Source organism: Pyrus communis, chromosome 8 (assembly GCF_963583255.1).
Source record: "Pyrus communis chromosome 8, drPyrComm1.1, whole genome shotgun sequence".
NCBI classification, from domain to species: domain Eukaryota; kingdom Viridiplantae; phylum Streptophyta; class Magnoliopsida; order Rosales; family Rosaceae; genus Pyrus; species Pyrus communis.
Genome location: NC_084810.1, coordinates 5,171,243 through 5,243,331, shown reverse-complemented (window position 1 = coordinate 5,243,331; position 72,089 = coordinate 5,171,243). Strand labels below are relative to the sequence as shown.

The 72,089-nt window shown below is 35.9% G+C and overlaps 4 protein-coding genes across 5 annotated transcripts; 3 read left to right on the top strand and 1 right to left on the bottom strand.

Moving 5' to 3' along the window:
• The first annotated feature begins 19,676 nt into the window (after nt 1–19,676).
• LOC137742461 (probable serine/threonine-protein kinase At1g54610) lies at nt 19,677–26,848 on the top strand. The gene is made up of 8 exons (XM_068482335.1): nt 19,677–20,761; nt 21,517–21,801; nt 22,088–22,405; nt 23,095–23,322; nt 23,842–23,942; nt 24,755–24,866; nt 25,451–25,906; nt 26,112–26,848. Exons 1-8 carry the CDS (start codon nt 20,354–20,356, stop codon nt 26,316–26,318), a joined length of 2,115 nt encoding a protein of 704 aa, XP_068338436.1. The 5' UTR covers nt 19,677–20,353; the 3' UTR covers nt 26,319–26,848.
• Nucleotides 26,849–27,342: 494 nt separating this feature from the next.
• On the top strand, nt 27,343–28,131 carry LOC137742818 (L-type lectin-domain containing receptor kinase VII.1-like). The gene has a single exon (XM_068482769.1). The coding sequence runs from the start codon at nt 27,343–27,345 to the stop codon at nt 28,129–28,131; it is 789 nt and encodes a 262-aa protein (XP_068338870.1).
• Nucleotides 28,132–45,107: 16,976 nt separating this feature from the next.
• LOC137742195 (protein SPA1-RELATED 4-like) lies at nt 45,108–50,912 on the top strand. 2 transcript variants are annotated; one of them, XM_068481986.1, is made up of 8 exons: nt 45,108–45,643; nt 45,990–47,042; nt 47,199–47,356; nt 47,699–48,638; nt 48,713–48,859; nt 48,991–49,302; nt 49,833–49,892; nt 50,405–50,912. In XM_068481986.1, exons 2-8 carry the CDS (start codon nt 46,149–46,151, stop codon nt 50,591–50,593), a joined length of 2,700 nt encoding a protein of 899 aa, XP_068338087.1. In that variant the 5' UTR covers nt 45,108–45,643; nt 45,990–46,148; the 3' UTR covers nt 50,594–50,912. The 2 variants fall into 2 exon arrangements, with proteins under 2 accessions (XP_068338087.1, XP_068338088.1); XM_068481987.1 differs by lacking the exons at nt 49,833–49,892; nt 50,405–50,912 and having other exon boundaries at nt 48,713–48,905; nt 48,991–49,144.
• A 1,929-nt stretch (nt 50,913–52,841) lies between these two features.
• LOC137742610 (beta-glucuronosyltransferase GlcAT14B-like) lies at nt 52,842–56,541 on the bottom strand. Its single transcript, XM_068482520.1, has 5 exons — nt 56,089–56,541; nt 54,719–55,428; nt 54,556–54,631; nt 54,357–54,472; nt 52,842–53,757 (listed from the first exon to the last, which is right to left on the bottom strand). Exons 2-5 carry the CDS (start codon nt 55,287–55,289, stop codon nt 53,258–53,260), a joined length of 1,263 nt encoding a protein of 420 aa, XP_068338621.1. The 5' UTR covers nt 55,290–55,428; nt 56,089–56,541; the 3' UTR covers nt 52,842–53,257.
• Between the last annotated feature and the right edge of the window lie 15,548 nt (nt 56,542–72,089).

Below are 72,089 nucleotides of genomic sequence, written 5' to 3'. Positions count from 1 at the left end.
TCATAATCTCATATTCTCACCGAGGAGTCTGTAGATCTTTGTTTCACATGCCCAAACTACTTTAACTGATTTTCTTCATCTTATCTTCAATTTTGGCTACTCTTAATTTACCTCGGATATTCTTGTTCCTAATCTTGTCATTTTTCGTGTACCCACACATCCAACGAAGCATTCTCATCTCTACTACACTCATTTTGTGTACGTGAATGCTTCATCGCCCAGCATTTCATGCCATAAATCATTGCTAGCCTTATTACCGTCCTATTAAAAATTTCCTTGAGTTTTCGTGGCATATGATAGTTGTACAACACACACGATGCACTCTTCCACTTCATCCATTCAGCTTGTATTCTACAATTGAGTGCTCCATCCAATTCTCCGTTCTTTTGTAAGATAGATCCAAGATAGTGAAAGCGTTAATTCGCTCTTTGGTACTTTTTGGTCTCCAATCTTCACCCCTAACTCATTTGAACCTTCATTCCCACTAAAGTTGCATTCCATATACTCTACCTTTGACTTACTTAGGCAAAGACCTTTAGATTCCAACACTTCCCGTCAAAGGTTAAACCTTGTATTTACTTCCTCCTGCACAGATCTAACCAAATCTTCCTACCCCGTGACATATAAATTGTGACAAAGGGAGAGGGTGGTTACATTTTCCTAGTCTGTTGAAAGAAGTCATCAGTGGTCAAGGTTCTAGTTGCATATGCAGCATCAGTTATGCAGCATCAATTATATGCAGCATCAGTTTCAAGGTACAAGTTGCATCTGCAACTTCATCTACTCATATGTGAGTTGCAGCTGCCACTGTGCATTTCTGTGTCATTTGGTGAATGAGATAAAGCTACATTTGCAGCTCATACCTCCCATAATGTGTTGCAGCTGTTCCATGCATCTTTCTCCATAGTTTTGGTTTTCATACTTTACCTAGAAACTTGTATCTAGTTTAGTTGGTTTAACTAGTGGCCCATCTCAGTGGCTTGCAGTTGTCTTTTTGTCTTTAGCTGCTAGTCTTACTCGGTCTCTTTATATAGAGCCCTCTCTTGTAATTGTTACTTATGAATGAATACAAACAATCATTTTGAACTAGAAATCAACATGGTATCAGAGCAGGAACCATAATTGGCCTGCCTCTGATTTATTCTTTATTGTTTTTTTTTCTCTTCTGTTCATCCCACGAAAAATGGCAAAAGACAACCCTTTGGTTTCAAAGGCTACGAGTTCCTCTACTTCAACTTCCAGCGTCATTCATGGAGAGATCAATCCTAATCAAAGGTTGTGCTCCATATTGTTAAATGAATTCAACTATCTACCTTGGTCTCTTGCTGTCACGCTCGCCCTAGGAGGAAGATCCAAGATAAGGTACATCAATGGCAACATTAAACCTCCTGAAACTACCTCTATGTCTTATGATGCATGGTTGTGTAATGACCAACTGGTTATGTCGTGGATGCTCAACTCCATGGAGCCCAAGCTGTCTGAGCTTTTCAGTTACTCAGAATCCTCATATATTCTTTAGGAAGCAATTAAGGAGATGTACGGGAGTCAAAACAACGTTGCTCATGTGTTCCAACTCAAAAAGAATCTTGCTAGTTTAAAGCAAGGTGATCAAGCGTTTGTTCAACACCTTGGAAGCTTGAAGAACATGTGGAACGAACTAGATTTGTATCGCCCACACACCACTGATTCTACCGTGCTTCTGAAGAGGGCTAATGAAGACAAGGTTTTCCAAATCTTGGCTAGTTTGGGACCAGAGTACGAAGATCTCAGGAGCCACCTTTTGATGACTCCTGAGCTTCCATCCTTTGCAATTGTGTGTCAAGCTGTGCAAAGAGAAGAAACCATCAGGAAAGTGATGAGCGTCGAAATCAAGACCAACCTTGAAGCTAGAGCATTTAATGTCAATTACAAATCAACTGGGGACAAGTAGTTCTAAGGAAGGAGGTCAGATTGGAAGTGCACTTATTGCAATGGTGGTGGTCATTTGAGGGAGAAGTGTTGGATCTTACATCCTAAATTAAGACCTAAGTCTGAAAATAGGTCTTTCAAAGATGTAAGAGGTTCACTCAACCACTCACAAACTCATGCTCCAAAGGCCTATCATGCAGCAAACACATCTATTGATGAACTGGTAAATTTCACCTCCAATCCAGTTGATTTAATAAATGAGTTTGCTGCCTATATCCAAAAGAAGAAGGGAAGCGCTGAGAGTGAGGATCGAACCACTGGAAATCCCATTGCCTTACTTAGGAAATTTGCCGAATTCTTGGCTGATTCAGAATGTGTACCACAAAGAGACATCTCAGGTATAACAAGTGCATTTTCCACTCTTATAAATATAGGTCTTTCACATGATGTTTGGATTATAGACTCAGATGTCATTGACCATATAACAAACAAAGTATCCAATTTACATGAGTATACTCAGTTACATAAACCTAGCCATGCATATGTGGCAAGTGGTAAAGGGGAACTTATTCTAGGTAAAGGGAAGATAAACTTGATAAGTGATAAGGTCAAGTCACCTGCTCTTTATGTTCCTTTTTTCCCTTTCCAACTGTTGTCCGTTGGAAAGATTACAAAAACCTTAGATTGTCTTGCCATTTTCCCTCCTCACTATGTTGTTTTTCAAGACCGAGTCACCAAGAAGAAGATTGGTGAAGGAGTCAATCTAAATGGTATGTACTACCTGTCAAAGGATATCAACATTGTCCAAAAGTTTTTTGCCTGTTTAAGTCTTGATCAAGAACACCAGCTTTGGCATCAAAGATTAGCTCACCCTTCTGAACAAGTGATGTCTGTTGTGTTTCCTAAGTTTTGTAAAGATTCACATGAATGTGAGACATGTCAACTCTCAAAAGCTACTAGACTTCCTTTTGTTTCATCCAAGTCTAGAACCAATAGTTTTTTTGAAAGTGTTCACTCCGATGTTTGGGGTCCCTCGAGGGTAGAATCATTTGATGTGTATAGGTACTATGTTACCTTTGTAGATGATTACTCTAGAACTACTTGGTTGTACCTATTGAAGTTTAAAAGTGAAGTGTTTGATGCCTTTAAAGACTTTCACAATCTTGTTAAAACTCAGTTTTCCTCCAAGATACATATACTTAGGTCTGACAATGGCACTGAGTATACATCTAACATCATGTCAACCTATTTAAGCACTCATGAAATTATGCATCAAACAAGTTATGTGGGTACACCACAACAAAATGGTGTTGCCAAGAGAAAAAATAGGGATTTGTTGGAAAAAACCAGGTCCTTGATGTTTCAAATGAATGTTCCCAAGATGTTTTGGTCCCAAGGCATTCTTACTGCCACTTACATCATTAACAGGTTGCCTAGTCGAATACTGAGTTCTAAATCACCCTATGAAATCCTTAAAGGAAGAACCATGAATGTATCTCACCTCAGAACTTTTGGGTGCATTTGCTTTGTCCACATTCAAGCTGCTCAATGTGACAAATTGGAACCAAAAGCTACTAAGTGTGTATTCATGGGTTATTCAAGTTCTCGGAAGGGTTACAAGTGCTATAATCCAAGCACTCGAAAAATTATAGTGTCCAGAGATGTGAGATTTGATGAATTCACTCCCTATTTTTCAAAAAAACTCTGAGTCTATTTCGCAGGAAGAGAGTTTCTTGGATTCATTTCCACTTCCCACTCTAGCTAAAGTGCCTGAATGTAGCTCCCAATTGCTCTCTATTAATCATACCGATGTTCATGTGAGTTGTGAAAATTCCACTGATCTTTCTCAAACTCAAGATCAACTCCAAGAAACTGTGATTGCTCCAAGGAGAAACCCTACCAGAGATAAGCAACCACTTGCAAGGTTTCAAGAGTATATGGCTTATACTGCAAGGCATCCTATCTCTCAAGCTGTTACTTATAAAAATTTGTCTTCATCTCATGTAGCTTTCTTTAGAATGTTGTCTAATGAAACTGAACCTAAAAGTTTTCAAGAAGCTAGTGTCAATCCAGTCTGGCAAGAAGCAATGCACGAAGAACTCAAGGCCTTGAATGATAATCACACATGGAGTGTTGTCAAGCTTCCCAAAGGGAAGAAAGTTGTGGGAAGTAGGTGGATTTACAAGACAAAATTTCACTCTGATGGTGAAATTGAAAGGCACAAAGCCAGACTAGTAGCTAGAGGATTTACTCAAACATATGGCATTGATTACAATGAGACATTTGCTCCAGTTGCCAAGATAAACATTGTGAGAGTACTACTATCTGTGGCTGTTAATCATGAATAACCCTTGTTCCAAATGGATGTGAAGAATGCCTTTCTTCATCGTGACCTCGAAGAAGAGGTATACATAAGATTACCACCTAGACATCCTCAAAATAATGAAACTAATATGGTATGCAAACTTCACAAAGCCATATATGGACTCAAGCAATCTCCTTGTGCATGGTACTCCAAACTTAGCTCAGTTTTGGAAGCTGCAGGATTCAAAAGAAGCCATGCTGATTCTTCCTTATTTGTTCAAATTGGTTCAGCTGGTAAACTCATAGTACTTATATATGTTATGATTTAATCATTACGGGAGACAATATTGATGAACTTAATGCTCTCAAGCAATCCATTCACCACAAATTTGCAATCAAAGATTTGGGGAGTTCTCAAATATTTTCTTGGGATTGAGATGGCTACTTCTAATAAGGGTATGTTCTTAAATCAAAGAAAATATGTGTTGGATCTTCTTGATGAGACAAAAATGATGGACTCCAAACCTGCTCCTTTAGTCAGCAAGCTCAAGTTAGATGTTGAAGGTGAACATTTAACTAATCTCAGCACCTATTAAAGATTAGTTGGGAAACTCATTTATCTTACTATTACGAGACCAGACATTGCTTATACAGTGAGTCTCATTAGTCAGTTCATGCATTCTCCTACCTCAATTCACTGGGAAATGGTCAAAAGGCTTCTCAGGTACCTCAAAGACTCAGTGAGAAGAGGTATTCTCATGAAGAAAAATGGTTCAACTCACATTATGGGCTACACCGATGCTGACTGGGCAGGTAATGCCCTTGATCGTAAATCTACCACAGGTTTTTGTACCTTCGTTGGGGGCAACCTTGTTACATGGAAGAGTAAGAAGCAAGCTGTGATAGCTAGGTCAAGTGCTGAAGCTGAGTACCATGTGGTGGCATCCACTGCTTATGAGCTTATTTGGTTAAAAAGTCTCCTTACAGAACTAGGTTTTTCAAGTTTTCAACCGATGTATTTGCACTGTGATAACCAAGCTGCCATGCACATTGCATCGAATCCGGTGTTTCATGAAAGAACAAAACACATTGAAGTGGATTGTCACTACATCCGTGCCCAAGTTCAAGCCAAAGTGATCGAAACAGTCTTCACTCAAAGTCATGATCAACTGGCAGATATTTTCACAAAAACCCTAGAGGCTACTCAGTTTCAAAGGTTGCTTTGCAAGCTTGGATCAATCAACCCCTTTGATCCAGCTTGAGGGGACGTGTTGAAAAAAGTCATCAGTGGTCAAGGTTCTAGTTGCATATGCAGCATCAGTTATATGCAACATCAGTTTCAAGGTACAAGTTGCATCTGTAACTTCATCTACTCACATATGAGTTGCAGCCGCCACTGTGCATTCATGTGTCATTTGGCGAATAAGATAAAGCTGCATCTGCAGCTCCATACCTCCCATACTGTGTTGCAGCTGTTCCATGCATCTTTCTCCATAGTTTTGGTTTTCATACTTTACCTAGAAACTTGTATCTAGTTTAGTTGGTTTAACTAGTGGCCCATCTCAGTGGCTTGCAGCTGTCTTTTTGTCTTTAGCTGCTAGTCTTGCTCAGTCTCTCTATATAGAGCCCTCTCTTGTAATTGTTACTCATGAATGAATACGAACAATCACTTTGAACTAGAAATCAACATAGTCAAAGAGTTATCAAAGGAAAAATGAAAAGAAAAGAAAAATTAGAATGTCTTGCTGTCTCTACTACCACCAGCAACCTTACGATGGCGCTTCTTATCTCCTCGTCCACGCTTTTGAGAAATCTTCTTCCTGATTCGAGTCTTTACAAATGTGGTACCCTGAGGCAAAGAAGGTGGACGGCGAATAATAACCCTTGGAGGAGGGGGAGGAGGCATGTGCTCCAGTAACTCTCTGTGGTATGCCTGTACATTGCAATCAATATGAACGTATAATATGTAAAGCTTATGCATTCAAAAGAAGAGAAAATAAAAAGAGACATGACCTTATAACAAAGTTCGGCATATTGTATACTTAGTCACGTCGACATCCTACTAAACTTTACCACTGGTTAATCTACATTGATAAGTACCAGCATTCAGGCTGGGCTTTTACATTCATACGCTATGAAACCAAAGAGAACAGTTCAAACAACAAAGCAATATCTAGCTATTTGGAAAATGACCCATTATCGGAATAATTCTCAGCCACTCAACAGAGCACCGTTACCACAATAATGCTTCTCAATCTCCAAGATTTCAATACATAGATGCAACTTTCTAGGGTGCTAAACAGAAAGACCTAGCGGCTCCACTGAACGGTGCGACTCTACAACACCCTGACAAGCCTAAAAATATTCCAAATAAACAAGCGAAACACGTTGATTGAAATGCAGTAATATATTTTCAAACCCCATAGGTATTACTCAAAAAATTTAATACCTGAAGTACAAAATCGTGCCTTTCACAATCCAGAAACATATTCATGCTCCAATCAACTTTTCCCATGATTTTAGATCTCACTGTGGAGAAGCTTAACTGATCCCTGGAGGTAAAACGATCAACTTCGTTGAACCAATTGCAGTTAAATAAATTTGTGATGGGAATGCGTTCCTTTATGATAACACACCCTTCAGGAACATCTACAGAAAGTCCCAGAGCAAAGCATCACATTCCGGATTAAATAAAGAGAAAAATAAAGCTATTACATGCAAACCGATGCAGATAAACATACACTGCCATATGTATGCATAAGCTTACACATGAGTGATATCACTGCACATGAATAAATGACCTACCACTCGTTACTGGAAACTCAGCCTCAATCATCCTTAATATAGAAGCCAATCTGCTCATAAATGGTGGACTTATCATACTTTCCAGTAGCTTTGTTAGCTTCAGCCTCTTCAAGAACATCATACCCTATATAGTGCCTTGAAATTGCAAAGTTCACATTCTGATCCCACAAGAACCTGAAGTATTCAAAAATCAAGGTTTACGTAAAGCTCAAAGACAAATATGAATTGCCCGGCAGCACGATAACTGGTTGCAGTATCTCACTGTTACATAAAGTGCATGGTGAATTTAAGTGTCACTGTTAAAAATTACTGATAGTTGCTGTATGAGGCAGGGTAGTAATTTCAAATTCCCAACCATGCTGCTACAGGCGTGCACATAGCATTAGTCAGAAAAGAAGTGTACCTCTCTAAGACTTGAAACGAAATCCGGATCCTCGCCGGTGAGGATTTCAAGTATCCGTAAATCATATCTGTTCATCGTACATTATGCGGTTATACAATGAACGAGCACGATTTAAGAATACGAATACGATATACAATGAACGAGCACAATTTACGAATCCTCAGAATCATCATCAAAAAGATCCGGAGAGGATCCTGTTGGTGAAATGGATCCACCACAAGCCGAAGCTTTCCATCAATCCATATAGAGTATCTGACATTGGGGAAAATCCTATGCAATAAAAGCTTCGGAATCTACCACAAATACATTAAGGGTGTAGTCAAACTTGGATTTGAGAAGATTTTAATCGATTTTGATACGTGATGGATTTCATAGAATTATATAGAATTCTACAAAATCCATATAGATTTTGGAAGATTTGTATAACAGATTTCCATGGATTTTGAAAGATTTTGTAGCGTTGAATCTTAACCATCAAATAAATCAAATGATGATAAATGTATCTAGGTCATAAATCTAATCAAATGAAATTGTTCATGCTATGGAGCTGCATCTCTTGGAGTAGAAAAAAAAAATATAAGATTATCACATAAACCCAACTCCTCAAAGATCCCCAGTGCACCCCTTTCCAATCCTACTTCCTCCCTCACTTTATTCTTATCCCTTTCGTTGTCAACTTATATATTCTGGGTTTGAAATCCTATGGTGTGAGATAGGATTTTATTTTGTCTTGGTTATATATACTTCTTCTTCTCAAATCCCACAAAATCCACAACTTAATGAAATCCTACAAAATCTTTAATTTTTGAATACATCTAGATTTGGATGGACTTTAAAACTGACCATTAAAATCTCCATTGACTACACCTAGATTTACATGGATTCTAAAAATCCATTAAAATCGGTTAACTACACTATAATTTTAAAATCATTTAAAATCTTTTCAAATCCAAGTTTGATTACAACCCCTAAGTGTCAATAACATCTAAAAATTTCCCCAATGCCTTTTAAACCGGATATTTGGAGCAAATTCTAGACAACGCCCCACTATTTCTATTAAGACTTAAGAGAAATGCTAATACTATGTTTGGATGAGGGAAGTAAACTTAGAATTTTGACAAGAGTCAGTTTATAAATTGGCATGCACCAATTTCCTTGTTTGAATTCATAAACATGGAAATTTTGAATTTCTAGGTGGAAAAAAACTTGGAATTTGGAACCTCTAAATTTTATGTGAATAGGTATCATTTCTAAATTTCTACGAGTAAAAGTTTAAAAATAACAAATTCCGTATTCAAATTTTATTGTTATTTTAGGTTAACCAAATAAGAAAATTCACAAAATTCTAAAAAATAAAATTTCGTCAGTTCAACTTTCGTCCTTTTAAAATTCCTACCAACTTACGTTTCAACATCAATTTTCGAATCAACATTATAAAATATTGTGCAAAAAAATAAAATAGAGTCCATAGAGCCCCACTTTTAAAAAAGTCTCCTTAATATTTTTATTCTATTAAATTAAATTAAAAGCACCACCTGATAAAATAGATGACATTGGCCTTGTTTGGCAGCTCGGACTATTCTGACTATTTCAATCGGATAGCATAAATAGCCACCGGATAGTACTGACTAAATTAGTCGGACATTTCGTGCAGTATCGAACTAATGACCGTATTATTTTTAGGATTTGGATCATCTCCTGAGCAAGGGAGACAGATCCTCTTGACCCAAACACACGAGCCATTGGATTTTGATCCAACGACTACAAACAAAAGGTCTCTCTAAAAGTTATAATAATTATAGCTGTTGGATTAAAATATAACAGTCCATGTATTTTGGTCAAGAGGCTCCGTCTCCTTTGCTCAGGAGAGGATCCAAATCCTTACGATAGGAAGCAAATGAAAAGGTCCCAAATTAGAGCAAAATCTAATTTAAAAAAAAAAAAAAAAAAAAAAAAAAAAAAAAACCTAATGAAAAGAGCTTGAAAATTTTGAGTTTTAAAGACAAAGACAAAATAAAGGGTAAAGTGAATAGTACCAGAATTGACTTTTTAGTGTGAAAATGTTGTTTTTCGTTAAAGTAAACAGTACCGAGAACTTTTCATTGAAGATCTCTTGAAAAAAAGGGTACATTAAGGATTTTTCTTTGGCAACTTTCGTCCCCTAGTGGTCTGCAGTGGTTCAAAGCAATTGGATCATGTGAGATGTGGGGCCGACGCAATGAATTTTATGCTTTCAAGGTTTGGGTTCGTGCAGTAGTTCAAGGCGGCAACAATTCGCAACCATGGGATCTCGTTTCAAGATACAACAACAATGGCAGACTCGAGTGCAAGATGGTGGTGCAAGCAGTTACAGAAAAGCAGTGGGTCATGGGCGGCAACAATGCGGAGTCCCAGAACAAGTTGATTCAGGCGGCGAAGACAACTCTGGACGGCGCAGCTATCCGATTCTAGTTCAATCCGCCACCATGGATGTCTGAATAGGGACATTATGGCCTGGGTTTAATTTGCCACCTTTGATTTTTTGTTTGTATATGGTTGATGTTGATCAGAGATGGGGAGGGAGAGAGAGGAATATTTGGATGAGCATGTCGTTATGCGAGCAGAGAGGTTGAGAGCGCGAGCTTGATTTGCCTAACTAATTATACGAAGGTTCTGGGGAGGATAAATTAGCGGGTGTGAAGGGTATTAAAATGGTGGGACCGGTTTAATTATCCGGTGCTTAATTAGTACAGATGAGCTCCAAACAACTTCTACCGTTTTATACGGCCTGCTAAACAAGGCTATTGACTTTTCCTAGCATCCATACACTGCAAAAGGTAACACCAAAACCAAGGTTAGGAGTGCCAATTTGACTAAGACAGGCCAAACTCCAGTTACAAAGCCCAACGTCTACAGGTTAAGGTTCAACAACAACTTACCAAGCAGCACTTTGAACAGAACCTGGACCAGAAGTTGAATGTGAGCTAGAGCCAGATCGGTTAAAACTTATGGTACATACGACGATGCAAACTTCTTCAACTTTCGGTTAGGTGGTAAAAGGGCCAGGCCAGTTTGGTGTAGGTATTATGCTGAAATTACAGTATTATACCAATCTGTTTATGTATAATTTTATATAACTATCCTCGTACATGCATGTCTATGCGTGTTTCTTTGCAATGGTTCTATTAATTTCCATGAATCATATAAACTAATCTTAATAATAAGCAATGCTAGCTACCCTCCTATCTGCATTTCCCTACTTGCCTTCCCCACTACAAATGCAGTAGGGAAGGCACTAGGGAAAAAACCACCAATCTCGTATCTACAAATGCAAGTAGGGAAGAAACTAAACATCTAAAAGCACCAGTAAATCCTTGAAACCAAAAAGTGGTGTTATTGGCATTGCCAAAATGTCATACTGCACTCCACCGGAATTCCGATATAACCAAGGCTTCGAATTTGAAGGAGATAAAATTAGTCATAGTAAATTACTACTGGTATCATGGGATGGGACTAAACATCTTTTCTGTTTTGAACAAATGACATTATCTACACTAAGAAAGTGAGAGAGTGAGTTAAGCCTCATAAGAATCGAACCTAAGACATCTCACTTACAAGTGAAAATGAATATCACTAAAACATAATACTAAATAGCTAATATCGCTTATGTAGTTATATTTAAAGAATAACCATTTTATTTAAAGAAAAAAAGTTTTTAAGTAATTGCGAATTGAACTAGTTGGTCAAGATTTTATGCTCTTCCACTTGCGCACAAGTTTAAACATAGAAGAAGATACTCTCCGGATCCACTTTGTGGAGATCCTAAAGATCCTCACATCCTAGCCGTTCATCGTATATCGTGCGGCCAGTTTTCGTCAAATACTATTTGTGTTTAATTTTAAATAAAAAGGTCAAATAATTTATGATTGAACGATACACGATAAACGGTTAAGATGTGAGGATCCCTACAGTGAATCCGAATGGGATCCAATTCCTTTAAACACCCCTTTGATTATTAGAAAGTTGATTATTTTTTAAGTCATTTCATACTCACTTTCGATCGATTTGACGGTGAAATTGACTTATAAAGTTCCCCATTAGACGAAAAATCCACCCTTGTTGGTATTTGTCACTGCCATCAGCTTGGCGAAAAATCCTCGATAACGATTTAATCAAAATCATAGAACATTTGAACAATCTAAAATATGACAATCATTTTTCTTGTTTTGCATGATTCAATTTATGACTTTTATTGTTTCATTCCACAAGCTGATTAAAATGTGAGTAATGGGTTTTTTTTTTTTTTTGAGTAAAAGGTGTGATTGTTGAAGTTTTACAAGAATTTTTGTGTGTACGGTAAGAGAAAAATATGAGTATTTGGAAAGTGGTCATATCATTTGATGAGTCACATAAGCAAAAAAATTAGTAAGAAATAGTTGTGAGTCCTAACACGTTAACATACCGGAGTTTTGTCAGTTAGATCATGATGTATGAATTTCAAAAAACTTATTGTATGACAAAATTTTCATGAAAATGGGTTATATGACCTTTTTCTTCTTGCGAATATTTGCAAAACCAATTCAAAACCATGAGCAACAATTGTTGAAATAATAAGGTTTTAAGTGTAATAAAATCACAAAGGAATTTTTATTTTTATTTTTAACAAACAATATTATTTATACTAAGGAGGATAGGGTAAGATTAACCTCACAATTGGCTAGCAATAATGTGGTCCAAAATCGCATTTGGCGATAATCAAACCTAATACCTTTTACTTACAAGTGAAAAAAATACCGCTAGATAAAGTATTAAATGGCCACATAAAATAATTTTAAACAATCATAATAATTGAATGTAAATCTACAAGCATAGACAGTGCTAAACAAATATGAACACTATATGAACTTGAGTTCGAGTTAAGGCAAGTGTTCGACAGTAACTTCAAAAAAAATTACGTATAACGGTGTTTATGGTTATCCGCGCTCATCTCTTATAGGGTACAACAACTCTCTTTGCAACAGAAGAATAATTATCCTAGAACTCTCTTTATTTTGGAACTATGTATGTGCATGCAAAAAGCGAGATTAATTCAGTTTGACTACTCTATTTAGTAGAAGCAAGGAACAAGCAAGGTATAATCCGAGTTTGTTTCACTTATGAGGACCGGAATTGAATCCATTCTAAACTTTAGTGTCTGGAGTTTAGGGATAAAAAAATTTGAGCTTTTGATTTGTGTAGAAAAAAATCAGAATTGTTGGTTTGTGGTAGATGAGCCAACATAATAAATTAATGAGAATCGTCAAATTCAATTTGTGTGATCCAAATTTTTAATCTCTAGGTTACAGACACTATAGTTCATGTAAGGATCCAATTTCACGAAGACAAATCAAAATACTGAGGCCGAGAGAGTGGGCCCACAATCTAAAAGCCTAAAACTTGCCGACAGGATCCTCTTCGGATCTTTTGGTAAGGATTCTGAGAACCGTAAGTTGTGTTTGTTCATCGTATATCATGTGGTCAATTTTTGTCAGGTACCGTTTGTATTTAATTTTAAATAAAAATATTTAAAATAATTTCTGATCGTATGATATACGATAAATGAATATGATTTACAAATCTCCAGAATTCTCACAAAGAAAATCCGATGATGATGCGGATTCTAAAACTTGGGGTGGGTCGGTCCCAGGGACTCGTTTATTTGTCCGAGTGGGAGAAGACAGCCATAAATTTCATCAAAGCATTATTACGTGGATAACTGTTGGTAAATTAAATAAGACACAGACAGCTCTAGTTAGGTCATTCATTGTTTTCATAATCTATGCACCATTGGGTGGACCGACCCATCATTAATAGCATTCACGTTATTAACTTATTTATTTGTTTACTCGCACTAACTTTTCCACGTTTCGTATGGACTTGGATTGTTTGCTCTTCTCATCCCATACATTTTTCATCTCCTCTTATATTATGTGGTCATGGTTAAGTCATATTAGACTTGACAGTCGTGTCGTGTTTCTCGTGTTCGTGTTGTTTTGGTGTCATACCTGATAGCTTAACGGGTCGTGTCGTGTAATACCTGTTAAAGTAAATGGATAATATGATCCGATCCGAAATCAACCCGTTAATATTATCAGGTAGTATGACCTAACCCGTTACCCGTTAAGAAAAATATATTTTAAATCAATAAAAATGAAAATGAAAAACATAATTTGACCCAAAAAAATGTAAAACATAATACTAAATTAGTAAATACATACTAAATTTCGGAGTTTGCCCCTTAATGAAAATTGTAAAGCTTTTCATTATGAGTGATTACATTTTTCACACTTCTACAATAATTATTATTAATTTTATTAATTTTGCACTCAAATAAAAAATACTATTCATGAGATTTGGAGGGTTTTAAAAATCTAAACGACCATGTAACCATCGTCTAAGCGTTGAGGATGCAATTATGAAAGTTTATTATGCTTTCACATATTTCAAACTTATCCATTAATGATTATGAATTTTGTTTATTTTGAACTCCCTTAAAAATACTATTCATGAGACTTTGTATGGTTTTAAAAATTCAGACAATCATATACTCATCCTCAAAGCGTAGATGATGCAACTACGAGCGTTTGCATATTTTTTTCACATGTAAATTAATTATTATAATTTTTTTAATGTGCTTAGTATTTTTAAATTACTTAATATTTTTATTTTTAATGTGTTTTATGATTTTTAATCTCAATCTTTGCCTATAATATACTATAAAAATAAATAAATAAATAAAACTTAAATTTTAAAATTTATATAGAATAATAATTAATAAATAGTATATACATATTCATTATATCTATTGTATTTTATAGTAAGTTTTTTTTAGTAGTTTAAAAAAATTAAAATCATCAAAATAACTTTTTTCTTATCGTGTTGAAACAGGTTACCCGTGTGTCACTTTCGTGTAAATCTATTAAGGACCTGTTATTAACGGGTTATTATCGTGTGACCCAATAATGACTCGATTAGTTATTGTGTTGATCCGAAATCCGTTATTTGCGTGTCGTTTACATGTCGTGTAAGAAATTGCCAGGTCTAAGTCACGTCAACATTTTATATTCCCATTGCTTTTTGTTTTATTATTTTTATAAAAAAAAATCAATATAAAATGTTGATACGGCTTAACCATGACTACAGAAATAGGAGGGGATGGGAAGGGTATAGGATGGGAAGGGCAGACAATCCAAGTCCGTCTCGTATTGTATGGGCCTGATTAGAGAAATGCTAAGATCATTTATAAAAGAGATGTCAAAAATGTCATATAGACATAGAGCTCGTTTGGATGTGCTTTTAAAATACCTGAAAGTGTTTTTGGTGAAAATGTTTTTAGAACCAATCTTTAGTAAAAATGCAAGTGATCCTGGAAAAGCACTTAAAGTGCTTCTTGAAAGAAGCACATAACTGGTGCTTCTTACAGAAAGCACTTCAAGTGCTTTTGGAACCTAAAACAATTTTCTCTAAAAGCATTTTTAGTCATTTTAAAAGCACATCCAAACAAGCTCATATAACGATAACAAATGATGTACTATTTACTCCAACCAAGATGTCAATAATGACATGCCTAAGCTGACATGGACGATGTCAAATTTCAAGCTGCCTTCAAATTTGATTTTTGTTATTTCTAAAGGCATTCCAATTGTCTTACCTTAAATGCTAGCACAATTAAGTATTATTTTATTATTTTTAAACCAATAACAACCCAACTTTTATTATTTTTGTTTAAAAAAACATAAATAAATAAAAAAAAAATTGGCATACCGGGTGGAAGGAAAATATTGACAATATGTCAAATTAGTAAGTCAGTCATCAAATTTAAATTTGATATTTTGAATTGGACATCTTCTTTGGAGATGGTCTAAAGAGGCTCTTTTAAAAGTGAGACTCTCTATGAATTTTTTGTCGTCTTATGTTTTTGGCACAATATTTTTATAATGTTGACATGAAAATTGTTATTAAATTATGAGGTGCCAGAGAGTTCATAAAGAGTCATACTTGAAGAGAGTATCACTAGCATTTGTCATCCAGTTATCATTAACCCCAAACGTTTAGACATAGAAAGGGATGATTTGTTATTGTAATTATTTCATATCAGTAGCATTGCACACATGTATAATCATAAGTCTAAACGCCATATTATAGGATATCGACTCCTTGAAGAAGAGGTTCAGTTATTTTTCTTGTTAGTGGCAACGACTCGAATGTAACATGGTGGGTCATGAATTGGTTAAACATGGACTCTACAATGGAGGTTTTAATATATTGATGGAGGAGGAACCACTTTGGCTATCCCCCTTCCTTCAGTTTGATTTGAGAATGACAACTAATTGTAAGTGGTGAGCAAGTTGGTGAAGCATTATTTTTCCCTCTTCTTTGGAGGTTTTTAATGAGGCTTCCCTTGCTCCCCCAAAATTCTTGTACTCTGTTTGTTTTACAGTAATGGAAATTTCAGTTATGATTGAAAAAAAAAAAAAAAAAAAAAAAAAAAAAGAAAAAAAAAAAGGGGCAATAACGTGGAATTGTTGTACATGTCGGTAACACAATACTACATGAATATGTAACGTTACGAATTCACCATAGGATGATATATTCACATTATCAGATTTAGGGTTTGTATGTATGACTGCAACATAATCCTATAATTTGAATGAATTTGTAATGTATTCACATTTTTTGGGTTTAAGGTTTGTATATCAATGACTGTAATATACATAACTATAATTCAACTGAATTTGTTACACTACATTAACATGTCATCTTTTTTTCGACACGAGATGTTATTGTCTCACACAAACATTCATCGTAATTAATGGACCCTTGAATTGATAACAAATATTAGCCTAGTGCAACCTCCGGTTCAACATAACTTATGCATCATGCCATTGCCAAAGTTCGTATCAAAACCTAGTCTAAAATCATCAACAAGAAAACCTCGTTGTTGAGAATGAATCTTACATTGATGAGATGAGGGACCTTGCATATGCTTATAAGCGAGTTGGATTACTCCCCGTATTGCCAATTGGTTTTATGGTGGAACATCAACTTCTTCACTCACTCAAACAACACTACTTAGTGCTACAATTTATGGAAAAAACACATTGCCAAGCTTACAATGCTCCCACAAACTAGGAACATTTCCTAAGAAATCTTACCTCTTATGTGTTAAGTGGCATCAGATGGTAATGTTCTAGTTAGTTTTCTTTAGCTATTATTGAAGAGTTCTATAAAAGTTGTTATTTTTTAGAAGAGTGGTTAAATACATGTTACTTTAGCCGTTTGATAAAAGGAAACTTTAATGAAAAACTTCCGGTACTGTTCACTTTAACGAAAAACTATAGTTTTACATTAAAAAGTCAATCTTGATACTATTCACTTTACCCTTTATTTTGTCATTATCGTTAAAACTCAAAGTTTTCAAGCATTTTTCATTAGTTTTCCTTTGATAAAAACTTACTTAAAAACTACATGGGTAAATGTCAAAATGATCTGAGCCGTCAAAATGATCTGAGCCGAACGGCTACAAACAGGAGGCCCTCTAAAGTTATAATAATTGTAGCTATTTAATCAATTTTGAACGGTCCGGATCAGTTGATCCGCGGGCTCATATCCTTTGGATCCGGAGATCCTTATTAACCAATTACAATGCACAACATCAATTTCGTTTTATATTTAGAAAATTGTTGATATTTTGCTAAAATCCAACAAGTATTACTCAAAAATAGACTTGAAAAAAATTGTTACTTGTTGGAAAACTAACCGTTTGGGAGAAGGTAGAGAAAGGGCCGGCTACAGAAGAAAGAAGATTGAGAAGAACTTGAGGAATTATGTGTCTAATTACTCATGTTTAGTGTCTTTATTTATACTAATCATGATGAGTTTGTTGCCTACAAGTAATACAAGTTGTACAGGAAAATGATCTTCTAGATCCTATTGATTTCCTATTTCTAGCTACGCAATCACACTAGTTTATAATCGGATTCGTTCAATTTCTTAATCTTCAATTGAAGATCATTTTTAGAAAAATCTTAGAGATCATTCGGTCTTTCAAATGTATCAAATAAATAAACTATCATCGTAAATATGTTATTTGGTACTGATATTGTAGATTTATTTCATACATTTGGTGCATAAATAATGTTTGATTCTAATTATTTTTCCTAGAGGTGAATAAGAAATTGAGGGAATTCCATTGTTATATTTATACGACAAAGATATGTTACTTCCAATGCATGAGATATGTGCATTCTTCCATGAATGATGCAAGTATTTTCCGTACTATAACGTGGTAAAATTCATAAAAGACTTTTTAGTCAAAATGGTACATCAGATTAACATAACTCCTCACTTTGATTCATGAGATTTGAAATTGAGTAGTCCTTAGTTTGTTCACCGTCAACCATTTTGATAATTTTAGTGAAAATTTTCTGTTAAATAAGAACTAAAATAACAAAATGACCCTTAATATAATAAATAATGGATCAAAATGATTTGACAAACTTGAAGGTATTTTTGGAAAATGATTTGGACCTTCATTTTTTTTCTTTGTTTATTTTGTCATTTGGGTCGAACCAAATAAACAACAATAAACGACAGTTTAGACGAAGGGCGCTGAGAAGGCAGTGGAAAAGCCAACGACTTGAATCATTGAATCGGCATAAAACATTTAACAGCTTAACCCTAAACTTTTTTACGGACTACGCAGACCAAGTATATTTGTAATAGTTTCACTCTCGCTGCAAGCACGTGAGATGCACTCACGTCTTGGCAAAAGTGCTTTTCTTCCCTCGTTCAACCCTTTTTATATGTTTATGTTTTTTTTTTATAATTATTCTCCAATTTATGTTAGAAAAATACCAAGAATACTTTATCAAGAGGGAGACTATTCGTGGTCGCTCCGTCACCTTGTACTTTTTTACACAATTTTTGTGCTTGCATTATAAAATATTGTTCAAACAATATGAGGTGGCGTCACTTAGTATTACGGTCTAGTGTTATTCTTATTCACTTGTAAGTGAGAAGTTTTAAGTTTAATTCTCGTCAAAGGTGAATTTGAACCACATTTTTGCTAGCCCATTGTGAAACTAAGCTTATCCCCTCCCCTTAATATAAATAATATTGTCTGTTCAAAAAAAAAAAAAGTGGTGATGGAGAATCCTACTTATGTTAACATGGTCTAAAATTAGACGTGGTTTCATTACACTTAAAATGTTAATAAAACTTTTTATTAACAAGAGCAGGATAATTTACCCAAAATTAATTTAAATTATGGGGAGAGGGAGATGGAGGAAAGCTTGAATTCAATGCGTAGTGGGATGAAGAAAAGTGTTCCATCCACAATTATTATCCACCACTTTCCAACAAATTATTGTTCTATTTACAACTATAATCCACGACTTTTTAACAAAATACGTTAATTCTTTCTATGTAAATGAAATCATGTATGAACCATAAGTTATAAATTGAATCCCTAAGCCACTTAGTATTATAGGTGAGTGATATTCGATATCAATTTATCTTTTCACTTTTTGGTGTAAATACATCATTGTATACAAAAAAACTCAATTCCATAAAAAAATGCTAGGATTCCAAATTATTTTCATCACTGAAAGTAATATTAAAAATGTCACAAATTCTCATCTTGTCTTTTCTGTTAATAAAATAATCACGTAGTAAAAAATTTTGTAAGCAAAAAGAAAAACCAAATATGATAGAAACTATAATATTACAAATGGAGAAGGCGATTAATGCCAATTTGGCCAAAAATGGAAATGAATTATTTCAATATTGTGACAGGTAAAACACTAAAGAAAACGATGCATGAATTGAAATAGAAAATTTTTGAAATTGTCTAAAAATAGAAAATTTCTAGACATTTAGGATTTAGTGATATTTTCCCTCACTTTTGGCAAAACATATCTCTAATTTGAATCATCCACCCTTTATAGAAAACAAAAAATTTTCTAAAGGGAATTGTTATTGGCACTTTAAAATCTCATTTGGTACTCTAAATTTTTTATAATTAGAAAGAAAAATACATTTATGAGGAATGTAGATTAAATTTTTTGAAGTTTTAATAACAGTTCAATTTTTGAAAATAGTAAAATTAATTAGTTAAGTTGATTAAGGTAGAGACGGCGCGTGGGAAAGATGGTGAAAGATAAGAATGTCTTTTATGCTTTAGGCCTGTACAAACCACAGAGTCAGTCTTTTCTCTTTCACTGAAAGCTCCTGTTACCGCTGCTGGACACTCCCCCTTCTCACTCTTACCAATTTTTTCTTTTTTTTTACTCAATTTTTTATTTATTTATATTATTCGAGAGATTTGATGTTAATATTTGTTTAATTTTTGTATTCTCTTAAACTCTCCAACTCTACGTCTCTCTCTAGCCCCTGGGAGCCATTGATCCATGTCCTTCCTTCTCCAAATGCCCTGAATAATTTTCTAGGGTTTCCAGTAAAGGGGGCATTTTCAATAGGAGGGTGCTTTGTCTTGAAGGTACTCAACATTCTGCAGGTTGTGCAAAAAGGTTTGGACTTCTGGGAAATTGGGGTTTTGTTTGTTGTGAATTTGTGGGTATTTTTATTAGCATTGAGAGTTTGCATTCTATGTGGAAGAACTGGCATTTTGAAGGTTTTATGTGCTCAATTTAACTTACTATGGTGAAAGATTGAAGATTTTCAAGATTCTAGGGTTTGGGTTTCTGAAATTGTGGGTTTTGCTTCTTGCAAAAGTGTGACTTTGGTGGGTTTGTGAAGGGGTGGATTCATACATTTGGTGCTTGTTGGATTATATACATTGGATGAGTTGAATTCTGGGTTTTGGTTAGGATTGTGTGGTAAAAATGCAAGATTTCTGAGGGTGAGAACAGTGGTTCTATAGGAGGGCATTGTTGGGGGTGGTTTTAGTGCATAATGGGTTGCATTTATTGTAAGCCCTCTGCAATTGAGGATAGCAAGGAGAGCCCCAGAGAGAGATTGTCCAACAAGGGGGCATCAGACTCGCGGACGACGAGGGTTGCTTCCTCAAGGAGGGAGGAAACTTATCGGCCGAAAGATCGATATGATGGCGATGGTGGGAGAGCAATGTTGACTGATACGCAAGTGAATGGGCCTGTTCGATCGCAAGGTGAGAATTTCGAAAGGAAGAGGGAAAAGATGGAGTATGTTGTTGCTCAACATCCTGGGATTGGTATCATTCCAAAAGCTGCAGAAGGGGAGCAGATTGCAGCAGGGTGGCCCTCCTGGCTAGCTGCAGTGGCTGGAGAGGCCATCAAAGGATGGGTACCCCGTCGTGCGGATTCATTTGAGAAGCTAGATAAAGTATGCTTCTTTTCTTGTTTCGTTCTCAAGTAGCTTTATGGTGCAAGAAAAATCTGCATTATTGAGATTGAATTTGGTATTTTCTATTTCATTGGAATCTGTTTCCTTGTGGTTCATAACTAATTGAGGAACAAGGTTTAGTAAGTAGCCAATTTAATGTTGGGGTTGAGGGCAGTAGTATTATTATTACTTATTAGTATTGACAAGTTTAAGAATGTTGCGTCAAGGTATACAGTATACTTATGAATAGGCACATGGAATTCATATGGTGCAAAATTCACTCTTTAGTTCTCCTACGTAAAAACTTTTAAAAGAAAAAGGCAATGGAAAACTTGAAGCTAAGGGCTACTGTACACAGAAGCTTAAAGCATTGTTTATTAAAAATAATTTGACATGGGTGACTTGTTCAAGCATAACAGTTTTAAGGTAGTAGTTGGTTCTGCAAGTTATGAATGGAATTATCGGCACTTGTAGGATTTTGTTAATTTTCACTTAGGTAGGTTGGTTTTACAGTTTTATGTTTTGGGTACTCTATTGGATGCTGTTTGGTTGCTATGCTTATATATGTATCTGATTTTCACAATAACATTGAGAAAAGGAAAAGGTTTATGACATATAATAAATACCAAATCGCTCTATTCAGTTCTTTCCTCTGTGATATGATATCTCTGTTTTCGGTTATTTTCCTTGGTGCTATCTCTTTACACTTCCATATTAGCTGGCTTTGGTTGTGTCCTAATATTTATATTTTGCAGATTGGTCAGGGAACTTACAGTAATGTTTATCGGGCCCGTGATCTTGATCAAAAGAAAATTGTTGCCTTGAAGAAAGTGAGGTTTGATAACCTGGAGCCTGAGAGTGTTCGCTTTATGGCAAGGGAAATTCACATTTTACGAAGGCTTGATCATCCAAATGTTATAAAACTAGAAGGTCTAGTTACTTCAAGGATGTCTTGCAGCTTGTACCTTGTGTTTGAGTACATGGAGCATGATTTGGCAGGGCTTGCTTCACACCCTGGTCTGAAGTTTACAGAAGCACAGGTACTTGGTCGTCTTCTTTCCTTCTTATACTAAAGTAACAAGTTACTGCAGGTTTTTCGTCGGTTCTTGCTTTCTGTATCTGCATGATGTTCATGTTATGAACTTTCTCTCACCAGCATCCATTGATGCTACTGGTATTTTGTTTACTTTGACACTTGTGTAGTTGTGTGAATGCTATCCTGCAGTTTCATTTCACTTATGTATATAGACTACACGACTTATGGTATGCTAGTATCAAGACTGTTCAGTTGGATGGATGATTGAGGTTTAATTGATTTATTGGCAGGTTAAATGTTACATGCAGCAACTGTTATGTGGACTTGATCATTGTCACAGTCGTGGTGTTCTGCATCGTGATATTAAAGGTTCCAACCTTTTAATTGACAACAATGGCATGCTGAAAATCGCAGACTTTGGTCTGGCAAGTTTGTTTGATCCTTGTCAAAATCAACCTTTGACAAGTCGTGTTGTAACTCTATGGTATCGTCCACCTGAGCTTCTGCTTGGTGCTACATACTATGGGACAGCTGTGGATTTGTGGAGTACAGGTTGCATAGTTGCTGAACTGTATTCTGGAAAGCCTATTATGCCTGGAAGAACTGAGGTATTTAGAGTTTTTTTTTTTTTTTCTTATGGGCATGTAGAGTTGATGCTCTTCACTGATTTTTATCTTCCAACTATTTGGTAGCACAAACGCACACACACATGTTTCTGCTTTTAAATTGAATACTTTCTAGTTGGTGGAAGAATAAGCATTCAGCTAATAACCTTTCTTATTTAGTGGAAATCACCATAATGAATCATCTTCATAAATGTGTGCCGTAAACTTGCTTCCATCCTTATTCCTGATCCGGTTTGTTGTGATTTTACAACATAAACCTAGTGGTGGCATCTTGCATGTCTGTCTTGTGGCTCTCTGAATTGTTGTTCCTGTTAGGTTCATTATACACTACAAATTAGTTTGAGTGTAAAATTTCAGATTATTCTTCCCCTTTCTTAGAAATGGTTTGTTAGATGTGAGATGGCTCTTTAGAGGTGGCTTTGTAAGTAACCTCATTGGGCCATGCCACCATGAAAGCTTTGTGGTTTTAGCTGGTAGGTTAGGGATAGTTTATGTACTGTTTCTGTTTGCATTCCAGTTGCTCAATTTCTCTGTGCCCTTGTAGTCGTGCCGACTTTGTAATTATTAGGATGTCCCCTTTCTGTTTTTTACATTCAGAATCTCATATGCTTCTCTAAGATGTAAGTGTTGTGCAACTAAATAACCGGATTTTGTGGATTTTTACCTTGTAGGTGGAGCAGTTGCATAAGATTTTCAAGCTTTGTGGCTCACCTTCTGAAGAGTATTGGAGAAAATCAAAGTTGCCTCATGCAACCATATTTAAACCCCAACAACCTTATAGACGTTGTGTGGCAGAAACTTTTAAAGATTTCCCTGCACCAGCTTTAGCACTTATGGAGACCCTTCTTTCTATAGATCCTGCAGACCGTGGATCTGCAGCTTCTGCTCTCAAGAGCGAGGTTTGGATATTAATTTAATTCCAATTTAATGTTTTCTAAACAGGCATTATTTTTTCTGCAGTCTTTCTTTTAACTCGATATCTTCTTTGACACCATTTTATGTGTGCCTCACTGCTTGTGCATGCTTACATCTGCGGTAGAGCAGTAGATATGTTGTGCTTTCCATCTTTTGCCTGTGGTATTTTTGAAAGTACAACTTTACTATGTTCAAGTCCACTTTTCATTGAGTTCACTCATTTAACGTCTTCTCTACTTTTATGCCATGTAATGGTAGCTAATTAGTAGCTCTGGAGATCATGTTAAGCAAACCACCAGATTGCAGCAATTTTTTTTGGTTTTTCCTGACTCTGCTTTTAAAGGCTACAATGTGTATTTTAATTGGCAGGAACATTTGATAACTCTCTTCTGCATTAATAACTATTTAGATTTTAGAATCATCCTATCTCTTTATGAGTTATTCTCCCATAACTTTGGTTGTGTTTCTCATGTGTTATCTTTTTGTTTCCTTATTTTTCACAGTTCTTTACAACAAAACCTCTTCCTTGTGATCCATCAAGTTTGCCAAAGTATCCTCCAAGCAAAGAGTTTGATGCTAAAGTACGGGATGAGGAAGCTAGAAGGTGAATGTTGTTACATAAATTAGTAACTGACACTTAACTACAAGTAGAATTTTACCGTTTCTCAATTTATAGTTGCAAGGAAGTTGCACAGTTGGACCACTAGCGTGTGTTTATATATATTATATCTAGATTCTACACACATTTTAAAGTACTTACATTTGTGGCATGAGTAGTTCAGTCCCAACAATAACAACAACAAGGCCTTATCCCTCTAAGTGGGGTCGATTGTATGAATCCTAGAATGCCAATGTGCTAGGATTTTCTCCAAGTGTTCCGTTGGCCTCCCAAAAAAAAAATGAAAATCCTAGAAAACACTGGATTTTCTCCAGTGTCGGACAGACTTGATGCATGATACCTGTGGGTGAAGTTGTTCTTTTGTGATTTTACTAAAGCTTCCGTGTAGGGGTTCTTGGGTTCTTAACATCAAATAATGGGAAACTATCTAAACCTAAACGTAATGGAATGAGTAGGCTTTGGTATTTAATAACTGATCTCAAACGAGTCTGGACACTGGAGTTTCCCTAAAGCACCCTAGTTTGTACAATTTTTCGTTGGTTGGGGCTGTGTACGGTTGTGATTTAGTCTCATTTATGAAGTGCATTAGTGTAAAACCATTTATTATTTCTGTGTACATGCTTACACACTGATGGTTTTTGGTTGAATTCTGTCTACTCATTTCTCAAGATTTAATTTGAGTATTGTGAACCTGATATAAAGTTTGGTCCTATATGTATAGTTTTTTCCTCTTCTATTTTTAACATTGTTAATGTGGGTGGTGTATATAGTAACAATCTTTTTCCACACATTGGTAGACAAGGAGCAGCAGGGAAGGGCCAAAGGCTTGACCACGAAAGGAGAGGAACAAGAGAGTCTCGAGCCATACCAGCACCTGATGCTAATGCTGAATTAGTCATGTCAATGAAGGTAACCTGATGTTATTTTAACTAAAAACACTCACTTGGCTCCATCATTGATTTATGTTCTAACCTTTTATGTATGATGATATTTATGTGTTGCCTTTCTTTTCTGTTTTTTACATGAACTTGCAGTATTTAATTGACATATTCAATGCACTTTTATTGCATAGAATCTGCCAGAAAATATCTTATATATTTTCTCTTCTACTTCTTTAAAAATCATGTCTTTTTTTCAAGTTTTCTACTATGAAAAGGGGCATTTATGATCAACCCAAATTTTTCCTTGAGTTATATATACCCGTGCTTAGCTTGTGATTTCTACCAATGTGATTAACTCAACATAACATTGATGGTCTTGTTAATTACAGACTTGCTTTTCTTCAACTACGGAATAATGTATTTTTCAGCTGTGAAATAATTTCTTTCACTTATAATCTTGCGTGATCCAAATTGCATGTTATTATTCAATGCAAGAAATTGTTGGACTCAAATTTCTCTTGGAGACCCTTTGTTGTAAATTATTCAGTATTGTTTATGATATTAAATTCATACGGGATATATATCTCAATACAAGGGGTTTTCTTGTTACAGAAAAGACAAGACGGTTCTAAGAGCCGGAGTGAGAAGTTTAACCCTCATCCAGAAGAAGTAGCTTCTGGCTTTCCAATTGATCCACCTAGGCTATCACAAGCCGTAGATGCAAGTGTAGAACATCATGGACATAATCATAAGCGAGCTTCCCATTCAGGGCCATTGGCTCACCGGGCAGCATGGGCCAAGTCTACTAAGAACCCAGATGATGCTCCAAAGGTTTCAACTGGAGCTGACTTGTCAGCAATGTCAGGTTTAGTGGTAGCAAGGAGGAGTATGTTATCTGAAGAACGCAGAAAAAGGTCTAGTTCTTCACAAATGGAAGTTCCAAAAGCAATAGGCAGGTTTCCGGGTTCCTTCAAGGAGGCATCAGATCCCCTACAACAAGATCAAAAGCAGGTCATTGCAGGTTCTCATCAAAAAGAAGATATTCGAAGCAACAAAGATCCAATTATTGTGAGTACCTGAACTCACGCCTTTTCCCCTATGATGGGGTTTCCTCTATGATTTATAATCGCTTGTGTAAAATAACCTCAAGAGTGCGTTTTGTTTTAATTTTGATTTGTGGTTCATAAGCTATTCTTTATGGTTTATGTTTCGTATTTTTATTTTATTTTTATTCTTATTGCCCAACATCACTTTTTATTTCTGGTTATTTCAGGTTGGTTACGGATCAAAGGGTCACAAAATGCACTACTCAGGTCCATTGCTAGTCCCCTCTGGCAACATGGATCAGATGCTGAAGGACCACGATCTCCAGGTCCAGGAAGCTGTTAGACGAGCACGCCTAGACAAGGCAAAGGTCAGAAAATTTCACGCTGAGGCAAACCAAATATCCACCAATTCATTATTTGTTTCCGGTCGTTGAGCTGGCATAAGTAGACGCGAAAGCAGAGCATCAGCAACAGGAAAATCACCGCGGATAAAATTGCTGGTTTTCTCTTGTGAAATGTGAGTTATTCATTGGTGGGGGGTGCCTTTATTTTTTTGTATACGGGGGGCACTCGTGGAAGAATAGCCGGTGCCCATTTTTAACTAAGTTTATAGCACACGGTCGCTCGCTCTCTTGCCCTCTCACCTGTATCATTTTCCCTCCTTTGCTGCTGAAAAATATGGCCCATTCTTGTAGAGCTTGTTATAAGCCATAAGCTGTAGAGTATGTGGGAAATATGAAAATTGTGTTTTGTGATGGAAAAGAGTAATTTCCTTGTGCTGTTTAACCACCTTCCCCTTTGTCAACTTTATTTACTTTTTGGATAGAAAATGGGGAAACGGTGAATCTGTTTACTCTTTTGAGTTCACATTTATAATTCTCACTTTCACATGTAATCATGATTAGTCCCCATTTTCTTACAGCTTGACTGGAATTCTAATAACAGATGCTGCATAATTTCCTAATCCTTTGATTTCTGAGTAATATATTATCTTGAAAATAGAGACGACCTAGATGATTACATGAAGACTAGTACTCACCTAAATTTTTGTTGGGTAGATTGGCACTATAAGGTTGAAAATTGTATCTGGCTGCGTTTGACTTCTTGTCATGGCTAACTTAGCTACGTCTAAGTTTGCTCTTGTCGTGGGCATCGAAAGTCCAAGCCTACACACTCCTTTTCTCCTTATGCACATCCTATTTTTTCATTCCTTGATTCTCCTTTGGTTTTCTTAATCTAAAGGTCGGAAATAAATAAGAGTGTGTAAAGAAGTATGCGGAAATCAGTTCCCAAGTCGGCATGCTTGTTCACTCTGGGTTTTTACCACACAAATGTTGACTTGGAAAAGTTGGGTTTAATTCAATTTTGTTGGTTCTGGAAGGCAAGGCAAGTTCTATATATTTTGACTGCAGGATGATGCAGAAGACTCATAGCTTACTGCAGGTGCCATAGAGTTCAATGGAGTCCCTTCAATTAATTGTACTATTCCTAACCACCCTCTTTCTCCTCCAATCAAGTTTTGCAGTTGATTTCTCCTTCACTGGTTTCAACTCATCTGATATCTTGCTCTATGGAAATGCAACCACAGATTCTGGTGTTCTCTCTCTCACAACCAACACCACATTTTCCATGGGCAGAGCTCTCTACAATGCCAAGGTTCCCACAAGGTATCCAGATTCCATAAACCTTTTGCCTTTTACCACCTCTTTCACCTTTTCCATAGCCCCATACGAGGACTCTCTCCCTGGCCACGGATTCGTCCTTGTTTTCGTTCCCTCTCCAGGCATCCAATCCGCCTCTCCATCCCAACATCTCGGCTTCTTGAACAATACCAATAACGGTAACCCCAACAACCACGCTTTTGGAGTCGAATTTGATGTGTTCCAGAACAAAGAATTCGGTGACATCAACGATAATCACGTCGGCGTTAACGTCAATTCTCTAACTTCTCTGGCTTCTTACAACGCTGGATACTGGCTTGGTGGGGGCAGTAACATTACTGACTTGTCTTTCAAGGAAATAAAGCTGAGTAGCGGAGACAACTATCAAGCTTGGATTGAGTACTGGAATTACCAGCTCAGCATAACATTGGCTCCTGAAAATGTGAAGAAGCCTGAGACGCCTTTGATTAGGGTTCCTCTTGATCTCACTCAAGTTTTTCTTGATGAAATGTATGTTGGTTTCACTGCATCAACCGGCCAACCAATTGAAGATCATAAAATTCTGAACTGGAGCTTCAATAATTGAAGCTAGTATAATATTTAGAGTATTTCATCGATGTACTCTCTGAACTTGTAGATCGCTTTTAATTTTACACTTTTTTTTTTTTTTTAAAGAATAAATGGGACTCGAACTATTAAAAGAAAAAAGCCAATTACCTCCGTGCCGTCATATTTCCTATATAGTGCTACATCCAATGTATTTATCTTGAATGTGTGTTGGAAGATTTGTACCTTCAGAAACAAGTAAGGTTCATGACATGCCTCATTAACCTAGCTTAATGGAGGCATGAAATATTTGTTTCTTGTTTTGATTTTGATTTTGTAAAAGTTGATGGTATTGTAAAACGATTATAATTCTCTGTCCTTATTTGTGCATGATCTTTGTGATTTTATATTTGACATTTTTTTTTTTATTCAGACGATATTCTATTATAAACTATTATAATTTACAAAACAAAAAATTTGAATTCAATGCAAGAAGATGTGAGCATACTACGTAAGCCAAACGTAACATTTCACATTTGCTGTGTTTGCCATTTCCAAAGTAGCATTTGTTGCATACGGCCCAAAGGCCACTAAACAAAACATTTGAATGTTACTAGAAATTACGCCCGCGCGTTGCTGCGGGAATCAGCTGTTTCAAACGTAATCAAATGGATAAAACACATTTAAGTTGACTAAATGCAAGACAATTATGAACAAACAGAGGGACACATGAGTGAATAAGGCCGGTAAGATAATCAGTTTTGCTTTTATACACATTTAAGTGAGTTGGCATATAAACACATTGCATAATGAGTGGGAAGAAACTGTACGTGTTTGATTAGAAAGAGATGGTTTCCAAAAAACTTCTGTTTACTTAAGAAACAGAAGAAACATTTAGGTCACACATATAACATGTGTCCTGCAGTGTAGGCAGGTAGTTCAACAGGAAATATAACATAGAACGTGTTGAGGGCTTGTTCAAGTAGCTAATTTTTGAACCACAATTGTTCAAAGGCAAAAAAACAGAAAGGTCTGTTTTCATATGAAACTGAAGAAACAGAAGCAAACTGCAGTTTACACATATTTTGCCCCTGCAGTTAAGACGACAAAATATATGCTCTGCAACCTACATACCTCACTTAGCAGTTAGCAAAACACAGGAAAAGTGGTGTTTGCACAAGTAAGTCGTCAACCATAGATGTTAAAACAAAAAAATATGCAGCATGGTGTGTAGCGTTCGATCACGGAGAGCATGGCTGTTCACTTTTTCTGGGACCGAAGATCTTCGACGCTATAGCAAAAAACATCAATCATAACGTAACAAAGTCAGCCATTATGAATCTATTCAAGCATGCGTGCAAACAACAAATTGTAAGTTACCTATCTTTGTTTTTTTTGGGCTGAGTTTTTGTTTTGAGGGCGGCAATTGGAACTTTGTCGGCAGGTTTGATCTTGGGGACAACCAGATTGTGGAATTCTGCAGCAATTCTGGCAGCATTTGTTGTGGCTGTTTGCTCGGTGCGAGGTTTTTTGCTATGAATGAAAGCAAAATTGATAAGGGTAAAGATAAACGTGATAGTTATGGAAAAGAGTGCGAAAGAGTGGTCAACACCTTTTCATGATTGCAAACATATAACCATGAGAAGCAAGTACGGTTAATAAGATTGACAGATGAGAGCATCACTCGTAAGGAAAAGTTTACCTGGCAGATGTGTTTGGTTGATCAGGGAACAACGTCCTTTTCAAAGTCCTAGCGGCTGCAATTGATTGGGGTTGTTGATCCAATGGTTGGGAAGGTGTCAATGGGGCAGAGCGACTTGATTGATGCTTTTTTTTTTTTTTTTTTTTTGCTGTGGTGGGAGTGGGCGTTTGTGGTTTGATTGAGGGGATTGCTGGCTCGGAGAGTGGCTTATCTTCAAGCAATCCGTGAACGTTGAAATGTCTTTCCAAAGTTGCTGTTCTGATTTCCAAAAGAGATTTGAAATGTTTTTTATTGGCCCACCAAATTTGCAAGAATTGGTGGCGCCACAAAAGAATCCTCATATCCTTCTTCCATCACCGAAGTGTGGCAAGAAACACAAAGTATTTTTTCGGCGTGTCTTCCTATCATGAGGAAATTGTGTTGATTTGTGTTATCTTCCACAATAACATCAATTTTGAACTTGTGCAAGAGGAGGATATTCTTGTGTTAGACAACCATGACTACTAATATCAATCTTGTGAGCAATCTAGAAAATGCATCAGGATCATCATAATGCAGGGTATCCATGAATAGCATGGACAGAAAGACACATAGATCATTTAGATGGATATCACTCAACATGGATAAGTTATGCAAACTAAAGAGCGTTTATTGAAAAGTTTTAGTTAACGAAATCTGCAACAACAAAGTATACATCATTTGTTGCCCACGTAAACTCCACAGTTGCAAGGGTCAAACAACAGTCAAAGTACAGTGGGGATGGAGACTACCCCAAAGTTAATTGCATACATGCATTGAGATCGCAAACCAAAGATCAATTAAGGCATGATAGCGATTGCAAAAGCATATGCCGGCTGGATAAACGTATGTGTTTGTGCTTTTACATAAAAGTGAATTAAAGATGTCGCAAATTTAACCATCAAGTATAAAGATATATCGAAAGACACTGTTTGACATAGAAAAATTAACGATTTATAAACATACAAACGGTAGTTTCATGAGACATTCAGAGTCTTTCTATAAAGTTGAAAGAGATATGTAACGGTAGGTTTATCACATGTTGAAATTTGTTGCTGCATAGAATATTATAAGCATACAAACATTATTTTGTATGAATTTCATAACCATTAGAAATAAAAAATGGAGTCAGCAAATTAGTACAAGGAGTGGATGAAAAACAGATGCGAAATAATATTACCATGGTTCGGGTAATTTATTCAGTAAACCATGTTCATTCGGGTAATTTATTCAGTAAACCATGTCCATTGCACTCAAACGATTCATATGTCTTTTTTACAGCTTTATGGTAGGATGGACAGGACTTGTACCACCAGCCCTTGCCTAAATCAAATTCAACAACAGTCGCTTGGCATGCGAAACTTTCATTCTGTTATTGAGTCATAGGTTTTCAAATCATTAAACATATATAACCGTGACTTTGCAAAGATGGAGCATAAGCAAATAGAGAAAGAAATCAAGTAGCAGCCAAGGAAGATGCAGCAATTTTTTTCTTGTAAAAAAGAAGAGGTAACTTTTGTTAACATGTCGGTGATGAGAGACTAACCTTATTGGCTTCAAAGATAAACTTATTGGCTTCAAAGATCAAGACACATTTCAAAAACTCTGCATGTATAATCTTTCCACCATTTTCTTATCCAGTTCTTCTTTTGCTAGAACACTTGCTTTTTGGTTGGCATATACTGAATAAAAAATGGTATAACAAACAGTGCAATGCTTTAGTATGTTTGTCTCACCATTGAACACTATTGGAGCAATAAAAGACTTGCAGTGTTTAGTGTGAGTCTGATGCATAGGTTAGTTGTAAAGATATGACAATAACATCAGGGATTGAGTTTAATCGTACTCAATCACCCATCAAAAACCAAAGAAATTCAAGAAAATGAAGAATGCAATAATTTTAAGGTCTTGTTTCTTATCAAAATAGATCCCTCTTAAGAAAGGGAATGAGGCAATTCTGAGAAGCAACCGCTGGATAAGAGTACAAAATTGCATGCTTTTCATTTTAAAATTTAAGGTTCAAATTTTCATTTCTATTCTGAAGATCAATATTATGTATCTTCTCATCTTTTTCATGCATTTAGATACATTTTGAAAGAAAGTCCCATGCTGTTTTATTTCCATTCTGTGGTGTTCTAATCTTTCAAAAGACTCCACACTTGCAGCACTTCTTCAAAAGTGGAAAAAACAGGGAATCCACGCACCCAGTCTGATTTTAAAGTAAGTTTCAAAGTCATTATACCTCCTGTTAGTTCCTCCTACCCTCACTTGGGCTCCATATGGAAAGATTTTCTTGACAGTTCCTTCTAAAAGTGTTCCCTCCTTAAGGTATTACAGTTCTTGAAACATTATATGGCAAACCAATGTTAGTTCTTATGAAAAATAAGATCACAGAATCTCAGAACAAACAATGAGAGAACATTGGAAGCAACAAAAAACATGAATAAATCAAATGTCGAAATCCAATTGACCCAAGCTTTTTTCTCACTCAATACTAAGTCATTCTTAGCTTCGTCTATTCGCGTAATCTGCATATGCATCCGGCAACCCACCTACACCATCAGAGCAACTCCAACCCTAAAGACTTTGCGCCAGCACCCAACCCATTTATCCACTTCAATGAACAGTAATAGACCCTAATGAACAGTAATAGGCCAAAACATCTCCACCCCTAAAAAAATGTGCTGGCATCCAGTCTATAAATGCGCTGGCACCCAATCCATTTAAAATATTAATAATTTTTTTTATAAAATAATAAATTAAAAAAATAGTTTTAATTTTGGATAGGATTTTTAACCAATCTCGTCACGCCACGTGTCATTATCCGAACGTACTATTTTGTGGATAGATTTCCGCTAAGATTTTCAACCAATCCCGACACGCCACGTGTCACTTCCTGTTTACAAAAATTTAGCCAAGATTTCGATAAGATTTTCAACCAATCACGCAGTGCCACGAGACATTGTCCAGAACCTCATTTTTCATTTTTTGTCCATATAAACCCTACATCCCTACATCCATCCTCACACTAAACTTAATCATTTTTTTTAGCTCAGAATCCTTCTTTATCGTTTTCAAATCTTGAGTTCTTATAATGTCTTATTCAAGGAGAGTATATAAACAGTTGCAAGAGCAGCATAAAAGGTTGTTGGCACAACAGGAAGAATTGGTCAATCTTGACGAAGGTGGAGGTGGAGATGAGGCCTTCGCAATGGAGGAGGATGAGGATGATCACCATAGAAGGCGGAGGGCCTCACATTCCCGCCGTATCATGGAAGCTGTGGGTCAGATAGCCAAACCCAGACGTGCGGCAAACATCAATAGAAGAAGGGAAAAACGAGGTAAAGATCTCTTGGAAGGTTATTTTATTCCCAACAGCATTTTCCCTGATCATGTTTTTAGACGTCGTTTTAGAATGCAACGAAGTTTGTTCGATAAAATCATGAGTCTGTTTGCAACCATGATCCATATTTTGTGCAAAAAGATAATGCTTTTCATGTTTTAGGTCTTCTTTCGGAGCAAAAAATTACAGCTGCCTTGTGAATGCTTGCATATGGAGTATCTGCAGATCAAGTGGAATGCATATAAATTACATAAGAAATTACATAAAAATTGCATAAGAAATTACATAAAAATTACATAAGAAATTAAATAAATTAAAATATTGATGTGGGTGGAATGCATATAAATAAATAAAAATATTGTTACCTGATCCGCTAAACTTGCCCCACTACGCAGATTACCAGAAGCATGAGAGATGGCATTTTTCCAACAAGTAAAGGATGCGTTGAGTTTTTTCCAACAACCTTGAAGACCTTGACTAGATTTGGCATCTTTTCCATGTACATCGCAAAACGCTTTCGTAATTTTACTCCACATTTCTCGCTTATCCATCTCATTACCCGTAATCGGGTCATGAGTAGTGTGAACCCAACATTTACACAACGTAACATCTTCAATGAGCTTCCACGAAGTCATTTTTTTCTCTCAAAGTATTCAAATGTAGAAAGTATAGAAAGTGTAGAAAATATTGAAATGTGGTGTAAGGTGGAAGATGATGGTTAGGTATTTATAGAAAAAAAAAATTAATTTTTTAAAATTTTTCTGTATTTAAAAAAAAAATCATAATTTTTAATAAATTTTAATGTTGTCAATTAATCTGGACCATTGGATTTGAAAAATATTCAAATCCAACAGCCAACGAGCTGCCGCGTGGCCAACGGTCAAAATTATGACCGTTGGGCCTTTTTTTTTGTTTTATTTTTATTTTTTGTGAAAAAAACGTGGACCGTTGATCTGTAATCGGACGGTCCATTTTAAAAGTCAAATTTAAATTTTTTTAACTGTTGGAAATCCAATAGCTTACAAAAACTAGCCGTTGGAAATCCAACGACACTGAGGAGGGCCACGTAGCCCTCATCCGAGTGAACACAAGTGGGTTGACAAGCGGGCCCCGCCGCCTGCACCCTTGTCTCCTACTCGCGCCCAGTCGCGAGTGTGCTGCACGCACTAGCCAAATAGGCTGGCTTCTGGGTCTGTCCGAAATGGGCTGGTCTGTTGCCTCGTTTGGGCTGGGTGCCAAGCTGTTTTGCGGGCTGGAGCACTTAGACAGGGTGCTGGCCTCACTTTTGGACAGGTTGCTGGGCTATTCCACCTCTGGTGGAACTGCTCTTAGGAAATAACATGTGTAAGAAGCAGATTAACAAATCAAACATATGCAACTATCTAAGGGAGGAAAAAGTTAAAAAATGAAAAGTTGTCAGTTGAGGTAAATCATGCTCCACGATGAAAATTAGTAAAAGATTAAAGTAAAAAACAACTGAGGTAAATCATACTCCAGAACGACAAATTTTTAGAAATACAAACTTAAAATATTACCCTTTGAATTTTCCAACAGTTGCTGTAGAGTGGGGTCACTTACAGCAAGTTTAACATAATGAAGTTAGAACACTATAAACTCTACCCAGTAGCAGAACATAAACACCAAAATCCAACACAAAGACCAAGCAGCATACCAGTTCTCTATCTTGTATGCTCTTTTCAGCTGCATCTTCTTAACTCGTTTCAAAAAAACGTTCATATAGTTCACCTGCTAAGATTATCACACACAGCGAAAAAGTAAACAGATTTGTACCAAGGAATACATAAGGAACCAAGAAATGAGAAAAAGATCTACCAACAGAGAGATGAGAAGCAAACACCAGCAAATTATGAAGAAGCAGAGAAATGAGCACAGTGAAATCCAAAAATTCAAATGATGGTTTTAACAAAGCCAATGGGAGCAAAACAATAAAAAAATGTTTTTCAAACAGTGTATAACCTTCAGCAACATTGCCGAGAACCCTTCCTCTCCCCCTCGCTCTCCTTCCATCGCCATTACCCTCTCACTCTCTCTCTCTCTCTCTCACAGATCCTTCATCCGCGAAACCCTCATTCAACGACAGCAAATTATATATATACTAAACGCCTAACTTATCAATTAATTCCCTTTGTGTCCTTTTTACTGTTCATTCGCCAGTGTTCTTCCAATTTTACCCTTCAGTTGCTCTTCAAATCTTGCTTTTTTGGTCTTTTACACAGTAAAATGACGGTTTTGGCCCTTTGCGTCCAATAGATGTCTCTCGACTCCTGCCTCAGAAACACAAGTGGCTCTTCACGAGACTTCTTTCTACAGTAATGATTCTATCACCTGGCATGCTTAGCATAGTGACGCGTGTCACTTTACTCATCTCCTCTTTCTCTGCTTTTGCTTCCGCCTTATCGTTGAAAACCAATGCATCTGGTGTCGGTTCGAATATAATTTCAAGCCCAGAAAATGTATGGTTTTCTAGTCTCCAACCGATCTTGAGGAAATGGTATGCTATCGAATCTAATTGACGATTTTTTTGTATGATTGTTTGTTTTTGAGATTGGGATTTGGGATTTGGAATGTTCGGGTTTTGGGATTAATTTGTTTGGTTTTTGTGTGGATACAACTCGGCAACGACAGGTTGATCACATCCTGAGTTTTCCGACTGATTTATTCAATCCTATCGGTTCTGATTTTTTTCCCTCCATAGTTTCTCCAGCACCATCTGCCTTGCTCTCATCACAACTTCTTTCAGTTCCTCAGGTAAAGTTTCCACCTTTTTTTCTTCAGCAAAATAACAAAGGATTCCAAATTTATTGAACAAATTAGTGATTTTCTGTTGAGTTTTTTCTTCAAAATTTTAATTTTAATTTTTTTAATGGGAATAGGTGGAATGGTAAATGTGAGTTTCTCTTACCGTTCTTCAAAGGGAAGAGCTTGAGAGACAGTGGACTCTTCTGCTATTCCTCCCCAATCACTTTTACCAATCTGCACAACCCAAATTGAGAGACGGTGCTCTTCCCTGAGGTATGAAAAAGCTTCGAATTAATTTGAGTTGTGCAGAGGAAGCGAATAATTATTTGAATTCATTAATTTCGCTGGGGTTGTGCATATTTCCTTTGAATTAATTTAGGTTGTGTTTGAGCATTGTACAGGCATGAACGCGGGTAGAGAGTATGAGGATAAAGGAAAGAGAAGATGCTGTGATCATCCAGCTTTATCGATTTGTTAAGGCACTTTTCGTACTTTTTTTCTGTTTAAAATTATATGCTTTTCGTCTTTTGGAAGTATTTCATTAAGGATTTTCCATGAATTTCTGAGAATTCCATTTTATCCAAGCTATGGGCGTTGAAATGTCAGTACCTTTTTATTCAAATTTTTCTTTATTTGAATATTATGTGTTTAGAAGTGTAAATTTGCACAATTGAATTTTAGTAAATTTTTCATACTCTAATTAAAACAAACCAAATTAATTCCCCATTGTGATTTAATATAATTGAATGTTAATAATTTTTCATGCTTTTGTAAAAAATTTCGTCTAAATTTCAGATTTTTGGAGGATCCGTCATTAAACTTATGGGTTTTTTTGATATTTTTATCTGAGATTTAGTATTTTTTTTCTTCTAGATTTTGTAGAGTACTTCGATTAAATTTGTGAGTTTGGTAGTTGTATTTTTTCTGTGCATTTTTAGTGAACTTGGTTGTGGGTTTTGATGTTTGTCTGCAGCAGGGAAAGGGAAGAAGATCGTTCCATGCCCTCCACCAGTTCCAGATTCTCATTGTGCCTGGCCACCTAGCAAACCAAGCGGTCTTTCAGAACCTGCAGGAGATGATCAAAGCGAGATGGTATAGTTTTTTGTATTTTTTTCTATTGCTGTATGTAAATGACCAAATCGAATGCCTTTGAGCTCCTTACAAATTCACTTTCCTGACTTATTTTTCTTATGAAACTCTGTCCAACCATATTTTCTTATATGGTTAAAGTTGGTGGCAGAATTCTTAAGGAGATCTTCCACAAGCAGTAAGCTTAACATTAAAGGATCAATCTTCTTCATTATCTTTATCGGAGGAATACATCTTTAATGCATGTGTACATTAAAGGATCATTCTTTTAATTTTCTCTTTTTTCTTTACTGAAAAAATCCCCAATTTGGTTGTTTTTTGTTTGAAAAGAGTAACGGCGTCCAAGGATGATTTGGAGCTAGGAAAAAATCCCTAATTTTCTCTGCTTCTTGAGATCGACATGGCTTCCTCGACTATTTTCACCGAGGTTTCTCGCTTCAAATTGGTATGTTCTATAGCTCCGTTCAAATTCGTATGAAAAAGTAGTGAATTATTTTGTTTGTAGGTTTTTTCAAATGGATTTTTTTGTGTGGGATTTATTTGAATATTTTGGGTTTGTTGGGTTTTGCTGCCTTGACCTTGCTCATGAGTGGTCATGTAAGGTTATTAAAACTTTCTAGATTTTTGGGTTTTGCTGTAATGAATTAAAGATTTGATAAAGACATTATTTATTTTGTGGAATTCCTTTTAAACATTAGAATTTGTTTTGTCTCACATTTGATGATTTGGGTGTTGAGCAGCAATGCTTTGATGATAATCTCTTTATAAAAAGGAGCCATTAGAATATTTGAGGCTAAGCTTAATACTAATCAATGTAGCTTCAAAGTATTTTATTTTCAGTCTTCAAATTAAGAATAAAGATTTAACATCATGCAATATAGTTTCAATTGTTAAAGATAGTAGATTGAGGTTCTTTGAATCATGGTGGTATTGGTTTTTGGCATTGAATTTTAGTTTTGAATGTGACTTTTATGAAAGAGAATAAAACTATCCATTCCCTCATTAATAATTTGTATCAAACTTGCCATTTCATAAGACTCAAACCTCAGAATTGTATGAAAAAGGATAAAACTGTAGCATACCATTTTATTTATGTTTGATTACATTGGTTATTATTACTAATAGTTACGTTTTGTGCATATTGTAGCTTTCATTTTAACTTCCCTAAACTTTCTTCGACTTTCCCTTTCTTACAGGGTTTTATTTAAGACAAACTTATACATCCTAATGCAAAGGGAGAGAGTAGGCAAATGCTGGCATTGTTGATATTGTAAGTGAGTTTGAAAATAGGATTTCTAATAGTTTGCTAGCCGTAAAGTTATTTCTTCGTCTCCCATAAGGTTCAACTTTTTATATACACATTCACGCTTTCTCCATTTCTCTTTTCAACTACTGAAGCAAAGAGATATTGTATGTCTACTAAATTCAGAAAATCAATAATGTTTTACACAATTCTTTCAAACGGTTAATTGTTGTGCTATATCAAATTAGTCGCAGAGTTGAAGATAGAAAATTTAATCGTGTCAGTAATTCATGGTGTTCAATTTTCATGCTTTGCCATTCTTATCCACTTTATTACTTCTTTTGATGTAATCTGAATTATATTTTTTTTCATCTTCATCAGGCACTTCTCTTTGGAAAGAAGCATGTTTGGTATTCAATCCACCATTTAAATGGGAAAGAGGAAGTTCCCCGTCACATGGTTAGAGCCGTAGAGGTAAATGATTCTTTTTCTTGGATCAAGTTTTCGGAACTTTACCTTATGTCTAATGGCTTTTGTTGCTGTTTGTTTGCGTTAACTAATATTTTTGAATCCCTGGTAGTATTTTTATATTCTTTTGAAAAGAGAATGTTATTTCATCCTGTGTTTTTTTCTCAAATAAATCCATGCTTTGTTAATTGTTAGCTATTCTTTGCTCACTAAAATAAGCCACCTTAATTAATTAAGGTCTCTTGCTGCTGTTTTTGTGATAATATTACCATCTTTATTTCCTCTTCTTTTTTTTTTTTCATTACACTTTGACTTCATGTTACTTTTTACAATTGGTCCTTACTTGACTGAGCCATAGTAAATTGTCCATAATTCACCTATATACACTCTCGATTTTGATGATTACTCAAATGAAATTTGTGATTAGTTTTATTGAATTGTTTTTATTTAATTTAATCTGTATTTTTTTTTTTAAATATGCAGGGGGAGTTGAAAGTTAAGAGGAGGGGGTAAGCACGTATTAAGTTTTTGTATCTCAATCTGATCGTTTGATTTCAAATGCTGATTGTCTTTCTCTTTTCCTTTTCCTTTTGTTTATAAAGAATCAAACTGTTTCGGTTGCTAACAGTGTGGATCAAGTTGTGGTAAAAAGGTCCTCCGCTTATATGATGATTTAATATATGAACAATTTAGATCATCCGTTAATTGACATTTCAATTGAATTTTACTTTCATATAATTTGCTTCACATAATGTAAAAACTATTTTAATGGTTTCAATAGGATGATATAGAACAACTATATTCATTTTCTTGACTTTTTTTTTGGCAGCTCATGAAATACTTTTCTCGAGCCTTGGACCAATAAGAAAGTAAAGCACAGAAGTTCTATATTACATGTTAGTTTTAATCCATTACTAAATTTTTTTTGTTTTTTTTTTTTTTGTTTTTTCGTTGTTGGAAATATTGGTATTTCTGTTAGTTGTTGATGGGTAGCTTGAATTTTGTTCAAGTCGTAGTAATTTCCGTACAAGTTTACATTTTTGTGTGGAATTTGTGCAACTTTTGGTGTTTGTGTGGTGTTATTTTGATTGGTTGTTGGCCTTTGATTTTGTTATGGTGAAAATGTTTCCCTCTCTTTGCTTGATAAAATCATGTGTTTTGGATTATGATGCTGATTTTGGTTCTTATCTATGACTGTTGGTGATGTAACAGTATAGGCTTTAGGTAGTAGGTTACGTATTCTTAAAAGATAACCGAGTACATCCTAATAGCTGCATCCCTTGGTTTGTGATTTTGTTGCTCGATTACTGAGGTTTATTTTTCGGTGCTCTCTGCTTGGTTCTCACATTTGAGTCATCTCATCAAATCATTATATAGATTTCCACTTGAAATTTTAGCTTTGGAATAGTTAGGTGGCGATCTCTGCTTGACTTTGTCGATTGAGTCACATCACCTAATCATTGGAGACTTCTTTTCCTTTGATTGGAAAAATCATTGGAGAGTAGTATTTCCTATTGAAATTAACTTTGGAATGTAGTGCTGCTCTGCATTTGTAAAGGTGAAAACTGACGAGTGCCAAGTATGATTGTGTAAACTTCGATAAGTTTTAGAGTTTTATCATACCACATATCAAATGAGCAATATGTGCCGGCGAATTTATTATGTTAGAAGCTTAAAATTTTCCATTCCAGCCTAATTGAATTTTCTTCTATTTTGAATTCGATATAAATGCATTAAGGCCACTCCAGTTTCATGTGTGTCATCTAAATTATTATTATTATTGTTACGACTTTCTACATGATTTAGCTATATTCTAATTTCTAGCTTTTAAATTTAATATACTATCGTAACTAAATTTATGTTACGTGTTGGTAGCCCCATTGACATATATAACTCCATTTTGCCTTCTCCATAACAGGCCTTGGACATTGGTAAAGAACAAATGGTTGATTTGCTGAGGAAGTATGAATCACTAGAACTAAATACATGAGCCTTAGGGGGCGTTTGTTGCGCCGGACTATCTCGGACTGAATTAGCTTGAAGGACTAAGCTGGACTGGCTTAGACTAGACTAAACTGGACTAACTTAGTGAAGCGTTTGGTGCAGTATTGGACTAAGAAGCTGGATAATAACAAATTCTAATATTATATTATTTAATATATAAATTATTAATATTTTATTATGATCTTATCTTTTTCTTCATCTTTTCCTACCATTTCCATCCCACTCTTTTCCTCTTCTCTCATCGTCTCACCCTCTCCCTCTTTTTTTCCTCTTAGACCTCTCAATTCATGTCTCTTTCTCATTCTTAGTCAAACTCCTTATTGATTCCAGTCTCTATTTCTCTGTCCTCCCTCCCTCTCTAGCTATGTGTTGTTCGAATGGAACCTCACGGCTCCAATTTTCCCGACTAGTTGCAGGTTTCCCGATGTGTTTTCCGGCCAACCCTCGTTAAATTGGATGAAGTTAGCACCACCAAAAAATTCATCACCATCCCTAGACCGAGATCTTAGCTTTGAATGCTCGAATCTGTCATGGATTTGAAGAAGCCCAAACAGGCCGAGACTTCCAGGCCATTTTCTGGCCACATTCGACCACATTTTGGCCTTGATTAAGGTAAAATCGTAATCTTGTCACTCCCAGCTTCAATTTGGTATATTTTATATGAAAGTTGGTTGTGAAATGGATCTAAAAGAGAGTCGGAAAGTTAATGATTGATCTAGGTGACCGGAGATGACGAGGAGTCTGTCGGGAGTGGTCGTTGAGCATGACGAGGACGAGAAAGAGAGGATAGTCTTAGCTAGTCCCATGGTTATTGGGGGGTCTCGCTAAGACCTCTTAGTGAAGGGTTTTGTCCATGCTAGTCCCCTTTAGTCTCATTAATGTTAGTCCCAGCATGGAACAAACACAGTATTGGACTAATAGCTAGTCCAGTCCAGTCCAATCCAACTTAGTGAGGGCAAACAAACGCCCCCTTAGAGTGTTGTAATATATTGTACAAACATGTATCATAAAGATGTAAATATGTTTTGATATAGAAGTAAATATATTTTAATATATTTTATATGTTTAACATTGTTTTAGACCCGCAGCATCGCGCGGGCTAACTTTCTTGTGAAACCTACCCGGTTACCCCCTCTCTCCCAAAACCGAAAGGACAAAATTTTCCTTCCCGATACACCATCCCCACCACCGGATTGTTATTTTGTACGGGCAAAACTGTAATTTAAAATTTTGGGCCTTTTGGGCCTGGCTGCAAGTCGGGCTGCTCACCTGAAGGCAGCACAAAGAGCAATAGCATTGTTGTAATTAAACTGAAACTCGGATGATTGGAACATTATTCATTTCTACAGTGCCATTTCCAACCTTTCTTTAGACTAAAGTAACGTGTCCAATAGGGGCAACCATGTCCACGACATATAATTCAAATGTGTCTGGTAGGACAAACATGTATGTCCACCACCCACATAAATTTCATTCATCAATTTGATCAATAATGCAAAACACACGCAAGAGTCCCTACCAAACAACATACCAAACTAAAAAAGAAAACAAATAAGAGGCTCAAACAAAACGACAAGGATTGTTTGTCCTCCCACTTTTGGTGCTCTCCTATACCCTCTTGTTTCGTGTGATCACGGTTAAGCCACGTCAACATTTTATATTGTTGTTTTTTTATAGAGATAATAAGACAAAAATGAATAGTAATATAAAGTGTTGACGTGGCTTAACTGTAACCACACAAATAGGAGGGCACGGGAGGAGATCGGAAGTGGGAGGGCAGACAATCCTTGTCCCAAACAAAACGGACTTACAAAGGTGAATCACGTTTCTCACTTAAACAAAATATATAAATAAGATAAAAATTAATGAAAAAACCCAGCTAAATGACTTGATGTTGTAATGGTTGATCTTAATCGAAAATTAATCACATAACATGTCACACAATCTAATTAGTGAATGAATATTATTATGCTGGAAATGACCACTAACAAATTCTTTTTTGTGCTAACTATATGCTTATATTCAAAACGTTATTATAGGTCTCAAGATTAAGCATTTTTTTTAAGGGAATTTTAACGAAAAGCTCCCGGTACTGTTCACTTTAACAAAAATGCACATTTTTACATTAAAAAGTCAATCATGGTACTGTTCATTTTACCCTTTATTTTGTCATTATTGTTAAAACTTAAAGTTTTCAAGCCTTTTTCATTAGTTATTTATTTATTTTTATCATGGAATGCACATGTAACTGTCTCATTCTATCTTTCTAACTTGCAATGGTACACGATGATCTGAATCTATTTTCTTACCCTTTAAACATTATCTCTACAAAACTTAACCAGATCCATAATTGTATAGTCATCTAACGGTTATCTAAATAAAATAAACGAATCATGTTTCTCATTTAAACGTTGAAATTTTAACAACGTTAGTTGAACGGTTATAACTAATCTCTAATATTGTGTTAGAACATGATGTGTTTTTGGAAGTTGAAATTTGACGCTTAACAACATAGACTTAAATGGATGGATTGCTGATGATAAGTAACTTGCTACTTTGATACCACCACACAATTTATTTCTTCATTACAAAAGAAAAAAAAAGCCTATAAATTCAAATTCATCTTTCACATATGCAAACACAAATATCTAGAGTGCAAAACAAACGAAAGTGTCGATTAAGCATAAAGATTTAAATGAACAAACATGTAATTTGACCAAAGTTCTAAAAAGCACTAGGCGCTAGTCGGCGGGGGATTGGGACCTAGGGTCTAGATGGCTAGACGGGGCTTAGGTGGACTAAATGGATTTAATTAAATTTATTATATAACATATAAATAAGTGTCTATTTATATTTTAAAAATACAAATATACTTGTATTGAGAATTTAGGAAAGTTAAAAATTAAAACTTAAGCCATATTGCCATCATCATTGAAAAATGTAGCAAAAAAGTAGGAAAAATAAAAAATCAAATTTGAAAATTCACTAATTAAGTAGGTTATTCAGAAAAACCTTTAACTTAATTAAAATTTTTTTAAACAATGGAACCGTCTAACCTGCCTAGGTAGCCGTCTAGCTCCTACCTTATTTTTCTCAACATTTCAGCTTAAATCGGATCGATCCTCCGCCGCCTAGCACCTAGATCGATTTTTAAAACACTGAATTTGACATTTTTTGAAGAATGTTACAGTACTCAATATCCCGCACCTATGGAATCGAATCTGACGTTGATACATTATGAATTTTACATGCATCAACGACCAAATTATATTTATACTTTGTGCATGGGTAAGTGAGATCCGGAAGGGCTGTCTGGGTTTGCTGGGATTTGGCTGGTGGGGTGGTGTTGGGATATGTGTTCCTTTTGATTTGAGGTGAGGGATTGTTTTATAACTAATTTATACTTTAATGTTTAATTATTAGGGTTTGTGGTGGAGGATTAGGGTTAGGCATGGAGATGGCATAAGCGGCCAATAACTTCCCTATAAATAATGTGGCCTTTTTAATACATCTGGCACTTGTCTTCTCCACACCAATTAGATTAGAATAATTTTATGTTTGTTCAATGAGATTAAACTAATCATTTGTTTATTGCTTTGCTTTAGTTTAGTAATTGCTACTTTGGGAAAGAAGTGGTTCTTCTTTCGATTTTGGGACAACGATGAACGAATCGCCGTTTCTTAGTAAATTAATCTAAAAATTAACTCCACTAATGACTAAGTGATTAAAAATTATTGTGAACCATGTTAAGATTTTTTATTTTATTTTATAATTTGAGTGAATATGAAATCATGTTGTCACCTAAAATACAGAAAAACATTTTTTTGGAAATTGTTATTGGCATTCCAAAAATCTCATTTTACACTCTTAACTTTCTATAATTGTAAAGAAAAATACACTTGTGAGGAGTGTAGAATGAGATTTTTGGAGTGCTAATAAAAGTTTTTTTTTTTTTTTTTTTTTGTAAATTTATTATTATTAAGGGGGGTTTGAAACTATTAAAATAATTTAGGTGAAAGAAGAGTTTCAAACTCCAAACGCATATGTGGAAAATTAACATGATATCTACTAGAATATTGGACTACATGCAAACACAAAAATCGTTGACGAAAATTAGAATATCAAAAACACATTAAGATCCTTAATAAACGAAGTCTAAATAAAATTATTTTTCAAAATATTTATAAAATGCTAGACTTAAATATTCATTTCATATTACTTGGCACTTATATTATTTGTTTGTTTAATAACTTTAACTGATCAAATAATATTTGATTTATATGTCTTTTTGTAAAGATAATCATCACAATATAAATTTAAAAATTAAATAATTCCGCTAATAAATACACTATTCGCGAGATCAAAAAAGTGTGCAGCCCTACATAAGGATGCAAGTACTATCCTTGAAAGGATATGTACAAGATACTGAGTTTGCAGCATAGTTTGGAGGGGGATGAATCATGATTGCACTTTATCAAATGGTATCTTCCACCGATGACCCACAAGGTTTATCTAATCTACTGTTTTGGCTCTGGGCTTTTGAGAGGAAGAGGTGTTTGTTGAGCCACGTTGGTAGTTTGGAATAAAGCGGGAAGATAAAGAAGATGGTAATGCTGAAAGTAGAAAGAGTGGTCTCTCTTTGCTCTCAGGAGGCAGAAAAATAGTAATATACTAGGGGCCTTCAGAAAATTAAAAAATAAATATATAATCTTTTTTTGTTTATTTTTCTGGGTTTTTAATTTACAAACGGTCTGTGTTTTTTGTGGGGAGATTTTGTTTGTTTTCCTGTTGAGAAAATATTGGGGAATTTGTAAGGCTGTGGAGGTTTCGTTTGAGTAGTGCTGCTTCAAAAAAGTTGTGCTGTTTCTCTTCTGGTTGGCCTAGCAGAACACAGAACACACAACTCCATTTTCATGGTGATACTGGTAGCTCTCCCTCTCTCTCTCTCTCTCTCTCCTCTCTCTCTCTCCTCTCTCTCTCTCTCTCATGGAATATATTGACTTGTCTTTGTGTTTTGAGTATTGAGCAAGAGAGCCTTTTCTTGGTGGGTTTTTGTTGGTGATGGTGGCTGAGATTGTTTGTTCTTAGAAACTGTGTTGGAAATTTCATGTATGTGACTGTGTATATGAATTGTGAATTGGGTTTTGTGAATCTGTTCTTACTTTTTGTCAGATCATTGTTATTGTGTTGGTGGTGGAATGCTTTTTCCTGTTTTCTGGGTTCAAAGTTTGCATAGTTAAGGTTATTAATTAGTTTTGTGATTGTGGGCAGCCGGGAATCTGTTATTTGTTTGTGAAGTCAAGAACTTGCTGTGCTTGATGAGAGACTCGATTTTCGCGGTATCTGTTTGCGCCGCAGAAAGAGCTTCTGAGTCAAGATGGTGGAAGTGAGAGAGTGCAATAGAAGTCGGAGAACTCCTCCGTGTATTGGATGTGTGTGTTCTGGCTTTCATGCTGCTATAGGCGGATAACAATGGAAGGCTCATCCGAGTCTGCTGGGCAGAATTCTGATAGTTCTAGAGGGTTGAATACTTCCAGAGTCTCAAACCGGAATCCTAGGGTTCGTCGTGCTGGAAGGTTTGGCTCGTTGGGCGAGGCATTTCAGGATTCGGATTTGAGAAAGGAGAGAGATAGTGTTGTGGTGGCACACACTGATGACCTTACAAACCAGGGTGGATTGTCCGGGGTTTGTGAGGATGAGGTGGCGGTTGACCGTTTTGTCCGAGCTATTGAATGGGGTGATGTTAGCTTGAGGCAGTGGTTGGATAAACCGGATCGATCTGTTGATGTATTTGAATGCTTGCATGTATTTAGGCAAATAGTGGAAATTATTAGTGTAGCACATTCGCAAGGGATTGTTGTTCACAATGTGCGACCTTCATGTTTCGTCATGTCATCTTTCAACCACATCTCCTTTATCGAGTCTGCATCTTGTTCGGATTCTGGCACTGATTCTCCCGAGGATGAGTTAAACAGCCCAACTGAAGAAATTAAGGATTTTCCCTCTCTCTTGCATCGTAATTTGCATCAGCAACGAAGGAACTTAGGAAGAGAAAATTTTCAGTCTATGACAACTCCAAATGCCTTGTCGGAAACGAGTTGCATGCAGTCAAGTTCAATTTATGCAGCACGGGAATCGCTGGTACAAGAGAGTGAAAATAGAATCAGAGACCGAAATGTTGAACTAGAAGATAAGAGACAACCATTTCCAATGAAACAGATATTGCTTATGGAGACCAGTTGGTATACTAGTCCCGAAGAGGTTTCTGCTGGATCGAGTTCATGTGCTTCAGACATTTATCGGTTAGGGGTTCTTCTTTTTGAGGTTCGTAAATAAAAGCTTTCAATTGTTTATCTCTAGTATAAGTTAAACAAGATCTTCAGCATTCAGTTATCATTTTATGTAATGGTAAAAGTTGATTTTGTTCAGAGTTGTTTTGTTTTTGTTTTCGTGGACTAATGCGGTGGTGCTTGTGACCAGTTATTCTGTCCCCTCAGCTCAAGAGAAGAAAAGAGCAGAACAATGTCTAGTCTGAGACATCGAGTTCTTCCTCCTCAATTGCTGCTGAAATGGCCTAAAGAGGCTTCGTTTTGTTTATGGCTACTGCACCCTGAGCCAAATAGCCGGCCAAAAATGTGGTGAATACTCCTTACAAAATGACCTTCCATCTCAGACGTAGATTTTTCTTTTCAAAAGCTACCATAAATAGTCTGAGACATCGAGTTTCATGGAAGTATTTGCTGTATATTTAAACTGCATTACATATATCTGTAATTCATTACGTCATGAAATACTCCATTTTATGCCATTTTCTATAATTTGGTCTTGTAGTTCATAAATCCCCTTGTATCTTTCACTTTGTTCTGCATCTTTTCCTCTTCTACTGACTTGTAAAATAACTCTCTCCTGTGTCTTTTGTGATGCATACTATACCTCCAGCGGGGTCACGATTTCTAAATCTACTTTGTCTTTTGTTTCAGTGAGTTGCAACAAAGTGAATTCCTGAATGAACCAAGAGTTGATTTAGAAGAACGTGAAGCGGCGATAGAGCTTAGAGAGAAAATAGAGGAGCAGGAATTATTGCTGGAATTCCTGCTGCTCATACAACAAGGGAAACAGGAATCTGCAGATAAGTTGCAAAATACTCTTTCGTTTCTGTGTCGTGATATTGACGAAGTTATGAAGCACCAAATAACTTCTAAGAAAAAGGGCAGTTCAATCCCACAACTGGTGAAGGAAGATGATTCGACCTCAAGTTTCCCGTCTATGAATATTATTGACGATGATGATTCTGCTAGTGGGTCCAGAAAAAGGTCCAGACCCGGCATCTGGGTTCACAACGTAGAGGAAAGCGATGATAATTTGGATGGTCAGAAGACGGATACTGAAAATCAAGGTGTTCTCTCGAGAAGTTCTAGATTGATGAAGAACTTTAAAAAGCTAGAGGCGGCATATTTTTTAACGAGATGGAGGCCCGTAAAGCAGTCAGCTAAACCGGCTAAACATTCACCAATAAGTAGTTCTGTTGTAACTGAAAGAAGTTCTGTCAATAATTTGCAATCAAAAGAACAACATAGTGGAGGTAGACGAAGTGGTTGGATAGATCCATTTCTTGAGGGATTGTGCAAGTATCTGTCTTTCTCGAAATTAAAAGTGAAGGCAGATTTGAAGCAAGGGGATCTTTTAAATACTTCAAATCTAGTATGCTCACTTAGTTTTGATCGTGATGGAGAATTTTTTGCTACAGCCGGTGTTAATAAGAAAATCAAAGTATTTGAATGTGACACAATAACAAATGAGGATCGTGATATCCACTATCCCGTGGTTGAAATGGCTAGCAGGTCAAAGCTAAGCAGTATATGTTGGAATAGTTATATCAAAAGCCAGATTGCTTCAAGTAACTTTGAAGGTGTTGTGCAGGTAAGTCAAGCCTTATTTGTGATTCAAGTTACGACTTATTAGCTTGTTTTAACTAAATTGCTTGACATTTTCAGGTATGGGATGTCACAAGAAGTCAATTGTTTACGGAGATGAGAGAACATGAAAGGCGTGTATGGTCCATTGATTTTTCATCAGCAGACCCAACACTGTTGGCCAGCGGGAGTGACGATGGTTGTGTAAAGCTATGGAGTATCAATCAGGCAATTCTACTTTTGCATTTGGTGGATGTCAGCTTTGAAACTAAACGTACTGCATTGATCTGTATGCATGACGTGTATGTCTAATTCTGGATGTCTGATAAGCTGATTCTCTTTGTGGGTCGCTTCTGCAGGGAGTAAGTATTGGTACAATTAAAACAAAGGCGAATGTCTGCTGCGTACAGTTTCCATTGGACTCTAGTCGTTCCCTTGCCTTTGGTTCAGCGGATCATAAAATTTACTACTATGATCTTCGTAACTCAAAGGTTCCTCTGTGCACATTGATCGGACACAACAAAACCGTGAGTTATGTCAAATTTGTAGATGGGACAAATCTCGTTTCTGCGTCCACTGACAATACAGTGAAGCTTTGGGATTTGTCAATGTCCTCATCTCGGGTCATTGACACTCCAGTTCTATCATTCACCGGCCACACGAATGTGAAGGTACTGCCACTCATTTATTTTATTAAAGCAATTCTAGGGATGCTTTATGAGATTGATCTGAAATTGGTATATAATAATTTTGTGTTCTGCTAGGTGCAAATGTATATCAGAAGCTTAAATACATGATGAATATTTTTAATATTTGATGCAAATGTTTTCCTGTAAATATTTCAGAACCTTCCAATATAGGCTGATTCTATAACCTAAACTTGTGGTGGACAATGAAAAATTGTTCTTCATCGACCAATTTACTAATTTAAATTTTTTTGTCGCTTTCGGATGACCAAAGTTTTCTGCCATGAGTCTTTAACTGCAAAATCTTCTTATTCAAATGCAATCTTCATTGTTATCGATATTTATGAAGGAAAACCGCTAAAGAACATAGTTTGTAAACGAGTAAATGCTTTTGTGCAGTTTTTCAAAGTTAGTCATTTGCATCTAAACAATGTTATTTTCGTGTATTAGATGCAAGTTTAATATGGCCGCAGTGGTCTATGATTTATAGCTTATGCGTGTTTCCCTTGTTGCAGAACTTTGTGGGGTTGTCAGTTTCTGATGGTTACATTGCTACAGGCTCAGAGACTAATGAGGTAATTTAGACAAACATCTTCAATTCACCCCATGCACGGGTTGTTCGAATCTTGCTTCGATCTTGCTACGACCAGTGAACCCAAATTTCTATTTTCTTTTTTTTCACTGGAAAATTCTATAGGGTTCAAAGGAGGGCTAATGTGATAGGATGAACTTTCTTTGTGTGTATGGGGATATACGATATATGTATTTAGTTAAAGGTTTCCAAGGCTTTCGTCTAAAAGTTTGAGAAAAATGACCTCTTCTAAAAATAAGGAAGAAACATGCCTTGAGATTAGTATATCAGCTAGCTACGTAGTTTTCTTCGGTGTAACTGTTTTACTTTGTAGTGACTGTTTGAAAAGATAAGGTAAATTGCAGAAGTTACTTTTGCAAGCCTAAGAAGGATCTTACCTATCTGTTTACTAATCAAATGTGTCTCATTGAAAACTGTCAAATGAATTCTGAACAGACAATGCATCTCGTTTTGGTTATATTTAATGAATGATAATTATGTTCTTTGATTGATCAGGTTTTCATCTACCACAAGGCTTTTCCAATGCCGGCATTGTCATACAAGTTTCAGAACACAGACCCACTTTCCGGCCATGACACAGATGATGCTGCACAGTTTATCTCTTCTCTTTGTTGGCGAGGCCAAACCTCCACCTTAATTGCTGCAAATTCGACCGGGAATATCAAAATTTTGGAGATGGTTTGATGATCTCCAAGGTGATTCTTGAATCTGGCAGGATATATGGGGTGTTGAGAAGAAAATGAGGTAAAAGAATCTTATGCCAGAGAAGCTTGTTAGCTCATAGGGGCTTTAGGTCATAGGAACTCGATGTTTCCAAGCAACGTAGCAAATTTTGGTATTTAGATGATAGCGGGATAAGTGGTTAAAGTCAAAAGTGAGAATGTTCTTGTTCAAATGCCATGTGTAGATAGAAATTTAAAGGAAATAGAGAGGTACAAAAATTGGTATTTCCGTGTAATTTTTAATACAATTCAAATCAATTTATATATCTATAATTTTCGAATTCCTCTCTTTTCTTGTTTTGTCTTCTAAATGAGAAAATTGTAGCAATACTCCATCTACTTCAAAAATTGGAGTAATGGTTTCTCAATTAAAAATCTATAATCATTGGTTCTTAACTTATCAAAACATGCAACTATGATCATTTTTATTAACTCCGTTAGAATTTTGTCAAATGAGCCGTGTTGGAAGAACCACTGCTACAATTGAGTTAAAGTTGCAAGACCATTGTTCCAATTGGTTTAAAGGTAAGAGGCCATTTCACTACTTCGATTTTTCATATTTGTCCCTTGATGTGTGCGGAAATCACTTCCTCGTAATCATATATGGATTTGGAAAATGCTTTCAACTTTCCATTTACTTTGTTTTTTCCGTATGATACGGCATGTCTAGAACATACTACCATTGTATAAAAAATACAATCACGTTTAGGGTAGTGGTTTTTACATACTTCTTTTTGACCTTACACACATTTTCTGTTAATTTCTATTATTTGATCATCTTCAATTAATTCGATTCAATGGCCGAAAATTTAAAAGTGTGTGTAGATAGCGCCATCCAATGTGCTAATGTCTTGGTTGGGGTTAAGAAGTTAGGTTGTATGGCGTTGACTGTTTATCTTCTGAGAGAAATTCATTAATTGGAATTGCTAATAAAATTCACATGTCATGTAATTTCAAATACTTATGAGCCTGTGTTTCTTCCTATTTAGTAACGTGAATTAGTGGTATTTCTCTTCACCTTCATAGGTTTAATGTTTGATAATGACAAAATTCGAATTACATTACATTGTGTAACTTAACTCTAACACCCGTCTCTTTAAGATATGTTGTTCAAAAAAATTCTTGTGATGTTGCTGACTGAATCACTGATTGTGTAAATTAATGCAAATTTCCTTAACCATTTGAAAGAAGTAACCAATTTACTCCAAAAATTTTAATTCAAATACCACATCTTAATAGATTCACCCAAATGGACGAATTCTTTTTTCTTTTCGGTTAATGAGGTTTTGGTCACGCATGTTCTGTTCTTATTGCAGATGCACTTAGATTTAATATATCACTGACGAACAAGAGCAAACATAAGTGTGCATAAAGAGAAAAAAAAAGGTTAATTCCCTTTCTTAAAGGATTATAAATCAAGAGATAAGAAGATTTAAACTTCAACGCATGTAGCGATTAATAAACCTAATTTACTACTGCATTTGCATTTTTTTTCAAATGGAGGAGGCTCGACGATGGAAGTCCGGTCACCCTTTGATTTCTTCTTGATTTCCTCTAATCACGAAGAGTCAAATCGTTGATATCTTCTGCCACCGAATCTGATGCAAACACCACAATTAAAGGTGTAGTAATTATTTTAAGATTTGATTAACAATAGAAGATTATCCTCACCAACCTTACTGTGTAGCCAGCATTATGTCATTATCCCTTATCAGTACTCAGTACAATTGCTTAAATTGCGTTTGTCAATTTCTAATTTTGGCTGCCAACAAAAATTAGGTAAATTTCAGTCATGTTAAAAGACTTTATAGCTCTATTCAAGGGGTTCGTCTAATAGAAAACGAGCAAAGATTTGGAATTTCTAACCTTGACATTTATTGGGGTCATCGGTTATGTTTTGATCTGTACCGTTTAACTCGAAAATCAATATGTTGCCGCCTCATGTGATATCAGGATTGCATGAAGAGAAGAATTAGCCTGCCATCAATGTGTGGTGAGATACCTCAAGAGAATTCTAAAACAGCTTAAAAGAAGAGGAAAAAGAAAGAAGAATGAATGAAAACAAAATCTTGCAAGTGCATACAACTTTATGACACTTTAGATTTTGGTGTTTAATTTTCACTTTACATCTCTCTCGTCACCACTTTTCAATTTATCCCATGTATTTATCCACTATCACTAATATCAGGAAAAAAAAAAAGCGAAAACAAAATAGTTATCAAACCGACAAGTATAGTTTTCTAAATTACCAATCATTTGTACCCGTTATGATTACAAGCAAAGGCCAAAATTCTAGTTCCAAAGTTCCGAAAAGAAGAAAAAACGCAAGGTGGAAGAACAGTAACAGTATATTAATGTATGATTGTAAAAGTTCTAGATATATAATCAACCTACAGAAACAATGATGCCGACCAAACACCTGTTTGGTTTCCAGAATGTGACAACTTAAGGATATGCTCAGAGGGACACTAATCTTAATCTTCCTCATCAACCTTAATTCTATCAAACTTCGCATCAAAACTCGATGATATCCCTTAAATTCCCAACAAACTGTTGTCTTAGCCTGTTGATACGAGTTCTCTTCTTTTTCTTTCACTGATTCAATTTCCAAGAATTTCCACACAAACTATTTACACTGGTTTTGACCAAACTTAGCTGTCAAGGCAAGCCTACTCACGAGGTGGCGAAGCCTGTCGGCACCCGGACCTGGTTTGATCTTGTTCGGGTTCCCAACCCTGGAGCATTTGGGTTTGCCAGCACACCAGCCGCCTGGAGTGAAGCTGTCTTTTCTTCGGTGAAGTAATTCCTTATCGATCCTGTCCAGGACAGGGTCATCGTGTCTGAACTTCCGAGCAAAGGCAGCACCGCTTGCAATCATCTTGTTTGTGTCATTAATGTTGAGGGTGTGGGGATGCTGCTTGGGAGGAATGTCCCAAGAAATATAGTGCAAATCATGGTTGACGGCAGTTTTGGCAAACTCCGGCTCATTGCATATAACAGTGTGAAAGTAGCCTTCCGGAGAAGAAACAAAGTTTGTGTAGTACATGAGAAGGGTCCTCGGAAGATTGTCCCAACCCCAAACACAGTACTCGACGAACCAGCGTGATAAGACCATCCATGCCGAACCTGCAACAGAGGTGCATATTAACTGATTGTGCAAAACAAAGAGCAAAACTGGCAATGCTGCATGCAGGATAAAATAATATATCCTAAGAGTATAGCCAACACTATCGGTTTTATAAGGAGAAAAAACAAACTCTATACTAATTGGAGAACTACTGATTCAGTTAATGTAGTCTGCTCACAAATTGTTCGAAGTAAATAAATCTAGTTTTCAAATTGGTTCACTGATTCAATGTGAAATATCGAAACCAAATTTCATCCCCTGAAAATAACCCCCTCAACTTTCCAGTAATCCTTTTCTGTGGAAAGGCAGTAGACATGTTACAAACAAGATAACAAATGAGATTATCACACCAGTTATGTTTTTATGTAAATCCCCCAAAAGGCTCACTAAGAATTCCAGTAACCAGGCTATTTCTTCTCAGCGGAAGAAAGAACAAACTAGGCAACAGCATATACAAGAACATTAATAAAAACATATATTTCGCTGAATTTTCTATGTCAAGAGTTATAAGTTAGTATTCTCTACATGAAGTTTTAATTTGTCAGGTTAAAAATTGTGAGTAGCTAGCCAGAGATCTAGGGAAAAGTAAAATACTCACCAGTAAACAATTTAAATGCAGTGGGCAATGTTCGCCTTGGTGTAACCCAAAATACATCCTGTTTTTTAGATGAGTAGAGACCAGGGTCTAAAATCAAGGGCATTGCTCGTTTTTCCCTGGAAGATGAAAGTTAACATAGCATTAGTGATAGTAATAAATATGTAAGCATTCTATACATGTCCACAGAGAGAGAACTCACTCTTTCCAGCCAAGTTGGCTTGTGTGCTCAATGAAATTCAGATTTCGGTTTAAAGTTGAAAACGTGTGAAGAAGATCTGCATGAAAACAATTTGAACAGTTTCTTTTAGCACAAAAACTCACATTTTAAGAAAAGTTTACAACCGTAGTTGATATGGACTCACCATCTTGAGTAACAAGCGGATAATCTGAGGCGCTGAGATTGATAAACCAATCCCAATCCTTACTCCTCCTGAGAAGAATTGCGCAGGCATGAAGAGTATTAGCAACCATTGTTGGACCTCTGTAAGTTACCATATTAGCTTTCTTGATCACAAACACATTCCCAACTGTATTAAAGAGAGTCTCGTTGTCCACTCGCGAAGCAAGCTCCAATCTTTCTGCTACCGGAGACTCAAGGTCTAAATGAAGAACATATTGATTCAACGGATGGTAAAGCGCTTTGAGAGTTCTCCAAAGCTTTTCCAAATCCCCCTTTGATCCGGAAATTAGATAAGCAAAGCGAGGAATAGCTGGTAGCCGAGGAGGGGGTGGACTTTGTGAAATTATTGTCTCAGCAAAAGCTGGACTAGATTGATTTGTTACTACCCTAGATGGTAAAAGGGAAAAGATCGAATTGATTGCGTTTCGTGAAGAGACGAGACCCGAGTTCAAGGAAGTAGCTAGAAGGAATATGCAGATGACAGAGCTTATGACAAGAGGGACTAGCCATTTCTTCTCCACTGCCGACCCCATTACCAAACCTTATGATGGGTTCTTCCAATCAATCTATTGCCACATAACCGTGTTCCTCAACTGATCAAGCGCGTCCGAATGAGATGCAGATTAAGACTACTTTCTCGTAAATATTCCAAAGTCAAGACTTTTGCAACAGCTGTTGAATCAAATACCAAAAATTAAAATGCATACATTAGATTCATAAATTGTTATGTAGTTATGGTAAAACAAAGAATATTGTAGCGTTGCCGTATACATTTAGCTGACAAATTGGTGCTAAGAACTGCCAAAACAATACTTATTCTATAAAATTATCATCAACCAAACAAAGAGTAATGGCAGAAGATACAAAATTGAAGCATAAAGAAAATCGACAACGGAACAACGGAATTCAAACACAACAAATTAAAATATATAACAAAAGACTGGACTGCAACCTTGTTTCCAATGAGTCAATACAAATAAAATATCAGATATGTGCACTGATAGTGACACAATTAGTAGCAAAAACTACGTCTAATCAGAAGCAAATTCCAAATTTTGTATCCCTAATAACAATATGGAATATCTGCAGAGATTAATAAAAAAATCAAATATTGACTCAGTCATGCAAAACAAAGGAAACCCAGATCAGAAAATCGCAGTTTTGTGTAACCCCAACAAAAAAAAGGAACAAACCAGAAATCAGATGTCACATACCAAGGCAGCTGAATCGTGAGCTCGAAAATACAAAATAAATAAAACCCAGAAAAGTTGGAAGCGTTCCGATACAAAGATGTAAACTTTATTGAGAGAGAGATGTGAGAGGAAGTAGAACCTGTTGATATCTTTTTCTGGCGGAGAAGATGAAGAGCAAGAGCGTCTGTGCACGTTGAGAAATAAACAAAAAGGAGATTTGGAGAGAGACAGAATCATGCGAGAGAGGAGAGAGAGAGAGAGAGAGAGAGAGAGAGAGAGAGAGAGAGAGAGAGGAGACAGGGTGGGGGAAGTGGGGAGCTTGGTGGTATTTTAAAAGGGAACGAACGTGAATGTTTGTCTGTCTCACGCCTGGACTCGGAGACCCAGGCGTTCTGGTTTTGTTGGGTTTCTTCTATCTGGGATTCACCAACACGGCAACTGATTTCAACTGCTTTCCGTATCTTTGTTTATCTGCTGTTACAATCTCTCTGCGTTTCACTTTCCTCTACTTTTTCTGTTTTCGGAGGAGAAACGGTAAAGTTTTTATTAGATTGCTGATAACGATTCAATCTTGGCAACGTGACGGGTAATATCTAGAGGTTCCTCAAATCAACAAAATTCGGTTTTTGTTTTATATTTTTCCTCGATGTAGTTTTCAGCTGTAATTACTAATTGAATTAGGATTTTTTTCCTCTAAATTCCCTTTTTCTTCAATTATTTTTTATTTGAACGGTGACGATTAAGTATAGAAAAAGAAGATTTGGAAGGGAGAAAATCTTACTCTTACAAATTAATGTGGTGGATTCCATGTGGGGCAAAGTAATGCAGATCAACGGCTATCGTTTGTCACGCATTGAGTGTAGGATTTCCTTGAATTGTTATCAGGAAATTTTATTTGAATTCATGTAACCTTTTTCTACATCCAATTTAAATTTAAATTGTTAATTGTCTATTTTATCCTATTGTGTCACATCCCGGCCCGAGATGTGGTGGGGGCCGGGGCGACCCGGAATGTTCACTAGGATCCCGAATCGAGCCTTGCAGGCCGAGACCTGGAAGGTGACTAAGCCATAAAGTGTGATAATGTATAAAATGTGAATCAATTAAAATCTAAAAGTGCTTAAGTACATGAGTGTGCGGTGAGCGGGTCCTAGTGGACATTCCGGGTCGGGATGTGTCATATTGCATAATTACTATTAAGTACAAAATGAAATTAATAATAAAACTCAAATTTATCAATAAACCCATTAAACCCTATTATCAGTTCTTGTTTATCATACGTTCATTCTGGCTAAAACCCTAATAGGTCTTGTAGAGAAAAACAAGTTTTTTTTTTTATTGATGGATGGTGATTTTGAAGTTTTGAATCCTCCAACTAAGGTATGACTCAATTTATGAATATTTTGTTCGTTTGATTTCAATTTTAAAGTTTAAAATATGAGTATTTGGGTTTCAATTTTTTTCATCAATCCTGAATGGTTTGTTAAACTTTCTGCAATTGGAAAATTCTAAGGAAAATTTTCTTACCGATGTTCTTAGATTATAAATTTCCTTGCTTGTTGATAAATATAAGGGGATGAATTGTTTGATTTGTTGCTTATGCACATCAGTAGAAAGAAAAAAGTCAAATGTCTGGGTTTGGTAGCAGAAAAAAAAAAATAAAAAAAATCAGGGAGTGGAAATGCTAGTGGGAAGAGGGGATGGAGCAAGGACATCTTTTAAAAAAAAAAAAAAAAATCAGGGAATGGGTGTAAAGATAATTTAACATTTTGAATTGGTTTTGAGAGGGGAGTTTAGGTAATAAATTTGGGTTGAAAGAGAGATTAATTCTTTAATAAAAAATAATATAGGTGAAGAGAGTAAGTTGAATGTGAGAAAAGATTACATGGGTTCAAATAAAATTTCTCATTGTTATCTTTGGCATTAGTTTCATCTCTCCTTTGTATCATAAAATTAAGGAGAACAAGTGATTGGTTTTTGGTCAAACCAAAATATTTAATTGTGAATTTGACCAAAAAAAAAAATTTAATTGTGAAAGAAAGCAGTTACAAACTTACAAATAATGACCGTTTAAGGAGAATAAAGGGTTTCATAAATACCCACTTAATACTACAATCTAATAGTATTTTTTTTCACTTATGAGTGAGAAGTTTTAGGTTCGATTTTCGTTAAAAGCGAATTTAATATCATTTGTTCTAAAAAAAAAGGTTTCATAAATAATAAAAAAAGAGAAAAATAAAGGAAATTGTTATTTAGACTCCAAACTTTCTATAATTAGAAAGAAAAATACACTAATGAGGAGTGTAGAATGAGATTTTTGGAGTGCTAATAACAATTTCCAAAATAAAACGTAAGTTGTTCGGTCAAATTAAACTCGTTAATCTCGTATTAACCTATTTGTGCTACGTTTGTAGAAAGTATTTCCATTTTATTATAAGTATTTTAGCTATACACATGACGATCATTTAACTACAAATTCAAGCAATTCTTGAGAAAACATTGTTGGTTGACCAAAAATAAAAAATAAAAAAAAACCTCTAGTTCGGAAGAAACCAGGGTGCATTTAAAAGGTTAGGATTAAAATCTAACACTATGTTTGGATGAAGAAATTTTAAGTTTATTAAAAAAAATTAAAATAATTGGATTTTGTTTTCTAGAATTGTGAATTTTCTTGTTCGGTTAATCTAAAAGAACAATGGAATTGAATACGGAATTTGTTATTTTTAAACTCTCAATCATAGAAAATTGCGAAACGACACATATTTACATAGAATTTAAACTTGGGAATTAAAGGACCCAAATTCCAAGTTTTTTTTCTTCGTGGAAATTATAAATTTCTATGTTTATGTATCCAAACACGGGAATTTGTGCATGTCAATTTACAAATTCTGACTTTTATCTAAATTCTGAGTTTATTTCCCTCATTCAAACATAGTGTAAGGAATTTATTTAAGAAATATTAGGGTATCTCCCTTGCACATGACAAGTTAGTCAAATATAACTTTTGATTTCTAATTAACTAAATTTCTCTGCAATACATTAGAAAAGTTAAAGTCATTATGACTATATGCGAAATACAGCCCTCGGATTTCACTATTCAATTTTCGTGAATTTAATTTTATTTCGTTAAATTTTGCATTGTTGGTTAATTAGTTAAAATTTGATTTTTCGTAATTCACCAACAAAATTCGTAGACCCTTTGGGGTCACTTTTGAATTTGTTGGACCTAGAGCTCGATCTCACGAGCACGTAGATGAAAACTGTTCGCGAAACAGAGTTATAATGAATGATCAGTTTCAAAATTCTTGCAATTCTGTAAGACCAGTTTCAATATTTCAATATTTCTACAAAATCAGTTTCAAAATTTCAGTACTTTTACAAAATCAGTTTCAAAATATCACCGATATTGTCCCAACTTAACCACCTATTACAAGGTAGGTGTTGGGTCCTTAGTAATATTAGGGATGAGAACTCCCATAGAATAATTGTTTATTGTTTTGTCTTATGACCGATGGAGGATTCTATTTTCCAATACGCCCCCTCATGTGTGCCCCATATGAGATCATAACAGAAACCAATCCCCACATCAATTGTTGGTTAAGTCATTATACTGGAGCTAACACAACTTTTCGAGAGTCTGATAATTATTTAGGGACTAGAGCTAACACGACTCTGGTGCCTAGTAATTTAATATTTTAAATTGGAGCTAGCACAACTTCTCCAACATTCCCAATATGAGAAATGCTAAGGAAACTCTTTTAAAGGGAGACTTATATGGACTCTCTACCAGCCCACAGTTTAATGTTAATTTCTGTGCCAATAATATAAAATATTATGCCAAAAACACGAGGTGACAGAGTCCATAAAAAGACCTACTTTTTTTAGTTTCCTTAGCATTTCTCTTCCAATATTTACTGGTAGAGTATAGTTTTATGCAATGATTTATGAAGTCTGGTAAAATTGCATATAAAGTCAGATTTTGGAGTGGAAAATATTGCTGCTAATAATGTTACAAAAGAAAAAGCTCCGAAGTTTGACAAATAAATCAAACAACGAAATCAAACCCAAGAAAATGAATATGAACAACCAGTCAGATACCGGGCTGCTAAGTCTTCATTGGTTTTCTACTTACTTGACTTGTGAATTTCTTTTCTTTTAATTAGTTTTCATTTTTTTCCTCATATTTGAAATACAAAACTAGTACCACAAACTTTTTTGAATCAATACCGTACCATAATGCCGACCAAGAAAATTTTATGGTACTTCGAGGTATTTTATATGGTGAGTTTTTTAATTGTTAGATTTATGTCTTTGTTACTTTGATAAAAAAACAATTTAACGACTAAAATTTAGAAATATGAAATATCCTTTCTCCACGTGAATTGTTTTTTTTTTTCTTCCCTTTCTTTTCATGAACTCATGTCAATTAATGTGACAACCCGTCCCGAATCATTTGTACCGTAGGTGTGAAATGACGATTTTGCCCCTGGACGTTAATTAGTGTTGTAGGGTGTTTGGTTTGTTTTGTTTTTTTGGTTGGTGGGCTGCCATTTGGACCACACACTCACACACACCCATCTCCTTCTTTCTCGTGACTCTCTCTCTCTCCTTCTCTCTCTCACCTTCTCTCGGATTTCATCCGTTGTCTGTACAAGTGGTACGATAACTCTTCAAACTACCTTCATCTTTCACGGATCGACGTCGAGGAGATTACTTTTGTGTTCTTTGTGAGTTCAGGAGCTCATCCATACCCTTAAATCGACGTGAAACCTTCGAAAACCCGAGAACCATGGAACCCCGATTTGGTGCACTATTCATGCACACGTGATCGTGAGGTTTTTAGAAGTTTTTAAGGTTCTAGGAAGCTTTAGGACATCTTCACGAAGCTTGGGGAGTAATTTTGAAGTGTTTTGGACGTCGGGAAGCTCGAGTTCATCGAGTTGTAGGTTTGGCCGGATTATCGAGGTTTCTCCGACGAAATTCCGTTGGATTTAAGTTCCAAAAGTGGCAAGGTTTTGTTCTACTCGTTGTAAGCTTCATTTTGATACAAATTTCATGGAATTTGGTTGAGAAATGAAGAAGATATTAAGGTTTGAAGTTTTTCCAGGAACCGGGGAAAATTTGAATTGCTGACAGCGGCGGACGGCGAGGCTCACCAGAGAAGGAGGCGAATATTCCGTCAAAGTTAACAGAATATTCTAACGGCATAAGGTAACGGCCGTTAACTTCTGTTAGGGTTTTAACGGAATATTCCCTAACGGCGTTAGGGTTCCACACTCGTGCTAGGCACGTGCCCGCGCGTGGCCGGCAGAGGTCGGAAATTTTAAAAATATGGGGATGTTTGTGAGGTTGAGTAGAGCACGTTGGTATATTCAAAAACCCCATTTGAGCAATGTATGAGAAGTTATTACCTAAGGTTGGTTATGTGCGTTAATTTGACGTTTATATAGTTGTTTCGCATATAGGTGATGATTATCCGGAGGACGAGCGCAGCCAAGCGAGGCTCGGGGCTTACGACACTTTTACATATCAGTGAGTGGGCTTTTGTTTTCAGTATATATATATATATTGATTAGTATTCTTTCCAGAAATTACGTTTTAATGGTTTTATAACTGAAATGCCATGTCAAATATCGTCGATATTATTATTGTGATTGTGTTGGTTATGCTTTGGTGCCACAGACGCTCAGGTAAGTCAGGTGAGTATGTTGTTAGTGATAGATGTGGTGTTGATGAGATTGAGTTACAGTTTATATTCCTGCACCTCAGTGATTGTGCTCCGCCAGAGTAGGGCCTAGCCTTCACGTGATCGTTCACCTCTCGCACCATACGCTCACCTTGGATCCAAGGCAGGAGCCAGCCTGTCGTACAGACCACTTTAGGTGGTTTTGACTCGTAGGTGACTTGCGATACATCGCACAGCCTTCACGTGATCGTAGCACTGAGCGTATTTATATACACCAGCTTGTCATACAGACCACTATAGGTGGTTCCGACTCGTGTGCAGGATAGTGGTTGAGGAGCTATAGTTTCAGCCGTACAAGTCACTTTATGTGACTCCGGCTGACGTACTGACATTACTGGCATATTATAATTTGTTTTATCTCACCTGCTTGATGTTTATACTATTTGTTTGGATATTCTGACGCGGCATATTCTGGCATGGCATATTTGAGCTTTATCGTTTTAGCATGATTTGATATACGAATACGTATGGTATTTTCTGGAAAGTATACAGGTTTTACAGAGATGGGTTATAACTTTTGAGAATGAAATGATTTTGAAAAGCTTTGTTTTTGCCCACTCACGTTTTCTGTTTTGCGCCCCTCCAGGTTTTAGGTAGTGATGACGTGGGTGACGAAGGAGGCATCAAGGCATTTCTGACAGAGCACCCTCCATGTAGGACTTTCTAGTTAATGCTTGTGTAGTGTTTGTTTATTCTGGACTGCACCTAGGATACTTGAACTTCTACTTTGCATTTTTCCTTCTATGTTTGTCACTAGTACTCACTGATCTTTTTATTGTAAATTATCTTGTCGACTTTATTTTTCTCGTATTTTCACTCTATTACTTCCTCATTGCGCACTTGGCTACGTCACCTCGCATGACGGCTAGCACACCCCAATTTTTGGATCGGGGTGTGTCTATTAAGTTTGGACTTGCACAAATCTAGACGTGTTCAATTTTCTTAGAATAGTGTGCACTCATCTGCATTTAAATTTAAATCTATTTGTAGTGATTTAGATTACTCAAATAAAAATGTACAGACTTGTTTTGCAGACATTATTGGGCTCTTCTTAGGGAAATAACAAAAATATACATGCTCATTTCAAGTCACTTTTTCCCAAGCCGTTTATGTAAGTAAAGAAAATCTGTAAAATTTTCTGATATAGCACAAAAGAAACCTAATTCTATTGATACACATGCCACATAAGTTCCGTGTGAACAAAAAATAAATAAAATAAATGTTTAATTTTAATGATTTGCATATTGAGTTGTTGGTTCAGTATTGGAAAGAATTCGGCTTGCATAAGGTTTGTAAGCACACCAGGTTGTGGTTGAAAGCGATTCCACTCAGGGTTGCGATCAACGATCACTCACGGGATTTGTATGCGTTTAGCTTGCCAGCGGAGGACGCACTGCATGTGGCGGCAACTCTACACCCCACACAGACCTTGCACATCCCTAGAACCTGTAGGGTGTGTTTGTTTGCCCTCTCTAGCTTTCACTGGACTAGACTAGATTAAGTTTTTGTGTAAGTTTGTGTTTGGTTTCAACAGGGACTAACTTTAATGGGACAAAATGGGACTCGCATGGACTAACAGGTTCGCTAAAGGGTCTTAGCGAGACCCCCCAATTTTGGGCGGACTGCTAAGACCAATGAGCTTCGCTTCGTCTTTCACCGCTTCGCCCGTTCCGTCTTCTTCTTCCTCACTTGCTCAACCATTCTCAAAACCAGATAGCGCAGTCTGAAACCCAGAATTTGACCCAAAATTCGAAACAGCCTAGAATTTGAAACCCATTTTCAAAAATCCAACCAAGAATTCGAAACAAAAAACAAAAACAAATTTACAGAATCGTTGTGCATCTATCGTTCCATCAACTGCACATTAGTTGTTCTAGTACCACCAAAATCCAAATCGCGCCATGGGATCTGTTGATTTTTTGATTTGTTCGTTTTGCTTAGCTGTGAGAGGGGGAGTTTTTGTCGAGGACGAGTGGGATGAGCACTGATACCTCTGCACTTAAAGGGAGAAAGAGGAAGTGAAGATGTGAGAGAAAGTGAAGAGGGAGAGATGTGTCGTCTGCAAAGTTGTGAGAAAAAGGAAAGGGGGAAGCAGTTGTGAGAGAGAAAGGGGAAGCTCCTTCCAGAAAAGAGTAGGGGGAAGCTGCAGAATATTAAAAAAAAAATTTCTAATGCTGAAGATATTTTTATAATTTAAAAATGAATTAAAAATAATAAAAAAATTAAGAGTTTTAAAATTTTTTATTTTAGTCCGACACTACACCAAACGCTTCACTAAGTTAGTCTAGCTTAATCTAGTCTAAGCCAGTCCAGCTTAATCTCTGAAGCTAGTCCAGTCCGAGATAGTCCGGTGCAACAAACGCACCCGTAATGGATTAGCTCAGTTTGCTGTTTCAAATAGCAACAAAGTAGTTTAGTTCGAGGATTCTCCTAATTTTATTCAGGATCTCTTCATTTACGATGTGATGTTACCTTTCTTTGAGGTCAATAATATATTTATACCTCTGTCTACTATTTAGATAGATATCGTCACCCATTATTACTAAGAAACTGAAAGAAACCTTAGAAACGGAAGAAAGAGGGAAAAGTGAAGAAGAAACATATGTAGAAATAGAAGTGACTTCCGAAACGAAGGGGACTAAACAGTAACAAGAGGGATCCACCAAAGAAGATCCTTTCTCTTCCCTTTTTTTTGGGAAGAAAAAGAGGATATAGACAAAATTGATGAAACGAAAAAGATTTGAGTGAATGAAGATGAAAAAATAAAAGGTCAATTTCACTTTAAAGAAACACGGAACATGGTATTAAAAATTAAAAAAAAACCATTTATAAAACTTATTATCTAGATGGAAATTGAGAACAATATATCGTCGTTCCTGAAGAAAACAGTCACCAAATGTGTTTTCAAGCCTAAACAAAATGGTCAAAAATATGTTAAAAAAAAAAAAAACACACACACACACACACACAAACTTTGTTTTACCGTGTGCACCACGCCGGAAGCAACGAACATTCTACATCGCATGGTGCGCGGAGGCCAAAATATTCCACCAAGTCGTGACGTTAATCCGTTGTCCAATCATTACGCGTACGCCCAATGCAGCACAAAACTTGCTGACCGTATCAGCGGACCAAATGTGGAAAGAAAAAATTTTAAATTTTTTTTAACATTCTTCTGTAAGGTAAATTACACTAACAGTCTAACACGTTTGAAAAATCAACACAAATCAATTAAAATACAAAGTAAGAAAATGAGCGTCGGTCCGAATGAAGTAGGCCTCACGTTGAAATATTATCTTACCAATATTATTTTTATTTTATTTTAATAAACACCAAATCATCTAAATTATGTAGAAGGAAATTCACACACGAAAATTCAATTATATGGACTAATAATCTTATCCAATTGAGTTATAAACTACTCGCACTTGCCCAACTTATCTTATTAGAGTTAAGTGTGGAGAAGTTGAGTATTTGATATTGTTATCATCTCTTCTCCACTTAGTGTGAATCCCACATCCCTTTGGTCTCAAAATTAGTGTGATGAGTTTATGTTTGTTCTGAAAATTCTGTTATTCATTTTCTTTAGGAATTTAATTATAAAGAATTTCTTAAAATTGGCGAAGACGATTGCTAATCGATTGCAAATTGAAATTGGTGATGCTGGAAGTTATTTACAGAATCAGAGTGCTTTTGTTCCCCAAAGATTGATAGTTGATAGCATTATGGCAGCGTTTGGGACATGACATGCGATGAAGGAGTGCAAAGGGGCCAAGATGTTAGGACACATCGTCCCCGAGAGGGGAATACGACAAGGGTGTCCACTTTCGCCTTATTTGTTTCTTATGTGTGCTAAGGGTTTCTCAGGCACTTTGAAGGGGGTGGCTTGCCATGAGAAGTATCTTGGTTTACCGACAGTGGTGGGTAGGGCAAAGAAACAGATCCTCGGAGTCACAAAAAAGCATATGTTGCAAAATCCTTAATATTCCATATCTTACCAACTATTGTTTGCTTCAAGTTTTGCTCTTATAACTGGATTGCTAAATTTCTTCAGTAATTTCATATCATCAACATTGAGATATAGAATGACATGATATGTAAATGAAAAATTCAATAGTTTAAGCCAAATAGAGAAGCAGGGGTTCACTAAAATGATGAGGAAAAGTGAATAATCCATGTCATTTCCTCCTTGAAATGATCTTCCGATTGAATTTTTGTAATTCATTTTCTGTACTAGATTACAAATATGGATACGATATTATTTTGTACAAGCGATACTAAAACAGAGAGTTGATACCCAAATCACACAATGGTCTTAATCAAAGGCTTCAAGGGGACTAAAAGATATAGGCCCAACGATCCTAAAAACTTAAAGGATTTTTAGTCAAAATGGTCTTTAAAATTGATATATCTCATCACTTAGATCTTTGAGATTTAAAATTGATAGAATTGGTCCCTGAGTTTGTTCACCATAAATTATTTTAGTCATTCGGTAAAAAATTTCAGTTAAATAAGGATAAAATGACAAAAATACTCTTAAGTTTTGACAAATCATTTTAGCCCATTATTTATTAAATTGAGGGTATGGAATCACGGCCTCATAAACACATTTTGGGTGTTTTTCTGGTGCTAGACTGTGTTTGGCAGGCTGATGTGCATCAACAGATTTTGCAAGTTTTCTTCAATGTTTGCATTCTCACGATTATCATAACTTTTACCACAACGCAAAATTCTGACAACACTACATTCTTTTGAACCCTGTAGATTAAGGATTGTTTGGCTAGGAAATTTCCCTTTCTCCCTTTATGTGATATGACTTGCTAACTGCCCAAATTGTTTTTTTTTTTTGCTTTCCATATTTTGAATTGAAGCTTGTACATTTTGCATATTCTAATCATTTTTGTCTGTGTATGCTTTTGTAGACTCTATGAATATTTGAAGTGTGTCCTCTAATGACCGTTTGGACTGCACAACTGGCTACTACACATGATTCTGTTGAAAAGGCTGCTGCTGCTGATTTCGTCCCCATTTCATATTCAGGTGATCCCTCCAACATGGGTTATAAAAATTTGAATGTGCATTAACTTGCTCTGCAACAAGCTCTGGATATGCATCCCTAAATGGGCAGCCTATAATATGATCTGTGAGTAAGTTACAGATGTTGCAAACCGCTGCAGTAAGTGGTGGCTTCTGCATAGGTGCAGAAATCTGCTGTGTGGAGGAGATCCATTTGACATTTCAAAAACACCCATTTTTTGAGAATTCTCGGCTGCCCATTGATAAGATTCAGTGGCCATCATATCAAATAATTCAAATGTCTCCCTAACTGATTTATTTGCTAGTGATCCCCCAACTCATGCATTAACATGACTCTTAGATATAGGATTAAGCCCATCGAAAAATATGTTCATCTCTGTATCAGAATCAATATTAGCATGTGGACATTTCATGTACATCTCTGTATATCTCTTCCACCCTTCATGAAACTCCTCATTCGGCTTCTGAGTGAATGTCATAATTTCCCTCTTGTAGTTCAATGTTTTGAATGTTGGATAATATTTGTTCAGAACTTTGTATGTAATTGTTGCCAAGTAGTAATGCTATTAGCTGGAAGAGTGAATAACCATGTTTCCACCTTATCCTTTAAAGTGAAAGAGAAAAGACGTAGCTTGATGGCCTTGTAAAAAAAACCCCTGATTAAAATATTTTTGCAGCCCAAAATGAATTTTGTGATGTGTATATTTGCATCCTCATTTGGCAGCCCACGAAAAGTTGGTAAAATTTCAAGCATACGGTGCTTGATCTCAAAAGCATAGCCCTCTTCTTGTGCGGGATACACAATACAATATTGAACATCATTCGCATGGGCTACCAATGACTCCCTGAGTAGTCTACCTGTTGCAGGTAATGCCAATGCCATTGTAACCTTACTGTTCGTTAAATCAGTAAACAAATCTGCATAAAGTACCTTGCAATGAACAGTCCCATGGCAAATTATTTTCTCGCAACCGATGTCGCAATGTGTGCTCCGGTTCTGGATCAAACTGTGCCAGCTCTGCAAAGTGGGATCTGGTGCTAACCATGCACATATTTCAGTAACCTGCAAAAAAAAAAAACGAAAAACGAAGATCAAAATTAAAACATTTTATTTTATTTATTTAACATAAATAATTAATTAAGAATATTATAAAAATAAATTAATTAAAACAATTCTCGGCAATGGTGCCAATTTCTTGGTAGGATTTTTAGTACCCGCAAATTAACAGGATTAAAATCACCGAAAATACTTGTAAGAGTACAAGATAATTGTAGTATAATTGCTCATGCAAGGTCGCCGTCCCCAAAGATTGTTTGACTAATTTGTAATTAAATTAACTCTTTGTTAATTATCAAGATAGATTTTTATCGAAGATTTGAGATTTTTGAATTTGATAAGATTAATTAACAATAAAAGAAATTCGGAAGTTTGGAAATAATAGCAACAAAGAGAAAAACGTCTTTAAATTAAAATAATTATGAGAAAGACTAGGGTTTAACCTTCACCGTTAACAATCCTATGAAATTCTACCAATTACTTATGAATTTCCACATACATGCTTTGAAGGTTAGGTTTTCCTAATGCATATTTTCCTCGAGATGATCAAGTGAAAACGTATATCTAACATGCAAACCGTCCGTGATGTTCAGATTAAATATAAACATGCAAGACTCATTAAGTTTTGTGAAAACCTTTTGAAAAATCATGCAACCCTTAAGAGTGTGATGTTCGCCTTAAGTGAACTTTCAATTACTAATCACAAGAAGCCCTCCTCAATTTCAGGGTGATGTTTCAACAGAAATTGCATCAAATTACTTGTCTAATTATCCTAATGGTGGCCGATCACTAAGTTAATTCAATAGTTTATACCCGTGATTAATAATTCAAAGTAAGCGTAACATCCATTCATAAGCAAATTAATAAAATCACATATTCATGCTAAGGCTTATGGCCTAACTCTAGCAATAGGAATTAGTTACGCATACTCATAATAAAAACTAGAGAAAATATTATTATTAAGAAAAAGATCGAAAACACCTTAAAGTAAAAGTCTGAAATTCTTTAAGAACCCTAGCCAAGTTCTTATCTCCCACAAGTGCATCCTAGAAGAGAGAGCCCCTATGGCTGGCTAAAAACCTTATTTATATTACATAAGCATTCCAATTATCCCTAATAAAAGTCTTAGGCTTTGACTAGGAAACCAAATAATGATAAAATAAACTAGAAATAAAAGCCCAATTAGACTAGGAGAATATGCACTGCTATTGTCCAGCCACGTTTTAGTCCTAAAACTCTGCCAAATCCGGACATGATAGCTTGTTTTAAAGATTGAACAATCTGAACACATCTTCAAAAGCAGCCGAATCCAAAATATGTTGTATTGGGCTCAAAACTCCCACTCAAGCCCGAAACGTCACTATTTCAGCACTGCGCACTGTTCATTTATTCTATCGCCAGAAAATAACCGCTTAATGGAAAAATCTGATATTTTTGACATATTCAAGCTCAACAATTTACGAACGTCTTTCAATTGGAATTACTCCAAAATTCATCCATTTGATCACATTTCACCACAGAAGAAGTTGAAAGTCCTATATTAAAAATACACTTTAAAGTATCAAATTTTTTCCAAAATAATAATCAAAATAAACTAAAATTAGGATAAAATTTGTAATATAATATTGACTCATAACCCTACTACCCCAACCTAATGTCAGCACCTACGTGAGGTTGCTCGAGATTATCAGGTGGTCGACATTTAATGGTGTATCTCTTGCCAATCATTAACTGCCACCTCGAAATAACACTACAAAGAACACGAGTTCCAAAAGATGATGCATTGAGTACATCTCTATCACCATTTGTGATGGACCTGACTTAGGAATCGAAGAGTTGTTGGACGAAGTAGGAAAAAAAGTAACAAGGCACTTAACAGGAAAGTCCGGAAACAAGCCCTCAAATGCAGGAGTTAATATTCTTAAACTACGAGGGTTACAAAACTCATGCACAAATATACTCATTTGTAATATGAAAGACCTATAAAATTAAAAGTACAAGTTAAATTAGAAATTTCGACCCCAACTCATAATTCCAACTTTAGCTAGTCAAATTGTAAATCCAAAATTCTGAAATATATACTTGAATTTGGTGCATGTTGGTCCACTAGTGAGTGCTGACCAGCCCGACCTACATATAAATAAAGCATGTAGAGCATGGACCATTTCTTTTCTCTTTTTATGCGGTCACGGCCCGTTTCTTGTGCAGCTTTTAGCTTACTCTAAATTGAAACGTGATAAATAAGGTCCAATTGCAAGTTAGGTTTTCCAGAAAAAGGAAATCTTGAAGGAAAGGATCTCTATTTTTTTTATAAAAAAGGGGATTGATTGTGAGGTTCATATTACATCGAACTTTAATGATCTAAATCGTTATTTTTAAGTTGCACCTCATAGATCATCCTTGCAAAATATTAGTCAAATCGAAAATCTATAAGACATCTAATTGGGTTCAAATAAATTAACGAATACTTTGTTATATAAGAAACAATGAAATTTTATTTTGATAATTAAATAGGCAAATGGTTTCAGATTGAATTGAATTTTTGCAAGGATGATCTATGAATTGAGATTTACAAAATAGATGGTTCGGATCGTTAAAGTTCGAGATGGAGTGAGTCTCACACGTAATCCTCATTTTTTGGAAAAAAAATAAATAAATAAAGATCCCTTTGCATAAAGGGCCTGTCCAAAAAATTGCCAATTTGATAAACTTGTCCAATTGTTGGTTTTGCGAAGTTTGATTTTTAACTTAATTTTATTCACGAAATAGTAAGAATATGTATGAATTTCTTTAATATATTTACCTAAGGATTACTTTTGGTTTACTCCAACAAAAATAGAGTATATCTGATGTAAAACAATATGTCCGATTTGAAAATCGGCAACCCAATTTACATTAGATCAAATGTGTATTGACTAGATTTAACTCGTATACAACTTATAAATGACCTTAAATTTTTTTTTTTTATTTGTAAGATTAAAGTTTATCGAATGGGAAGAGCCTCAATTTAAATTACACCAGTCAGTTCATGAGAAAATAAAAATAACCAAATAAGTTCGTTCAATAAAAGATGAAAATTGCAAAAAAACTCGAACCCTTGTATAACAAAGGCAGAATGTCGCCGAAGCTGCCTCTACCTCGCCGATATCCACAAAGGTAGCTGCTAATAAAAAATCAACTCCATGTGATTCACAATTTGGATATGATGTAGTCACAGATAATCAAGGTTCTAAAAGACACTAGATGTTAGTCGAGTGGCTAGTTAAGGCGCTAGGATTTAAGTAAATATATTATATTTCGTGTAAATAAATGTTTGCTTATACTTAAAATATATATAATTTCAACATAAACTACAAAGTAGAATGACATGTATACTATTATGAAGTATTTGAACATAATGAAAACGTGGGGAACAAAGGATACAATGTGTATTCATTTAAGTATGCAATAAGTCTCTTACAATTTATTGAAAAAATTAAATGCAAAATGAAAGTGATCTATTTTATGTCTAAGTGAGTCTCGAGCTAGGTGGGCCTGGACGAGTCTGGATGGGTTTAGTAGGTGCCTAGGCGGTTTAGACTGGTGTTATTTCTTAATTTTCAAATATTTAGAGCATTAATCGGGACAATGATCAGTCACTTAGTGTATAAACGAGACCTAAACCGTACTAGACGGAGATTTTTAAAATAGTCGTCATAATCTACCAAAATTGGATGTTAGTTAAAAAGTACTACAACATTTTCTCAGTTTTGCTCCCGCATATCCAAAAGCAGCATTTAGAAATCTAATGCAAATTAGTCCCCGAAAAAGCAGTTAATCCATAAATGCCATGAATAACCAAATCTCATCACAAAAGCCAACCCACCCGCAATACAGTCAGACTTTCAACACCATACGCGTACAACAGTACAAAAGTACCCTTCTGGAAAACCCAGATGGGCACATTCGTACTTTCACATTCCGATGATGTCGTCCGCATCCACATCTAATCTGATTTTTCTACTGCACTCCACTTCCCTCGTGACCCGCTGCCAAACGTGGCGTTAGCGAACAACACGTGTATACAATGGCGAGTGCGGAGACGGAGCGCAAAGCCAAAACGATCAGCTGCATCGATTTATCATCGATGACGGCAAGTCCCTTTCTAAACCGCGTCGTTTCGTGAAACCTATCGAGTTTCATTGTACGCATCAAAATTCACATTTCGTCACGGTCGTTTTCAGTTTTTACCACGGCCGGTGAAGCTACCCGTGTTTGGGAACATGATTTTATCCGAATTCTCTTTGTGAGAATTTTATGA

Bases quoted from the DNA above. Each gene is read 5' to 3' on its own strand.
- LOC137742461 (XM_068482335.1), top strand. From the start codon at position 20,354: ATGGGTTGCATTTATTGTAAGCCCTCTGCAATTGAGGATAGCAAGGAG. The intron at 22,406-23,094 runs GTATTTAGAGTT...TTTACCTTGTAG, and splicing joins TTATGCCTGGAAGAACTGAG to GTGGAGCAGTTGCATAAGAT. The intron at 23,943-24,754 runs GTGAATGTTGTT...ACACATTGGTAG, and splicing joins CGGGATGAGGAAGCTAGAAG to ACAAGGAGCAGCAGGGAAGG.
- LOC137742818 (XM_068482769.1), top strand. From the start codon at position 27,343: ATGGAGTCCCTTCAATTAATTGTACTATTCCTAACCACCCTCTTTCTC.
- LOC137742195 (XM_068481986.1), top strand. From the start codon at position 46,149: ATGTGTGTGTTCTGGCTTTCATGCTGCTATAGGCGGATAACAATGGAA. The intron at 47,043-47,198 runs GTTCGTAAATAA...GCTTGTGACCAG, and splicing joins TAGGGGTTCTTCTTTTTGAG to TTATTCTGTCCCCTCAGCTC. The intron at 48,639-48,712 runs GTAAGTCAAGCC...TGACATTTTCAG, and splicing joins ACTTTGAAGGTGTTGTGCAG to GTATGGGATGTCACAAGAAG.
- LOC137742610 (XM_068482520.1), bottom strand. From the start codon at position 55,289: ATGGGGTCGGCAGTGGAGAAGAAATGGCTAGTCCCTCTTGTCATAAGC. The intron at 54,473-54,555 runs GTGAGTTCTCTC...TTCATCTTCCAG, and splicing joins AGCCAACTTGGCTGGAAAGA to GGAAAAACGAGCAATGCCCT. The intron at 53,758-54,356 runs GTGAGTATTTTA...CCTCTGTTGCAG, and splicing joins TGCATTTAAATTGTTTACTG to GTTCGGCATGGATGGTCTTA.